A 72,089-nucleotide genomic window follows, 5' to 3' on the forward strand; every position below is an offset into this window, starting at 1 on the left:
GAGGTAGGGAGCCACTAGTCCAGGATTCCCTACTAGGAAATTCAACTTGTATGTCATTAAAGTCCCTATGAGGGGGTATATAATCACTGATATGACTATCCCCCTAAAAAGGCCATAACCTGCGTTATGTTTAGGATGCTGACATGACCATAGTTCAGCGATTTCAAGGCATCTGTTTCCCGGACTCTCAGGGCACACCTGGCGCCTGGAATTTGATCAGAATATCCAAAGATTGGAGATTCAAGATTGCATTCAAGGCTGCCTGTGGTGTGCTTCTTAGTGCTCCGGTGATCAGAATCGAAGCCGATCGCTGTACTAGGCTCAGTTTTGCCAGCAGCTTCTTTTTATTCACCCCCTGCCACCAGACAAGACATCCATAAGTAAGTATGGGTAAGACGATCGTCGTATACAGCCAGTGTATAATTCCGGGTCTCAATCCCCAACTCTTGCCTATGGAGTTCTTGCATGAATAGAGTGCCAGCAATCCCTTCTTGGAGCGTTCCTCGACATTCCTATTTCACAGTAACTTGCGGTCTAGGACAGTACCGAGATATTTAGCTTCATCAGAAAGGGTTAAAGTCACTCCACCAAGTGATGGCAGACGGAAACTAGGAATTTTGTATTTCCTAGTGAAGAGCACCAATTCGGTTTTAGTGGGGTTTACACCAAGACCTTTGGTGCAAGCCCAATTTGACAGGGTTGAAAGCGCACCCTCCAGGATGTCTGATATTGTCGTTATAAACTTACCCCCAACCAACAAGACTACATCATCGGCATAGGCTACAACCTTTATCTTGAGATGATTGAATTTCATAAGTATCTCATTTATCACCAGAAGCCACAAAGTACGGGAACAGAGCATATATTTCAAATTAAACAATATTAAAACAGCAATATTTTCAGAAAAAAATGGAAAACATAAAAGTAAATAGATATGGCTTCATACTATAGTCAGAAGAAAGAGAATTATTTCTTCAATTTAGTTATATATGTGATTCACGCAAATATATTACAATTTTCGTGTGATGGTCGTACCTAGGTTGAGTTAGGGATGTACGGCTGTTATAACAGCCGTCCACTCCGAAACTATGTCCATTGTGATCATCCTTTATGTATAGGTATACCTATAAAGAGAAGAAGAAAAAAATAGTGGAAGAGTAGAGAGAGAAATAGTGAGAAAGAGGAAGCGAAAGAGACATTATTTTAGCCAAGTCAATTTTTTGACAAAGCCTAGAATTTGGTTAGGGTCTATTTTGGAGAAGAAGACTAGATTATCAATTTCATAGCATCCAAACTGTTTATGTCTTCTGCTGATTAGCGATGGACATTTGCAGAGGATGTGCTCAATTGTTTCCACTTCTTCTTCGTCCTCACATAGACGACAGTAATCCTCTCCACTGGAGTCCCACTTAGAAGTGAGGGATCTAACTTTGCAGTGACCTGTAATGATCCCCACAACGATTTTTATCTCCCTCTTGCTGTGATCCAGCAGCGAAGCAGGTTCCCTCAGCCATCTGTTGCCGACTACCTCGCAATGGAACGCGCGGATTCTGCCAATGAAATAGCTAATAGGGGGTTTCACAGATCTCTCAATCAGAAGACTGGACGACTGTGATCCCCCTCGAGCAAGCTCGTCGGCTATTTCATTCCCTTCAATATCATTATGTCCTGGAACCCAGCATAGCAAAACTATCTGTCGTATATCATTCAGAGCGGTCTTACAATCATGAACTGCTTTCGAGTTTATAGTATGCGACTTCACCGCTTTCAGGGCCGCCTGACTATCTACGTAGATAGTCACCGGTCCCGTAATGTCGGTATTAAGTGCTTTTACTATCTCGGCCGCTTTCGTGATTGCAAGAATCTCTGCTTGAAAGACGCTACAATCATTGTTGAGTTTATATGAGTTCTGTATACCTAATTCCCTGCAGTAGACGCCTGCTCCAGTGCCTTCCTCCATCTTGGACCCGTCTGTGAAGATTGACAGACCTGGTAGAGGTAGGGAGCCACTAGTCCAGGATTCCCTACTAGGAAATTCAACTTGTATGTCATTAAAGTCCCTATGAGGGGGAATATAATCACTGATATGACTATCCCCCTAAAAAGGCCATAACCTGCGTTATGTTTAGGATGCTGGCATGACCATAGTTCAGCGATTTCAAGGCATCTGTTTCCCGGACTCTCAGGGCACACCTGGCCGCCTGGAATTTGATCAGAATATCCAAAGGTTGGAGATTCAAGATTGCATTCAAGGCTGCCTGTGGTGTGCTTCTTAGTGCTCCGGTGATCAGAATCGAAGCCGATCGCTGTACTAGGCTCAGTTTTGCCAGCAGCTTCTTTTTATTCACCCCCTGCCACCAGACAAGACATCCATAAGTAAGTATGGGTAAGACGATCGTCGTATACAGCCAGTGTATAATTCCGGGTCTCAATCCCCAACTCTTGCCTATGGAGTTCTTGCATGAATAGAGTGCCAGCAATCCCTTCTTGGAGCGTTCCTCGACATTCCTATTTCACAGTAACTTGCGGTCTAGGACAGTACCGAGATATTTAGCTTCATCAGAAAGGGTTAAAGTCACTCCACCAAGTGATGGCAGACGGAAACTAGGAATTTTGTATTTCCTAGTGAAGAGCACCAATTCGGTTTTAGTGGGGTTTACACCAAGACCTTTGGTGCAAGCCCAATTTGACAGGGTTGAAAGCGCACCCTCCAGGATGTCTGATATTGTCGTTATAAACTTACCCCCAACCAACAAGACTACATCATCGGCATAGGCTACAACCTTTATCTTGAGATGATTGAATTTCATAAGTATCTCATTTATCACCAGAAGCCACAAAAGGGGGGAAAGTACTCCTCCCTGAGGTGTGCCTCTGTTGACAGATTTCCTCACGGAACTCTCTCCTAAGGATGAGTTGATAATTCTGCTTTCCAGCATTCTATCAATCCATTCCGTAAGGAGTGAGGGGATACCTATGTCTACAAGAGCAGAATGGATTGCATCTAGCTTTACATTGTTGAAAGCTCCTTCGATATCGAGGAATGCTGCCAACGTGTAGCCAGAGGACTCCATATTCTTCTCGATACATCCAACCACCTCATGCAGAGCTGTATCCACTGATCTGCCTTTGATGTAGGCATGCTGGGATTTACTAAGTTTATTACGGTCGATGGTATTTCTAATTTCTGAGTCTAGTAACCTTTCAAAAGTTTTTAATAGAAAGGAAGAAAGGCTAATCGGTCTATAGTCTTTAGGTAACGTATGACTCGGCTTCCCGGCTTTCGGGATGAAGGTCACGGTAACCTCTTTCCATAGACTTGGTATGTACGACAGAAGTAAACAAGCCCTAAAAATGTCCTGCAGAAATGATATTACTCGTTCATCTGCGTGTTGCAGCATGGCCGGTATTATACCATCTGGACCAGGAGATTTATAGGGTTGAAAACTGTTTATCGCCCATATCAGTTTTGGGTATCTTATAGTGTCTTCTATCATCTTCTCCTCTTCCCTCGGCCGAACTGTAGGCTGATACACACACTGCGCATCTTCCCTATAGTCCTTACAACCAGGAAAGTGGGTTGATGATAGAAGATCGAGAGACTCACTACCAGAGTTTGTCCACGTACCATCACTTCGCTTAATACTTCCTATGGATTTTGGATCCTTAGATAGTACTCTGCGGAATCTGGCCGCTTCGCTGACTCCTTCGATCGACTCACTATAGCAGACCCAAGACTCACGTTTAGCTTTCTTGATTTCGCCTTTGTACCTATTGAATTGTCTTTTATAAACATCCCAATCTGTACTGAGCTTTGTCTTACTAGCTCTATTATAGGCTTTCCTTGCAGCCTTCCGCAAGGTATATATTTAAATATATCTAAATGTGCGTATTTAAATTTTTGACGATTTTTGTTTGGGAAAAATTGTCATTTGACGATTTTCTAAAAAAAAAAATCTGGCAGCCCTGCCTCCTCTTCTTCCAACATCATGCACTGATTCCTATCCTACAATCTAAGGATACTGTCCTCTATAACCTCCTCCTAAAATTTATTAAAGAAACAAAAATTCAACTCTGATTTTATAAATCCTCCACAATGTGATATATACTGTGATACTAATACTAAGTCTGTTTTTTATTTCTTTTTCTATTCCTTTTTTTTCTTTTTCCATATTATAAATTAACACTAATTACTGCTCTCTAATCCCAATCCACTTTTGTGGCCCATCATCCCCTCGCACCTAGTACTCCTTTTAGGCACTACTGGATCTCAACATAGAACATTCGGATTGATACTCATAGCTAATTTTGGGTTATTGCCCTATCGATTTGAACACCACTTTTATGTAATCAGCGATAAACTTTGCACCTACAAAGAAGCTACCGCTCAACCAAGTTATCGTGAATTAATGTTTATTTTGTATACCAACTGTTTTATATTTCGTACTAAAGTACCAAAAGTACCATCGTTTTGCCTATTTTTATTTTCCTTATGGGCAATCAAGCAATATTTTTGGAGTCCAATTTTGGAAAGATTTTTTTGGAAAGATCGAAGCAAATTGAAGTGATTGATTAACAGCTGTGAATACAACCTGGCGCCGCTTATATTTTGAATCCAGAGGATCGCCAACCACTCTCTCTCTCTCTTGATGAGGGAGGCTTAGCGGAAAAGTTCAAAAAAAATGAAGAAATAAATATGAGAAAAATATTTCAGTGAATGTGTGTTATTATTTTTGTTGTAAACAAAGAGTGGGAATGGCACAATGTTGTTGCTGTTTCGTTAGAATTGATTTTGCCGACGGCAACGGACGGACAATTAGGCGCTTGTTAAAACGGCCGACAGTTTTTATTTCTTATTTATCACAACACAAATCTCACCGTATGGCACTTCTTTATTTCGAAAAAATAAATTAAACAGTGTACATACCTGTGTTGTTGAAATATAAATTTTTAGTATAAAATATATTGAATGAATGGAGTGTAATGATCGTTGATATGTGTTTTTGTTGTCCTCGACGATGTCGATGTTTTCCTTCGTGAAAGGAGGAGACGGTTTAGTTTTTGTCAAAAACAATCCGGCTCGATTGGACCAATGTTTGCGACGACGTTGTCGTTTTAGGTTTTCCTTGTAAAGGTTGATTGTAGAATCCGACTCGAACGGAGCAATGTTTGCGTTGAAGCAAAATATGAAAAGAAATTGAAATAAAAACACAAATGGTTAGAATTTTTTATTGGTCTGTTCTCGTACTGCAAGAATCTACTACTTTTTACTACGATAACGAAATTTCCTTTATGTTATCGAAGAAAATAGTAAAATCTAGTAGATTCTTGCAGTACGGGAACAGAGCATATATTTCAAATTAAACAATATTAAAACAGCAATATTTTCAGAAAAAAATGGAAAACATAAAAGTAAATAGATATGGGTTCATACTATAGTCAGAAGAAAGAGAATTATTTTTTCTATTTAGTTATATATGTGATTCACGCAAATATATTACAATTTTCGTGTGATGGTCGTACCTAGGTTGGGTTAGGGATGTACGGCTGTTATAACAGCCGTCCACTCCGAAACTATGTCCATTGTGATCATCCTTTATGTATAGGTATACCTATAAAGAGAAGAAGAAAAAAATAGTGGAAGAGTAGAGAGAGAAATAGTGAGAAAGAGGAAGCGAAAGAGACATTATTTTAGCCAAGTCAATTTTTTGACAAAGCCTAGAATTTGGTTAGGGTCTATTTTGGAGAAGAAGACTAGATTATCAATTTCATAGCATCCAAACTGTTTATGTCTTCTGCTGATTAGCGATGGACATTTGCAGAGGATGTGCTCAATTGTTTCCACTTCTTCTTCGTCCTCACATAGACGACAGTAATCCTCTCCACTGGAGTCCCACTTAGAAGTGAGGGATCTAACTTTGCAGTGACCTGTAATGATCCCCACAACGATTTTTATCTCCCTCTTGCTGTGATCCAGCAGCGAAGACGTTCTTTTACGAGAGAATTCTGGCCAGATAGATTTAGAGATTCTGCAAGCAGGTTCCCTCAGCCATCTGTTGCCGACTACCTCGCAATGGAACGCGCGGATTCTGCCAATGAAATAGCTAATAGGGGGTTTCACAGATCTCTCAATCAGAAGACTGGACGACTGTGATCCCCCTCGAGCAAGCTCGTCGGCTATTTCATTCCCTTCAATATCATTATGTCCTGGAACCCAGCATAGCAAAACTATCTGTCGTATATCATTCAGAGCGGTCTTACAATCATGAACTGCTTTCGAGTTTATAGTATGCGACTTCACCGCTTTCAGGGCCGCCTGACTATCTACGTAGATAGTCACCGGTCCCGTAATGTCGGTATTAAGTGCTTTTACTATCTCGGCCGCTTTCGTGATTGCAAGAATCTCTGCTTGAAAGACGCTACAATCATTGTTGAGTTTATATGAGTTCTGTATACCTAATTCCCTGCAGTAGACGCCTGCCCCAGTGCCTTCCTCCATCTTGGACCCGTCTGTGAAGATTGACAGACCTGGTAGAGGTAGGGAGCCACTAGTCCAGGATTCCCTACTAGGAAATTCAACTTGTATGTCATTAAAGTCCCTATGAGGGGGTATATAATCACTGATATGACTATCCCCCTAAAAAGGCCATAACCTGCGTTATGTTTAGGATGCTGACATGACCATAGTTCAGCGATTTCAAGGCATCTGTTTCCCGGACTCTCAGGGCACACCTGGCGCCTGGAATTTGATCAGAATATCCAAAGGTTGGAGATTCAAGATTGCATTCAAGGCTGCCTGTGGTGTGCTTCTTAGTGCTCCGGTGATCAGAATCGAAGCCGATCGCTGTACTAGGCTCAGTTTTGCCAGCAGCTTCTTTTTATTCACCCCCTGCCACCAGACAAGACATCCATAAGTAAGTATGGGTAAGACGATCGTCGTATACAGCCAGTGTATAATTCCGGGTCTCAATCCCCAACTCTTGCCTATGGAGTTCTTGCATGAATAGAGTGCCAGCAATCCCTTCTTGGAGCGTTCCTCGACATTCCTATTTCACAGTAACTTGCGGTCTAGGACAGTACCGAGATATTTAGCTTCATCAGAAAGGGTTAAAGTCACTCCACCAAGTGATGGCAGACGGAAACTAGGAATTTTGTATTTCCTAGTGAAGAGCACCAATTCGGTTTTAGTGGGGTTTACACCAAGACCTTTGGTGCAAGCCCAATTTGACAGGGTTGAAAGCGCACCCTCCAGGATGTCTGATATTGTCGTTATAAACTTACCCCCAACCAACAAGACTACATCATCGGCATAGGCTACAACCTTTATCTTGAGATGATTGAATTTCATAAGTATCTCATTTATCACCAGAAGCCACAAAGTACGGGAACAGAGCATATATTTCAAATTAAACAATATTAAAACAGCAATATTTTCAGAAAAAAATGGAAAACATAAAAGTAAATAGATATCTGGAAAACATAAAAGTAAATAGATATGGGTTCATACTATAGTCAGAAGAAAGAGAATTATTTTTTCAATTTAGTTATATATGTGATTCACGCAAATATATTACAATTTTCGTGTGATGGTCGTACCTAGGTTGAGTTAGGGATGTACGGCTGTTATAACAGCCGTCCACTCCGAAACTATGTCCATTATGATCATCCTTTATGTATAGGTATACCTATAAAGAGAAGAAGAAAAAAATAGTGGAAGAGTAGAGAGAGAAATAGTGAGAAAGAGGAAGCGAAAGAGACATTATTGTAGCCAAGTCAATTTTTTGACAAAGCCTAGAATTTGGTTAGGGTCTATTTTGGAGAAGAAGACTAGATTATCAATTTCATAGCATCCAAACTGTTTATGTCTTCTGCTGATTAGCGATGGACATTTGCAGAGGATGTGCTCAATTGTTTCCACTTCTTCTTCGTCCTCACATAGACGACAGTAATCCTCTCCACTGGAGTCCCACTTAGAAGTGAGGGATCTAACTTTGCAGTGACCTGTAATGATCCCCACAACGATTTTTATCTCCCTCTTGCTGTGATGACGTTCCAGCAGATAGATTTAGAGATTCTGCAAGCAGGTTCCCTCAGCCATCTGTTGCCGACTACCTCGCAATGGAACGCGCGGATTCTGCCAATGAAATAGCTAATAGGGGGTTTCACAGATCTCTCAATCAGAAGACTGGACGACTGTGATCCCCCTCGAGCAAGCTCGTCGGCTATTTCATTCCCTTCAATATCATTATGTCCTGGAACCCAGCATAGCAAAACTATCTGTCGTATATCATTCAGAGCGGTCTTACAATCATGAACTGCTTTCGAGTTTATAGTATGCGACTTCACCGCTTTCAGGGCCGCCTGACTATCTACGTAAATAGTCACCGGTCCCGTAATGTCGGTATTAAGTGCTTTTACTATCTCGGCCGCTTTCGTGATTGCAAGAATCTCTGCTTGAAAAACGCTACAATCATTGTTGAGTTTATATGAGTTCTGTATACCTAATTCCCTGCAGTAGACGCCTGCGCCAGTGCCTTCCTCCATCTTGGACCCGTCTGTGAAGATTGACAGACCTGGTAGAGGTAGGGAGCCACTAGTCCAGGATTCCCTACTAGGAAATTCAACTTTGATGTCATTAAAGTCCCTATGAGGAGGAATATAATCACTGATATGACTATCCCCCTAAAAAGGCCATAACCTGGCGTTATGTTTAGGATGCTGGCATGACCATAGTTCAGCGATTTCAAGGCATCTGTTTCCCGGAGTCTCAGGGCACACCTGGCCGCCTGGAATTTGATCAGAATATCCAAAGGTTGGAGATTCAAGATTGCATTCAAGGCTGCCTGTGGTGTGCTTCTTAATGCTCCGGTGATCAGAATCGAAGCCGATCGCTGTACTAGGCTCAGTTTTGCCAGCAGCTTCTTTTTATTCACCCCCTGCCACCAGACAAGACATCCATAAGTAAGTATGGGTAAGACAATCGTCGTATACAGCCAGTGTATAATTCCGGGTCTCAATCCCCAACTCTTGCCTATGGAGTTCTTGCATGAATAGAGTGCCAGCAATCCCTTCTTGGAGCGTTCCTCGACATTCCTATTCCACAGTAACTTGCGGTCTAGGACAGTACCAAGATATTTAGCTTCATCAGAAAGGGTTAAAGTCACTCCACCAAGTGATGGCAGGCGGAAACTAGGAATTTTGTATTTCCTAGTGAAGAGCACCAATTCGGTTTTAGTGGGGTTTACACCAAGACCTTTGGTGCAAGCCCAATTTGACAGGGTTGAAAGCGCACCCTCCAGGATGTCTGATATTGTCGTTATAAACTTACCCCCAACCAACAAGACTACATCATCGGCATAGGCTACAACCTTTATCCTGAGATGATTGAATTTCATAAGTATCTCATTTATCACCAGAAGCCACAAAAGGGGGGAAAGTACTCCTCCCTGAGGTGTGCCTCTGTTGACAGATTTCCTCACGGAACTCTCTCCTAAGGATGAGTTGATAATTCTGCTTTCCAGCATTTTATCAATCCATTCCGTAAGGAGTGAGGGGATACCTATGTCTACAAGAGCAGAATGGATTGCCTCTAGCTTCACATTGTTGAAAGCTCCTTCGATATCGAGGAATGCTGCCAACGTGTAGCCAGAGGACTCCATATTCTTCTCGATGCATCCAACCACCTCATGCAGAGCTGTATCCACTGATCTGCCTTTGATGTAGGCATGCTGGGATTTACTAAGTTTATTACGGTCAATGGTATTTCTAATTTCTGAGTCTAGTAACCTTTCTAAAGTTTTTAGTAGAAAGGAAGAAAGGCTAATCGGTCTATAGTCTTTAGGTAACGTATGACTCGGCTTCCCGGCTTTCGGGATGAAGGTCACGGTAACCTCTTTCCATAGACTTGGTATGTACGACAGAAGTAAACAAGCCCTAAAAATGTCCTGCAGAAATGATATTACTCGTTCATCTGCGTGTTGCAGCATGGCCGGTATTATACCATCTGGACCAGGAGATTTATAGGGTTGAAAACTGTTTATCGCCCATATCAGTTTTGGGTATCTTATAGTATCTTCTATCATCTTCTCCTCTTCCCTCGTCCGAACTGTAGGCTGATGCACACACTGCGCATCTTCCCTATAGTCCTTACAACCAGGAAAGTGGGTTGATGATAGAAGATCGAGAGTCTCACTACCAGAGTTTGTCCACGTACCATCACTTCGCTTAATACTTCCTATGGATTTTGGATCCTTAGATAGTACTCTGCGGAATCTGGCCGCTTCGTTGACTCCTTCGATCGACTCACTATAGCAGACCCAAGACTCACGTTTAGCTTTCTTGATTTCGCCTTTGTACCTATTGAATTGTCTTTTATAAACATCCCAATCTGTACTGAGCTTTGTCTTCGAAATGAGCGCCACGTCGATGTTTGAGGAAGAGAGGGTGAGTAGCAGTTCAGCAGCTGCTGCTCTACAGATTAATCTGAATCACGTTAAGCGCTTGCTGCTGCCTGCTTATTGTTTTGGAGTTGTGAGGCGGAAACAAAGTTTCACCATTCCATAAACAAGCTCACCCTTGTTCTTCATCAAGTACTCCTCTCCCGCAGAATCAGTAGCGAACTTCGCGACTACACCGCCGTTCCTTTCAAACGAGGCGAGGATTCTCCACCTCCTCGTCTGAAGGCCGTCGTTCTGCTTCTCCAATAACCTCAGTGTCTTCTCCAGCCCCTTGAAAGGTTTTGGGATAAACACCGAGGTTACCATACCGCTCGGTATCTCGGACCGCTACAGCTGCCAGACGACCACCCTCCCAAAGGGGGTCCAGGCTGTTGATTGTCTTCTTAAGAAAATCTGAAGTCTTCTTAGTGCGACAATCAACAACCATTACCCCTTTGTAAGAGGAGGTCAGGCCAAACCGCAGGCTCGATCAACCTCGTCGGACAGGAAGATGTCCTTCAGATAGCTGTCGACCAGCTCCCATCTATCCTCACTGATAAACCCGTCGGGGTCAGCTCGGTCGATGATCGCTACCCGCAGATCTTCCGGAACCTTTTTCGGATCAGCAGAGTCGCTTTGCTCCGTTGTAGGTGTCTGAGCTACCTTTTTCGAGACAGCGTGTTTGGTTTTCATCCCACAATCGCTGCTCTTGGCAGGTTTCTCCTTCGACGCTACCACCGAAGCAAAGGAAGCAGAGCTCTGTACGGCCGACGACTGCGTGGGCCTCTTTGCAGCGGGTTGTTGCTCCTCCGAGGACCTCATTCTCTTGACAGCCGTGGGCTGTGGCCGAGATTTGGCACCCGGGGTAGCAGCTACTGCAGAGGTATGCCCAGCAGACGCAGGCACCTGCTTCACGTTCGCTACCTTCTGCTTGTCCACTATCGACTGCCCAATTGTCACCACCTTGGCTGTCAGCTTTGGCAATTCGGCAGAAGGTGGATTGACAGTGGGCGGTTGTGCCTTGTCAGTCTTCTTGGAGGCCTTCTTACGGGCTCTCTTTCGGGCCGACTTCGACAGTCCCCTGCCTTCTGTCTTTGTGGATTCTGATGTCTGAGACGTCTCAGTACTCAGTTTACCCTTTGGGGGTGCTGAGGGCTTAGACGTCTCAGGCATCAGCTTCCTGGATGTACCGGGGCCATCAGCAGGTTTCTCCTTCTTAGAAGGGACTACCGCTGTGGTCCTAGTACTGGGGGGATCCTATCAGTCGAGAAGTCCCTCTCAATATCATCAGGATAGTTCCTAGAGAACTTCCTAATGAGTTTGAGGTTCCTCTTGATTAACAGGAACTCCTTCCCCGTGATGGAGTCGCTATCCCGTCCAATGTATCGTTTACAGAAATTTACTGCTCTCCGATACATTTTCTTGGCAGCGATCTCCTTAGCGTCAGCTTGTCTAGCAGATACTGGTACCGATGAATCATCCATCTTAACGATGGGAGCCTCATCGGTGCCAGCATCTGTTTCGACAGCCAACTGCCTGAGAAGCCTCGCGACGTCACTGCAGGCCGTGGAGATTGAGTCGATATCTTCAACCTCGCCAGGGTTTACCTCTTTAGTCAGTTATTAGGTTATTAACAGTTACCCAACGAAAGGTGTTGGGCTTCCCACTATCCGCAACCTGTGGACGCGTCCGTTAGCATTCAGCTTTGCTTCCCGTAGGCGGAAGTTTCGAACAAACTTTCCAAACTTTGTTAGCAAGAGTAGAATAATTATCCATTAAGTACACACGAGCTTCATCAGATCCGCCAATGAAACTTTAGAACTTTAGGATTTAGATTTATAGTATACAGCCATAACATCATCTCGTTTGCCAACATTTTTAAATTTAATAAGGACGGAACGTTTTTTCTTATATATGACGCTATCGATGAGCTCCGAAGCAATATCAACTTTGAGAAGGCCACATATATAAATCATTTAACTTCTCAAAATTCTCCGAAAGGCCAGTATCAATAATATCCGCTCTGTTCAATCTGTGTTGAAGACAATGATTCTGGAGCTCAAGTTCCATAAATTTATTTTTATAAGAGACATCATGGAAACCAACAAGATTTCTGCACTCCTGAACATCCTTTTTTACCTCCTGCAAACCATTTAATAATTCATTTCGAATTGCAGACACGACATTCCCAAAGGTTTTTTTTTGGCTTTAATTTGATCGAGACTCATTTCGACTCATTAGTGTAGCAAACTGCTCTCTCATCTCCACTTTGAATGTATCTTCAGTATTATTCATGGGATTGTTCTTTGGACACTGTTTACGTCAAAAAATAAAAGTAAGAAAGCAAATTCAAAAATTTTGGTTGTATTAGGTATCTTGTACTTAACAAAACAACCTAAATTTAAAAATGTAACTCTCAACCAAGAAAAAAATAAAGAAAACAAAATTAACTCCAATGTACTCACTTTTGGACGTCAGCAAATTTATAAATAATTTGAAGATAAGGAATGCAAAACCACATTTTTTAAATCTTTTTTGGTTTTTAATAATTCTTTTCTTAAGAAAATATAAGTTTTACAATATTTATATCCCGTTTACTAAAAAATAATGTGCATATTTTCGAAAAAAATCGAATAAATAATTAATAATAATAAATCAGAAGAAATGATAATAATCACTGCAGAGGCCATCTGGGTCTTGAGTGAAAGAAGCTGATCTACCCTGGACATTGCAAAGGGACTAAAATTGTGCCAATTAGTGGTCATATGGGTACCAAACCAGTGTTTCGTTATTCCCTAACCTCAAATTAGATCTTCTAAGATGTGTGAACCAACGTCTAATGATAAGGGAAATGTAAATTGATAAGATTTAACAAAATATACATCGTCAGCACTCGTCAAACCTGTTAGTCGGCGAACGACATGAAGAGACCTTCCTGACTTGGCTATAGCTGCAGTAAAAAAAAAAAAAACAAAAACATGTATTATCGAAAAATATATTGCAAAATGAGGGTAAAAACTTTTCAACAAGCACAAAAGATGAATAGTGGTCGACTGGAAACATGTGATCGGGCCGACGAATCCAATCGGTGAACGACGTGAAGAGTCCTTCCCGACATTAGCAGTAAAAAAAACAAAAACATGTATTATCGGAAAATATATTGAAAAATGAGGGTAAAAACTTTTCAACAAGTCCAAAAGATGGTCGACTGGAAACATGTGATCGGGCCGACGAATCCAATTTCAACCGTTTTCAATACGACAATAAGCATTATTGGTGATGAAAAATAATTCAAAGGCCCATTGTGAAGCACGGTTGAGGAATCGCCATGGTATGGGCTACCTTTAACTTGTGGGTCTGGGACCGATGTAAAAAAATGACAATATAATAATGAAATAAGTCTATTGAGAGCCTTGTAGAGTAATATCAACCGTTCTTGGTAGATAAAAAAAACCTATCCTGTAGGGGATGTAATTATGAGCAGGGCGATGATCAACGACGCACGTCCAAAATCGTGACAGAATATTTTGATGAGCAAAATTTTCAATTAACGCAGTGTCAGCACAAAGTCCCGACTTCAATTCGAAAGATAATTTGGGGCCCATCGTAAAGAGACAGGTGGGACAGTATCAATCGGCCCCTAATAATTTAAACGAACTTTGGCAGCTGATGTGATTGAACAAAATTTTAAATGTAATTGTACTGAAATTGGTATAAAGTGTGCCAAATTGGATAAATTACACATTTAAAATATAAAACTACGGTATAAGTAATAAAAATATTTGTATTCTGCAATTTTTTCAAACTTGCAAAAATGAGTACATTGGAGTTGATATTGCTTTCTTTATTTTTTCTTAGAAATGCAAGAGTTAAATTTTGAAAGTTGGAATGTTTTGTTAAGTATAAAATACCTAATAAAATACAACCATTGCATTTGCTTTATTACTTTTATTTTTATGACCTAAAAAGTATCCAAAAACAAACACTGTATATGCTGAGTTTTGATTTTTAGCCAGTATAGTAAAAAGGGTCTTAGAAATGTTCTCACAATCGGCATGGAACCATATATCACATTTACTACATAATATGCATCTAGTGCCAGATGTATTTGGGTTACATATTTCGGGGTTTTTAGGAAATTCGTATTAAAAGGTACTAAAAATTGGCATGGAGCTTTGTCTACGTTAAGCACAGAGATATGTGTGAAAAAAATGTTGGAATTTAGTACTAAGAGGTACTAAAAATTATAACATGATGCTAAACTGTATTATGGCGGAACGGCTGAAACTACAACTCTGAAATTTGGTATGCAGCTTTGTCAATGATAAATAAATCAGAATGTGCAAATAAATTTTGGAAATTAGTACTACAGGTACTAAAAAGTACAAAATATTATAGTACGATGGAACAAATGGGGATAGATATCTGAAATTTGGTATGTAACTTAAGCTAATACAAATAGAATGATGGGCAAACAATTTTTTTTTGAAATTAGTACTAAAATGCTACTAAATAGTACTAAAAACTGTATTACGCCGGAACAGTTGGAACTACAACTCTAAAATTTGGTATGCATCATTATCAATGATAAACAAATTATAATGTGGGAACAAATTTTGGAAATTATTACTAAAGATAATAAACAGTACTAAATATTATACTACGATGGAACAGGTAGGGATAGATATCTGTAATTTGGTATATAACATAAATGAATGATGGAAAACATATGTTTTTGAAATTAGTACTAGAATATATTAAAGTTATAAAATGTATAAATGTGAAACTTCGCATATAGCTTTAACTCTTATAAATAGAATACTATGCATACATTTTTTGAGTAGTGATTAAAAGTACTACAATTGAACGGGTAGAAATATAAATCTAAAATTTAGTATGTAGCTTACTCTATTGCAAATAGAATGCTCTGCATAATTGTTTTTAAATTAGTACTAAATACTGTAGTATAATGAAACCGGAAATCTGTAACTATTACAAGTACTATGCTATACAGTAATATATTTTTGAAATCAGAAATTTAATATGTAGCTTAACTATAATCAATAGAGCGTTATGCATAAAAATTTTTGGAAAATTTTACCAAAATATAAATTAAATTTAGAGTACAAAAATGTCCAACTCTTAGTACATATAAAAGGCTTGGTTTATTGGAAATTCGTACTAAATGGCACCAAAAATACAAAATATTGCACTGTGTGGGAAATTTTGTTGGACATTTTTTCTGAATATTGTACACAACAGAACGAGTTGAGGTAGAAAGGTAATTTTTTTTTAAGTGTGTAGTAAAATGTACATATTTGACTATGGCAAATAAAATGATTTATGGAAATATTTTTCGAACATTTTTACTAAAAATTACTGACAGTTATATGAAATATAGTTTCCAATCCCACGTGGACCTATACTACAGCGAATGATTATGTGAATTTTAGTTAACCCTTTCAGTGTCAAAGAAAAATATTGGAATAAAAATCTAAAATTTTATTTTTAAAATCATATAAAAGGGACAAGTTTAGAAAAAATAGCAATTGTCATTTTAACTCTCGGCCAGTTTCGTCTGTTTTTCAGCAAAAACAAAAACATCTATATTAACGGTACATAGGATAACCGAAAAATCCCAAAGAAAGAGAGTACTTTTAAATGTCGAATATATTCGACAAAAACACTGAAAGGGTTTAAACTTCCAATGTAGTGGAAAACGGACGAGACTTCATATACAAATAAGTGAAACTATGCAAACAAGTCGCTGAACACCACAAGAACTAACGTGTTGGCACTTTTAAACGCCAATGTTTCAAACATTTCTAAAATGATAGTACTGATATTTATTTCCAATGATTTTTCTAACCACACTGGAAATTTTCTATACTGCTGCGACTCCCGATGTAGTGAATAATGGGCTGGATCTTTATGTCGAAGATATACTATTTTAGAGAAGAAGGCTAGATTATCAATTTCATATATTCCAAACTGTTTATGTCTTCTGCCGGTCAGTGATGGACATTTACAGAGGATATGTTCAATTGTTTCTAGCTCGTCTTCGTCCTCACATAGACGATAGTAATCCTCTCCGACGGAGTCCCATTTCGAAGAGAGAGATCTAATCTTGCAGTGATCTGTTATTATCCCCAAAATGATTTTTATCTCTCTCTCTTATATGTGCCAGCAGCGAAGATGTTCTTTGGCGAGAGAATTCAGGCCAGATAGCTTTTGAGATTCTGCAATGCATGCATCGAACAATGCATCATGTTTCAAAATGCAACAGTACCAAATATTTACATTGCATACTATTTTTAAAATGTCGCTACCACGTATTTGCAACGCAGTTGATGCATTGTTTGTTTACGAACACAAAATGAAATATCCAAAGAAAAAAAGTTAATCACAAAATAGAGGAATTGCTAAATTAAGTGCAATTCCAAAATTATTCGAAAAACTGATTACTGATGTAATTTCTCATAAAGTTCAGCCAATCTTAAGCCCATATCAACATGGTTTTCGTAGTGGCCTCTCAACCATTACCAATCTTATTCAATTTTCCTCAACCGTCATAAAAGGTTTTATTCAGCGTAATCAAACCGACACGATTTACACTGACTTCAGTAAAGCTTTTGACAGGGTTAACCATGAACTTTTAATATATAAATTAAATCAAATTGGTTTCAGTATAAATTTAGTTAAATGGATATCATCTTATTTGAGAAATAGATCACAGGTAGTTTTGTTTGATGATTGTCTCTCCAAATCCATTAATGTTCCTTCCGGCGTTCCCCAAGGAAGTCATTTAGGTCCACTCCTCTTTCTTCTATTTATAAATGATTTACCAAATGCAATAATCCACTCCAAATTGCTAATGTATGCTGACGATGTCAAGTTGTTTATCACCCATAACTCCATGAAGCAAGCTGATTTACTTCAAAATGATTTAAATAACCTTTTTCAATGGTGCGAATTAAACTGTATGGATTTAAACCTAAACAAATGTAAGCATATGTGTTTTTCCAGATCTTCTACTTTAACAAGGCAATACAATATTAATGGTACTGTTTTATCAACTGTTGATTCATTTGTTGTTCTTGGTATTTTAATGGATCCAAAATTAAATTTTAATAATCATGTTATTTCTATGGTAAACAAAGCCCACGGTGTCTTAGGATTTATAAAACGATGGGCTAAAGAATTCTCTGATCCCTACATTACAAAACAACTTTTCACATCTCTTGTGCGACCCATATTAGAATATGGTTCTGTTGTATGGGATCCCCAATATACAATTTATTCCGATAAAATTGAATCAGTGCAGAAACAATTTCTAATTTTTGCGCTGAGAGGTTTACATTGGAATAGTGACTTTGTGTTGCCTTCTTACACTAGCAGGTTAAAATTAATTCGATTGCCAACATTAAAAAGTAGACGTATTATGTTGAACACTATGATAGTAATTAAAATACTAAGCGGTAATATACCCTCAGACTTCCTAATTTCATCCATTAGAATAAATGTTCCTTTTCGATCAAGTAGATATTATCAACCATTATACGTAGATTTTCATCGCACAAATTATTCTATGGGAGATCCACTTAGTAAAATGTGTATTGATTTCAATTCTGTGTGTTCTAACGTAGACTTTTGCATGAATATAGACCTAATAAAATCTAATATAATCATATTTTTAAATGAATAATACAACTTAATAACAAACTGGCTGTTGAAGTAGATTTCTGTAGCTGGTTTTCTATCCCTTCTCATATTCCATCATAATGCGGATTATGATGCGTACGCGATCCCTACGAAAGGGGAGGTCGCCCCCTCGGTCGGCAGGGGTGGGAAAGTGAGGCGTGGGAACGTACGATAAAAAAAAAGTAATTTTATTAAAATATTAATATGTGTACCAAATAAACGTATTTTTAACGTTGTTCATTGGAAATACTTTTTTTTTTTTGTAATTACTTAAGGAGTATTAAAACAAAATTTTCTTTTATTTTTTTTCATATTTGTTTATTTTATAAAACAGAAGTCACAACCTGACCGTTTCTCGGAGCTTCAGAGCACATCTGGCCGCTTGCGATTTAATCAGAATGTCCAGTGGTTGGAGATTCAGGATTGTACCACCACAGGCAGCCTTTAGCCTGTGGTGTACTTATTAGCGTTCCAGTAATCACGATCGAAGCCGATCGCTGTACTGAATTTAATTTTGTCAGCAGTATCTTTTTGTTGACCCCCTGCCACCATATAAGGCAACCATATGTAAGAATGGGGAGAACGACCGTCACATACAGCCAGTGTATGATCTCCGGTCTTAGTCCCCAGTTCTTACATATATGGAGTTCTTGCCTGGGTAGATTGCTAACAGTCCTTTCTGAGAGCGTTCCTCAACATTCCTGTTCCACGTTAATTTGTGGTCAAGGATTGTACCAAGGTATTATGCTACTTCAGAAAGGGTTAGGGTCACTCCTCCCAGTGATGGCAAGCGGAAACTAGCAATCTTACGTTTCCTAGTGAAGAGCACCACTTCTGTCATAGCGGGGTTTACACCAAGGCCATTGGCGTGTGCTCAGTTACACAGAGTTGAAAGGGCACCCTCCAAAATATCAGAAATGGTCAGAAATTTCCCGCCAATCAGCAAAACTACATCATCGGCATAGGCTACAACCTTTATCTTAAGATGATCGAACTTCAGCTTGCTTTCCAGCATTCTATCAATCCAGACCGTTAGAAGTGGGGGAGTTTACGAGGCTTTATCCACTGATTTGGCTTTGATGTATGCATGCTGGGAGTTGCTAAGTTTGCTTTGATCTTTCCATATACTACGATAGAAGTAGACAAGCCCTAAAATGTCTTGCAGAGAGGCTAATACTCGTTCATCTGCGTGTTGCAGCTTGGCCGGTATTATACCACCTGGACCACGAGATTTATAGGGTTGGAAATTATTAATCGCCCATGCGATAAACCAGTTTTGGGTAGGTTAGGTTAGGGATGTACGGTTCTTGTGACAACCGCACAGCGGGAAAAATGTAGATCTAGCGCGCAGAAAATAAAAGTAGATGTTTTACTGTATGTTTATCGATATTTTGGATAAGAATAGATTTAGATGGACAATTATAATTCTTTTATGAAAAAATTTGGCAATTTTTTTATTAACCCACTAAGCGCCGAATTTTTTTTAGAAAAAACTTAAATTTTTAGGTGAAAATTACTATTTTGAAGCTTTTTAAACATTTTTTAATAAACAAAATTTTTCGTTATAACCAGTGTTGCCAATTTAGCACTTTTAGTGCTAAATTTAGCACTTTTCAAACTCGTTTAGCAGCAAAAAAAAGTGATCTAGCACCTAGCACCTTTTTTAGCACTTTTATTTTTTTTTTTCTGAAATTAGTTAAAATTTTGGGTATTATTTTGATTTCAAATTGACTCATTAAATTGTCCCTATGTTTCACGCTATGAATTCGATTTTCCAATGTTTAAAAAAGTGTCAGTTCATTTATAAACAATTAAAAGGTCTTCAAGTTCGGCTGGTCAGAACGTTTTAGACCCTTCACCAAGTGAAGTGTGTTAATATGTTCCCAAAAAATTGTCGGGTACTTCATATGGTTGATACAGCATCGCCTGCTAGTAGGTTGTTTAATTTGTAAAATGAACCAGTAAGGAAAGTAGTAAAGTCGGACGGGGTCGACTTTATGATACCCTTGACCACTTTGGGTGTATCCAACAGGAAATTGGATGAACTAAATATAGAGCCGATTTAGATCATCATTATTGAGTCGTTTTTTTAAAATGTGGCAAATGATATAAATCAATTTAAAGCAAATTTCAAACGGATATCTCTTGATTAATTGGAGCTCAATTAATATGTAGTCGGTCGAAAATATATATGGGCTATGTCTGCAAATTGTGCAAAATTTCGTATCAATCTGACAAAAATTAGGAGTTTGGTGCACCATTTGCTTTAAATAGAGCAAAAATATATATGACAACTATATCCAAATCCGAATCGATTTCAACGTTCAAGGTTATACTAACTTCACTAAGTTTTGAGCATATCGGCCATATCATACAGGACGTTGCTCAAACGTTTATGCCAACAGGCCATATATATATATATATATATATATATATATCAAAATCAGAATCGATCCACACGTTAGGTTATACTAACATCAGTAGGTTGTGCAAAATTTTGTGCCAATCGGCCATATTTTGGACCTGTGGTGGACCATTAACTGAAAATCGGACGAAACTATATATTGAAGCTATATCTACATCTGAACCGATTTTTCCCAATTTCAATAGGGTTCGTCCTTGGGCATATGCCAAATTTCACCTATGCCAAATTTCATCCAATTTTATTCATAAATGCGACCTGTACTTTGCTTACAATTTAACATGGACAGACAGACGGACGGACATGCATAAATCGACTTAAAAAGTTATTCTATGCATATTCACAAAAGGAACCATGTGTCTATCTCGTTTCATTTTGCCTGTTACAAACATGTGCACAAATACATAATATCCTGTACCACAGTGTGGTGAAGGGTGTAAAAACCAGATTAAGTGGGCCTTTGTATGAGAGTGATGTGGAAATCATGAATCTAAATCGGAAACTTTCTGGAAAGGATTTTTTTATTCACCATGAATCCGGAATGCCAAATTATAGTCACTTCAGAGTATCGATAATGGGTCGCATTCCACTTTTTAATGGGGTTATGTCAAAAGATGGACCTAAATCGAACAAGTAGAAAAGCGTTAAGTTCGGCCGGGCCGACCTTTGGATACCCTCCACCATAGAAATACTGACAAATTTTTGAAATGAAAACATAGGGAACATACATATAACGCCAATTCTTCCAATCGATTGTTGTTAACCAAATAGAAAATTCAACAATTTCAATGGGGGTTTTCCTAAAATCTCAAAACTCTAAAATGTTGGCATAATGGGACATTTTAGGTTTCACCCCTAAAAGGGGGTGAATATTAATAATTGTTGGTAGGGAGATTTGTTACCATATACGACTACAAAATACCAAATTACAGCGAATTCGGTTGAAAAACGCGCTCAAGAACCCCAAAATACTGAAAATTTGGGGGTACCCTTATATGGGAGCTATGCCTAAACGTGGACCGCTATAGCCCAGCTTCGACCTGACTGCAGACAAAAGACGACTCTATGAAAAATGTTGGCGTTCTATCTCAATTCGTTTAGACGCTAGAGTGATTACAACAGACAGACGGACGTACATGCTTAGATCGTCATAGAATTTTACTTTATAGTGTCGGAAATGATTATTTAGATGCGTTACAAACGGAAAAACAAATCTATTATACCCTCCATACTATGGTGGAGGGTACAAAAAGTTCGGCAAACATATTTTGTACCCTTCACCACACTGTGGTACAGGGTATTATGTCTTTGTGCATATGTTTGTAACAGGCAAAAGGAAACGAGATAGACACATGGTTCCTTTTGAGCATATGCATAGAATCACTTTTTAAGTCGATTTATGCATGTCCGTCAGTCTGTCCATGTTAAATTGTAAAAAAAGTACAGGTCGCATTTTTGATTCGAATTGGATGAAATTTGGCACAGCTCATTTATTTGGCCCAAGGACGAACCCTATTGAAATTGGGAAAAATCGGGTCAAATTTAGATATAGCTCCCATATATATTTCCGTCCGATTTAATGTAAATGGTGCACCAAAGTCCACATATATCTTTCGATTTGCACGAAATTTGTCACAGCGTAATGAATTAGGTATAGAATGATGTATGTTAAGTTTCCTAAAAATCGGTTAAGATTTAGATATAGCTCCCATATATATTTTCGTCTGAATTTAGGTAAATGGTGCACTAAAGTCCCTTTATATCCTTTGATTTGCACGAAATTTGACATAGCGTACTGAATTAAGTCTAAATTTCGTGAAAATCCGTTCAGATTTAGATATATCCCATATATATTTTCGTGCGATTTTATGTAAATGGTACACCAAAGTCCCTATATATCCTTCGATTTACACGAAATTTGGATTTATTGGTAAATGGAGAACTCAAAATGTAGCCGAATGCGCAAAATATACTAAAATAAGTGAAACCGAACATGTGACAATTTTCAATGCAGTCGGCTTAGATTTCGATATTTTGATTTAAATTTATTTACTTTATGAGGACTATGTGCTAACGTTCACCTTGACAGTTTTCTGCATATATGCCATTCTCCAAAACCCCAAAAAACTGGTGGGGAAATTTGACACACCATTAAAATAAAAATTTCAAATTATATTCCATTCGATGGGAAAACGTGCCAGACACCCAAAAAATCTCGTTCTCTTTTTTAGAAAAAACTTAAATTTTTAGGTGAAAATTACTATTTTGAAGCTTTTTAAACATTTTTTAATAAACAAAATTTTTCGTTATAACCAGTGTTGCCAATTTAGCACTTTTAGTGCTAAATTTAGCACTTTTCAAACTCGTTTAGCAGCAAAAAAAAGTGATCTAGCACCTAGCACCTTTTTTAGCACTTTTATTTTTTTTTTCTGAAATTAGTTAAAATTTTGGGTATTATTTTGATTTCAAATTGACTCATTAAATTGTCCCTATGTTTCACGCTATGAATTCGATTTTCCAATGTTTAAAAAAGTGTCAGTTCATTTATAAACAATTAAAAGGTCTTCAAGTTCGGCTGGTCAGAACGTTTTAGACCCTTCACCAAGTGAAGTGTGTTAATATGTTCCCAAAAAATTGTCGGGTACTTCATATGGTTGATACAGCATCGCCTGCTAGTAGGTTGTTTAATTTGTAAAATGAACCAGTAAGGAAAGTAGTAAAGTCGGACGGGGTCGACTTTATGATACCCTTGACCACTTTGGGTGTATCCAACAGGAAATTGGATGAACTAAATATAGAGCCGATTTAGATCATCATTATTGAGTCGTTTTTTTAAAATGTGGCAAATGATATAAATCAATTTAAAGCAAATTTCAAACGGATATCTCTTGATTAATTGGAGCTCAATTAATATGTAGTCGGTCGAAAATATATATGGGCTATGTCTGCAAATTGTGCAAAATTTCGTATCAATCTGACAAAAATTAGGAGTTTGGTGCACCATTTGCTTTAAATAGAGCAAAAATATATATGACAACTATATCCAAATCCGAATCGATTTCAACGTTCAAGGTTATACTAACTTCACTAAGTTTTGAGCATATCGGCCATATCATACAGGACGTTGCTCAAACGTTTATGCCAACAGGCCATATATATATATATATATATATCAAAATCAGAATCGATCCACACGTTAGGTTATACTAACATCAGTAGGTTGTGCAAAATTTTGTGCCAATCGGCCATATTTTGGACCTGTGGTGGACCATTAACTGAAAATCGGACGAAACTATATATTGAAGCTATATCTAATAATATATATCTAAAATTATATCTAAAATTAATTCGATTGCCAACATTAAAAAGTAGACGTATTATGTTGAACACTATGATAGTAATTAAAATACTAAGCGGTAATATACCCTCAGACTTCCTAATTTCATCCATTAGAATAAATGTTCCTTTTCGATCAAGTAGATATTATCAACCATTATACGTAGAATTTCATCGCACAAATTATTCTATGGGAGATCCACTTAGTAAAATGTGTATTGATTTCAATTCTGTGTGTTCTAACGTAGACTTTTGCATGAATATAGACCTAATAAAATCTAATATAATCATATTTTTAAATGAATAATACAACTTAATAACAAACTGGCTGTTGAAGTAGATTTCTGTAGCTGGTTTTCTATCCCTTCTCATATTCCATCATAATGCGGATTATGATGCGTACGCGATCCCTACGAAAGGGGAGGTCGCCCCCTCGGTCGGCAGGGGTGGGAAAGTGAGGCGTGGGAACGTACGATAAAAAAAAAGTAATTTTATTAAAATATTAATATGTGTACCAAATAAACGTATTTTTAACGTTGTTCATTGGAAATACTTTTTTTTTTTTTGTAATTACTTAAGGAGTATTAAAACAAAATTTTCTTTTATTTTTTTCATATTTGTTTATTTTATAAAACAGAAGTCACAACCTGACCGTTTCTCGGAGCTTCAGAGCACATCTGGCCGCTTGCGATTTAATCAGAATGTCCAGTGGTTGGAGATTCAGGATTGTACCACCACAGGCAGCCTTTAGCCTGTGGTGTACTTATTAGCGTTCCAGTAATCACGATCGAAGCCGATCGCTGTACTGAATTTAATTTTGTCAGCAGTATCTTTTTGTTGACCCCCTGCCACCATATAAGGCAACCATATGTAAGAATGGGGAGAACGACCGTCACATACAGCCAGTGTATGATCTCCGGTCTTAGTCCCCAGTTCTTACATATATGGAGTTCTTGCCTGGGTAGATTGCTAACAGTCCTTTCTGAGAGCGTTCCTCAACATTCCTGTTCCACGTTAATTTGTGGTCAAGGATTGTACCAAGGTATTATGCTACTTCAGAAAGGGTTAGGGTCACTCCTCCCAGTGATGGCAAGCGGAAACTAGCAATCTTACGTTTCCTAGTGAAGAGCACCACTTCTGTCATAGCGGGGTTTACACCAAGGCCATTGGCGTGTGCTCAGTTACACAGAGTTGAAAGGGCACCCTCCAAAATATCAGAAATGGTCAGAAATTTCCCGCCAATCAGCAAAACTACATCATCGGCATAGGCTACAACCTTTATCTTAAGATGATCGAACTTCAGCTTGCTTTCCAGCATTCTATCAATCCAGACCGTTAGAAGTGGGGGAGTTTACGAGGCTTTATCCACTGATTTGGCTTTGATGTATGCATGCTGGGAGTTGCTAAGTTTGCTTTGATCTTTCCATATACTACGATAGAAGTAGACAAGCCCTAAAATGTCTTGCAGAGAGGCTAATACTCGTTCATCTGCGTGTTGCAGCTTGGCCGGTATTATACCACCTGGACCACGAGATTTATAGGGTTGGAAATTATTAATCGCCCATGCGATAAACCAGTTTTGGGTAGGTTAGGTTAGGGATGTACGGTTCTTGTGACAACCGCACAGCGGGAAAAATGTAGATCTAGCGCGCAGAAAATAAAAGTAGATGTTTTACTGTATGTTTATCGATATTTTGGATAAGAATAGATTTAGATGGACAATTATAATTCTTTTATGAAAAAATTTGGCAATTTTTTTATTAACCCACTAAGCGCCGAATTTTTTTTAGAAAAAACTTAAATTTTTAGGTGAAAATTACTATTTTGAAGCTTTTTAAACATTTTTTAATAAACAAAATTTTTCGTTATAACCAGTGTTGCCAATTTAGCACTTTTAGTGCTAAATTTAGCACTTTTCAAACTCGTTTAGCAGCAAAAAAAAGTGATCTAGCACCTAGCACCTTTTTTAGCACTTTTATTTTTTTTTTTCTGAAATTAGTTAAAATTTTGGGTATTATTTTGATTTCAAATTGACTCATTAAATTGTCCCTATGTTTCACGCTATGAATTCGATTTTCCAATGTTTAAAAAAGTGTCAGTTCATTTATAAACAATTAAAAGGTCTTCAAGTTCGGCTGGTCAGAACGTTTTAGACCCTTCACCAAGTGAAGTGTGTTAATATGTTCCCAAAAAATTGTCGGGTACTTCATATGGTTGATACAGCATCGCCTGCTAGTAGGTTGTTTAATTTGTAAAATGAACCAGTAAGGAAAGTAGTAAAGTCGGACGGGGTCGACTTTATGATACCCTTGACCACTTTGGGTGTATCCAACAGGAAATTGGATGAACTAAATATAGAGCCGATTTAGATCATCATTATTGAGTCGTTTTTTTAAAATGTGGCAAATGATATAAATCAATTTAAAGCAAATTTCAAACGGATATCTCTTGATTAATTGGAGCTCAATTAATATGTAGTCGGTCGAAAATATATATGGGCTATGTCTGCAAATTGTGCAAAATTTCGTATCAATCTGACAAAAATTAGGAGTTTGGTGCACCATTTGCTTTAAATAGAGCAAAAATATATATGACAACTATATCCAAATCCGAATCGATTTCAACGTTCAAGGTTATACTAACTTCACTAAGTTTTGAGCATATCGGCCATATCATACAGGACGTTGCTCAAACGTTTATGCCAACAGGCCATATATATATATATATATATATCAAAATCAGAATCGATCCACACGTTAGGTTATACTAACATCAGTAGGTTGTGCAAAATTTTGTGCCAATCGGCCATATTTTGGACCTGTGGTGGACCATTAACTGAAAATCGGACGAAACTATATATTGAAGCTATATCTACATCTGAACCGATTTTTCCCAATTTCAATAGGGTTCGTCCTTGGGCCTATGCCAAATTTCACCTATGCCAAATTTCATCCAATTTTATTCATAAATGCGACCTGTACTTTGCTTACAATTTAACATGGACAGACAGACGGACGGACATGCATAAATCGACTTAAAAAGTTATTCTATGCATATTCTCAAAAGGAACCATGTGTCTATCTCGTTTCATTTTGCCTGTTACAAACATATGCACAAATACATAATATCCTGTACCACAGTGTGGTGAAGGGTGTAAAAACCAGATTAAGTGGGCCTTTGTATGAGAGTGATGTGGAAATCATGAATCTAAATCGGAAACTTTCTGGAAAGGATTTTTTTATTCACCATGAATCCGGAATGCCAAATTATAGTCACTTCAGAGTATCGATAATGGGTCGCATTCCACTTTTTAATGGGGTTATGTCAAAAGATGGACCTAAATCGAACAAGTAGAAAAGCGTTAAGTTCGGCCGGGCCGACCTTTGGATACCCTCCACCATAGAAATACTGACAAATTTTTGAAATGAAAACATAGGGAACATACATATAACGCCAATTCTTCCAATCGATTGTTGTTAACCAAATAGAAAATTCAACAATTTCAATGGGGGTTTTCCTAAAATCTCAAAACTCTAAAATGTTGGCATAATGGGACATTTTAGGTTTCACCCCTAAAAGGGGGTGAATATTAATAATTGTTGGTAGGGAGATTTGTTACCATATACGACTACAAAATACCAAATTACAGCGAATTCGGTTGAAAAACGCGCTCAAGAACCCCAAAATACTGAAAATTTGGGGGTACCCTTATATGGGAGCTATGCCTAAACGTGGACCGCTATAGCCCAGCTTCGACCTGACTGCAGACAAAAGACGACTCTATGAAAAATGTTGGCGTTCTATCTCAATTCGTTTAGACGCTAGAGTGATTACAACAGACAGACGGACGTACATGCTTAGATCGTCATAGAATTTTACTTTATAGTGTCGGAAATGATTATTTAGATGCGTTACAAACGGAAAAACAAATCTATTATACCCTCCATACTATGGTGGAGGGTACAAAAAGTTCGGCAAACATATTTTGTACCCTTCACCACACTGTGGTACAGGGTATTATGTCTTTGTGCATATGTTTGTAACAGGCAAAAGGAAACGAGATAGACACATGGTTCCTTTTGAGCATATGCATAGAATCACTTTTTAAGTCGATTTATGCATGTCCGTCAGTCTGTCCATGTTAAATTGTAAAAAAAGTACAGGTCGCATTTTTGATTCGAATTGGATGAAATTTGGCACAGCTCATTTATTTGGCCCAAGGACGAACCCTATTGAAATTGGGAAAAATCGGGTCAAATTTAGATATAGCTCCCATATATATTTCCGTCCGATTTAATGTAAATGGTGCACCAAAGTCCACATATATCTTTCGATTTGCACGAAATTTGTCACAGCGTAATGAATTAGGTATAGAATGATGTATGTTAAGTTTCCTAAAAATCGGTTAAGATTTAGATATAGCTCCCATATATATTTTCGTCTGAATTTAGGTAAATGGTGCACTAAAGTCCCTTTATATCCTTTGATTTGCACGAAATTTGACATAGCGTACTGAATTAAGTCTAAATTTCGTGAAAATCCGTTCAGATTTAGATATATCCCATATATATTTTCGTGCGATTTTATGTAAATGGTACACCAAAGTCCCTATATATCCTTCGATTTACACGAAATTTGGATTTATTGGTAAATGGAGAACTCAAAATGTAGCCGAATGCGCAAAATATACTAAAATAAGTGAAACCGAACATGTGACAATTTTCAATGCAGTCGGCTTAGATTTCGATATTTTGATTTAAATTTATTTACTTTATGAGGACTATGTGCTAACGTTCACCTTGACAGTTTTCTGCATATATGCCATTCTCCAAAACCCCAAAAAACTGGTGGGGAAATTTGACACACCATTAAAATAAAAATTTCAAATTATATTCCATTCGATGGGAAAACGTGCCAGACACCCAAAAAATCTCGTTCTCTTTTTTAGAAAAAACTTAAATTTTTAGGTGAAAATTACTATTTTGAAGCTTTTTAAACATTTTTTAATAAACAAAATTTTTCGTTATAACCAGTGTTGCCAATTTAGCACTTTTAGTGCTAAATTTAGCACTTTTCAAACTCGTTTAGCAGCAAAAAAAAGTGATCTAGCACCTAGCACCTTTTTTAGCACTTTTATTTTTTTTTTTCTGAAATTAGTTAAAATTTTGGGTATTATTTTGATTTCAAATTGACTCATTAAATTGTCCCTATGTTTCACGCTATGAATTCGATTTTCCAATGTTTAAAAAAGTGTCAGTTCATTTATAAACAATTAAAAGGTCTTCAAGTTCGGCTGGTCAGAACGTTTTAGACCCTTCACCAAGTGAAGTGTGTTAATATGTTCCCAAAAAATTGTCGGGTACTTCATATGGTTGATACAGCATCGCCTGCTAGTAGGTTGTTTAATTTGTAAAATGAACCAGTAAGGAAAGTAGTAAAGTCGGACGGGGTCGACTTTATGATACCCTTGACCACTTTGGGTGTATCCAACAGGAAATTGGATGAACTAAATATAGAGCCGATTTAGATCATCATTATTGAGTCGTTTTTTTAAAATGTGGCAAATGATATAAATCAATTTAAAGCAAATTTCAAACGGATATCTCTTGATTAATTGGAGCTCAATTAATATGTAGTCGGTCGAAAATATATATGGGCTATGTCTGCAAATTGTGCAAAATTTCGTATCAATCTGACAAAAATTAGGAGTTTGGTGCACCATTTGCTTTAAATAGAGCAAAAATATATATGACAACTATATCCAAATCCGAATCGATTTCAACGTTCAAGGTTATACTAACTTCACTAAGTTTTGAGCATATCGGCCATATCATACAGGACGTTGCTCAAACGTTTATGCCAACAGGCCATATATATATATATATATATATCAAAATCAGAATCGATCCACACGTTAGGTTATACTAACATCAGTAGGTTGTGCAAAATTTTGTGCCAATCGGCCATATTTTGGACCTGTGGTGGACCATTAACTGAAAATCGGACGAAACTATATATTGAAGCTATATCTACATCTGAACCGATTTTTCCCAATTTCAATAGGGTTCGTCCTTGGGCCTATGCCAAATTTCACCTATGCCAAATTTCATCCAATTTTATTCATAAATGCGACCTGTACTTTGCTTACAATTTAACATGGACAGACAGACGGACGGACATGCATAAATCGACTTAAAAAGTTATTCTATGCATATTCTCAAAAGGAACCATGTGTCTATCTCGTTTCATTTTGCCTGTTACAAACATATGCACAAATATATAATATCCTGTACCACAGTGTGGTGAAGGGTGTAAAAACCAGATTAAGTGGGCCTTTGTATGAGAGTGATGTGGAAATCATGAATCTAAATCGGAAACTTTCTGGAAAGGATTTTTTTATTCACCATGAATCCGGAATGCCAAATTATAGTCACTTCAGAGTATCGATAATGGGTCGCATTCCACTTTTTAATGGGGTTATGTCAAAAGATGGACCTAAATCGAACAAGTAGAAAAGCGTTAAGTTCGGCCGGGCCGACCTTTGGATACCCTCCACCATAGAAATACTGACAAATTTTTGAAATGAAAACATAGGGAACATACATATAACGCCAATTCTTCCAATCGATTGTTGTTAACCAAATAGAAAATTCAACAATTTCAATGGGGGTTTTCCTAAAATCTCAAAACTCTAAAATGTTGGCATAATGGGACATTTTAGGTTTCACCCCTAAAAGGGGGTGAATATTAATAATTGTTGGTAGGGAGATTTGTTACCATATACGACTACAAAATACCAAATTACAGCGAATTCGGTTGAAAAACGCGCTCAAGAACCCCAAAATACTGAAAATTTGGGGGTACCCTTATATGGGAGCTATGCCTAAACGTGGACCGCTATAGCCCAGCTTCGACCTGACTGCAGACAAAAGATGACTCTATGAAAAATGTTGGCGTTCTATCTCAATTCGTTTAGACGCTAGAGTGATTACAACAGACAGACGGACGTACATGCTTAGATCGTCATAGAATTTTACTTTATAGTGTCGGAAATGATTATTTAGATGCGTTACAAACGGAAAAACAAATCTATTATACCCTCCATACTATGGTGGAGGGTACAAAAAGTTCGGCAAACATATTTTGTACCCTTCACCACACTGTGGTACAGGGTATTATGTCTTTGTGCATATGTTTGTAACAGGCAAAAGGAAACGAGATAGACACATGGTTCCTTTTGAGCATATGCATAGAATCACTTTTTAAGTCGATTTATGCATGTCCGTCAGTCTGTCCATGTTAAATTGTAAAAAAAGTACAGGTCGCATTTTTGATTCGAATTGGATGAAATTTGGCACAGCTCATTTATTTGGCCCAAGGACGAACCCTATTGAAATTGGGAAAAATCGGGTCAAATTTAGATATAGCTCCCATATATATTTCCGTCCGATTTAATGTAAATGGTGCACCAAAGTCCACATATATCTTTCGATTTGCACGAAATTTGTCACAGCGTAATGAATTAGGTATAGAATGATGTATGTTAAGTTTCCTAAAAATCGGTTAAGATTTAGATATAGCTCCCATATATATTTTCGTCTGAATTTAGGTAAATGGTGCACTAAAGTCCCTTTATATCCTTTGATTTGCACGAAATTTGACATAGCGTACTGAATTAAGTCTAAATTTCGTGAAAATCCGTTCAGATTTAGATATATCCCATATATATTTTCGTGCGATTTTATGTAAATGGTACACCAAAGTCCCTATATATCCTTCGATTTACACGAAATTTGGATTTATTGGTAAATGGAGAACTCAAAATGTAGCCGAATGCGCAAAATATACTAAAATAAGTGAAACCGAACATGTGACAATTTTCAATGCAGTCGGCTTAGATTTCGATATTTTGATTTAAATTTATTTACTTTATGAGGACTATGTGCTAACGTTCACCTTGACAGTTTTCTGCATATATGCCATTCTCCAAAACCCCAAAAAACTGGTGGGGAAATTTGACACACCATTAAAATAAAAATTTCAAATTATATTCCATTCGATGGGAAAACGTGCCAGACACCCAAAAAATCTCGTTCTCTAGGCCCTACATTGATATATTTGGCGGGGAAATTTGTACTTAATGAGAATCCAAAATATCAAATTTAAGCCAATTCTACTAATTTCTCTTATACAATTTTAGCACTTTTATTTGGCACTTTTTAAAATATTTTAGCACTTTCTGGCACTTTTTTAAACAAAATCTAGCATTTTTTATCAACAAAGTTTTGGCAACACTGGTTATAACTAATACTACTCCTAAAATGGGAACTTCTTTTAAAAATTCCGAAACATTTGGAGGGTAAAAAGTGGGTTAAGGGCAAACACTATTGTTATTATATGTATCTTTATTATTGTTAATATTATATATCTAAAACATTAAACTATATATATTTTATAAAATTTAGGCATTACGTATTAAATACTAATCACATTCGGAATCCGAGTTTTGATCTGAATTATTTGGTAGTAATGGTTCCTCCAGTAGTTTAAGGACTTCTTCAGATAGTGGCTCACTATATCGATGGTTAAGATATGTACTACGAGACAAACTTGATATTTTTGGATCAGAAGGAATTATCAACCTATTGAAAATATCCCTCATTGTTTCCTCACGACTAATTTTTCTGGTGTACTGTTCCCTGTAGTTCCGAAAGTCCTTATTTCTGGATTCCATGGCTTCTTCAGACAACATTGCACATTTAATTATATCAGCTCCATGCAGTAATATTTTGTGTATGCTTGAAGGCATATAGAACCAAGAATATAATTCCACGAAAAGAATAAATGTTTCCTCAGTAAGTTTTTTAAATGACTCTGCGTTAATAGCATATCCACAAATTTTTAATTATTTTTTCAACAACACCAGTTATCGACGATGCCAAGCCATGTTGGCTAAAAAAACGCCTTGCAGTATTGAAATTTTGTTGTAATTTGCTTATAGCGAAAACCATAAATGTAGTTAAAACCGTGTTCATAAAGTAGACCCTTTACCTGCGGTATTTGAGAAGACTCTTGCAACCGATTTCGTTGTAATTTCAATTTTTATTTAGAAAGACATTTGGAATAAATGTATATTCAGTGCATGAGTTTAAAATAACTGTTTGGAGTAGCTTACTTACATACCCTAATTTTCATACTCACACCCATTTCTCTGGAACCTTAGAACGGACATTTTGAACTTGTTTTATTTCTCATCTGCTATGCTGTGATCTATTCCAAGTCATATTTGATCAATTATATCAACAAAATTCACAAATTTTTAATTTTATTTGAACAAAACCTTAAAAAAGCTTCCTACGCCAAATTGGCATTTTTTCAAAAAATTGCCATAAATCCTAGTGTCGCAGGAAGTCACAGGAAAAAATTTAGTATGATGTTCTAGACAAACACACAAATAAATTAAAAAAAAAATAACGCTGAACATAACTGCATTCCATACGAAACCCCTATTTTAATTAAAGGAATTTAAAAAACGGACCTTACATATATTTAGCCCGAAACACCTAAATTAAAATAACTTATAAGTTATATAACTATCAAAAATGGACAAAATTCTATAATAATATATTCACAGAATTCACACGACCATCGCAATTTTATAGCTAAAAATACCATTTTTAACATTGGAAAAAATATATATTTTAAATGTACCGTTATTCCGTTCTAACTTATTTATTCGGATTATTTTATACGGACTTAAGTACACTCAACACTCTACTTTAAAACTGCATTAATGTTTTAAAGTTTCCTTCAAGTTCATTTTTTATTTTCTGCGCGCTAGATCGGTATTTTTCCCACTGTAATCATCCTTTATGTATATATACCTGTAAAGAAAAGAAAAGAGATAGTGGAAGAATAGGGAGAGACATAGTGAGAAAAAAGGGGCCGGAAGAGAGATTATTTTAGCCAAGTAAAATTTTTAACAAAGCCTAGAATTTGGTTAGGGTCTATTTTGGAGAAGAAGACTAGATTATCAATTTCATATCCTCCAAATTGTTTATGTGTTCTACTGATCAGCGATGGACATTTGCAGAGGATGCGGCCAATTGTTTCCAGTTCTTCTTCGTCCTCACATAGACGACAGTAATCCTCTCCACTGGAGTCCCACTTAGAAGTGAGAGATTTAATTTTGCAGTGACCAGTTATAATCCCCACAACGGTTTTGAACTCCTTCTTATTGTGTTCCAGCAGCGAAGACGTTCTTTTACGGGAGAATTCAGGCCAGATAGATTTTGAGATTCTGCAAGCAGGTTCCCTTAGCCATCTATTATCGACCACCTCGCAATGGAACGTACGGATTCTGCCAATGAAATAGCTGATGGGAGGTTTCACAGATCGCTCAATCAGAAGATTGGACGACTGTGAGCCCCCTCGAGCAAGCTCGTCGGCTATCTCATTCCCTTCAATGTCATTATGTCCTGGAACCCAGCATAAACCAACTATCTGTCGTATATCATTTAAAGCGGTCTTACAATCATGAACTGCTTTCGAGTTTATAGTATTCGACTTCACCGCTTTCAGGGCCGCCTAACTATCGACATATATAGTCACCGGTCCCGTGATGTCGGAGTTAAGTGCTTTTACTATCTCGGCCGCTTTCGTGATTGCAAGAATCTCTGATTGAAAAACGCTACAGTTATTGTTGAGTTTATATGAGTTGTATATTGATAATATATGAGTTGTATATTAATATATCTTAGACCCGTCTGTAAAGATTGACAGACCTGGCAGAGGTAAGGAGCCACTAGTCCAGGATTCCCTACTAGGAAATTCAACTTAGGATGCTGGCATGACCAAAGTTCAGCTATTTTAAGGCATTTGTTTCCCGGAGTCTCAGGGCACATCTGGCCGCCTGGAATTTAATCAATCAATGGTTGGAGATTCAAAATTGCGTTCAAGGCTGCCTGTGGAGTACTTCTTAATGCTCAGGTGATCAGGATTGAAGCCGATCGCTGTACTAAGCTCAATTTTGTCAGCAGCATCTTTTTGTTAACCCCCTACCACCAAACAAGACAACCATAAGTAAGTATGGTTAGGACGATCGTCGTATACAGCCCGTGTATAATTTCGGGTCTCAATCCCCAACTCTTACCTATGGAATTCTTGAATGAATAGAGTGCCAGAAATCCCTTCTTGGAGCGTTCCTCAACATTTCTATTCCACAATAGTTTGCGGTGTAGGATGGTGCCAAGATATTTAGCTTCATCAGAAAGGGTTAAAGTCACCCCTACAAGTGATGGCAGACGGAAACTAGGAATTTTGCGCTTCATAGTGAAGAGCACCGATTCGGTTTTAGTGGGGTTTACACCAAGACCTTTGGTGCAAGCCCAATTAGACAGCGTTGAAAGGGCACCCTCCAGGAAGTCTGAAATTGTCGTTAGAAACTTACCCCCAACCAGCAGGACTACATCATCAGCATAGGCTACAACCTTTATCCTGAGATCATAGAATTTCATAAGTATCTCATTTATCACCAGAAGCCACAAAAGGGGAGATAGTACTCCTACCTGTTGTGGAACACGGAACTCTCTCCTAAGGATGAGTTGATAATTCTGCTTTCCAGCATTCTATCAATCCATTCCGTAAGGAGTGAGGGGATATCTATGCTTACGAGAGCAGAATGGATGGCCTCTATTTTCACATTGTTGAAAGCTCCCTCGATATCGAGGAATGCTGGCAAAGTGTAACCAGAGGACTCCATATTCTTCTCGATACATCCAACCACCTCATGCAGGGCTGTATCCACTAATCTGCCTTTGATGTATGCATGCTGGGAGTTGCTAAGTTTACTATGGTCAATAGTGTTCCTAATTTCTGAGTCTAGTAACCTTTCTTAAATCTTGAGTAAAAAGGAAGAAAGGCTAATCGGTCTATAGCCTTTTGGTAACGTATGACTCGGCTTCCCGGCTCTTTCCATGGACTTGGTATGTACGACAGAAGTAAACAAGCAAAATGTCCTGCAGAGACGATATTTTTCGTTCATCTGCGTGTTGCAGCATGACCGGTATTATACCATCTGGGCCAGGAGATTTATAGGGTTGAAAACTGTTTATCGCCCATATCAGTTTTGGGTGTCATATAGTATCTTCTATAAACTTCTCCTCCTCCCTCGTCCGAATTGTAGGATGATGCACACACTGCGCATCCTCCCTATAGTCCTTACAACCAGGAAAGTGGGTTGATGATAGAAGATCAAGAGTCTCACTACCAGAGTTTGTCCACGTTCCATCACTTCGCTTAATACTCCATATGGATTTTGGATCCTTAGACAGTACTCTGCGGAATCTGGCCGCTTCGTTGACTTCGATTGACTCACTATAACAGACCCAAGACTCACGTTTAGCCTTCTTGATTTCGCCCTTGTACCTATTGAATTGTCTTTTATAAACATCCCAATCTACACTGAGCTTTGTCTTATTAGCTCTATTATTAGCTTTCCTTGCAGCTTTCCGCAGGGTTGCAAGGTCTTTTGACCACCATACCGGCTGAGATTTTTTCCCAGGGTATGTTAGGGGACAAGAAGCCTCATAGCTCTTCAGAAGAGTGGCCGTGACATTGTTCACAGCGGATCGAGACTGCTGTTTTAGCTTTGAATTTGTCCCAGTTCGTCTTCCGAGGTAAGGTTTTTGTTTACCTCTAGAGGTAGGAATCTGCAAGGATATGAGCCTATGGTCCGAAAAGGAGCATTTCTCAGACACCTCCCAGTTCATGACCCCAGAGTCGTCCATATTTGTGAGGGTTATGTCTATGACTTTACCTCTCACCCTATTTACAAATTCTAAGATAGAGCTAAGTATAAACTCAAAAATGGGCTCACCTCTTGTGTTAGTGTCACTGCTTCCCCAGTGGAAGTGATGTGCGTTGGCGTAACATCCGATGATGATATCACCAACTTTGCCCATCTCCTCCATTAGGAGCCATTAGATCAGGAGCCTCGTAGGGGAGATAGACGGGCGAGACTATCAGGTGCTTCGAGGTACCACTATCCAGTCTGACTCGTCATATCTCCATTGCTGAAATTAGAATGAAGCATTATATTAAGCTCTTTTTTTGGCAAGAATACACGTTCTTACCTTCTCTACATTGGAGGAAGTCAAAACCATGTATTTTTTATCGCCCAGGCCAGTCACCTTACCTTTATACAGGTAAGGTTCCTGGATGAGCGCGATGTCCGTATTTGAGGAAGAGAGGGTGAGTAGCAGTTCAGCAGCTGCTGCTCTACAGTGATGCAGAATCATAGACACTCGGTCATTTCCTTCGAGACTCCCCCTGAGCCCGCTGATTGTCCGCGACTGTTTATTTTTAATTCACAGCTACCCAATGAATATTATTGGGCTACCCACTATACGCAATCTGGGGACGCGTCCGTTAGCATTCAGCTCTGCTCCCCGAAGGCGCACGTACTACATCCATGCCGAAACCCAAACTGAGAACTCCTCAAACACTTATGGTCACCAAGAAACTCAACAAAAGCATTCATTAATATGCTCAACTATTTTTGACATAGCCGACAAAATACTTATGGTGTTTCTACACGATATGTATTTTACATATGTGCTGTCACTTTTTTACATATGGAAATCGAACTCGTCATGTGAAACATACGGAAATTTCAATGTGTCAAAACGATATGCAATTACATATGTATTTTTTTCCGAATAGGACGCGCTCTATTTTCGTATGTGAAACATTAGGAAATCAGCTGTTTGAATGAAACACATTGTTGGAAGAAAATATTTCAATTGCAATTCAAAGAAAAGGATGAAAAGGCAACAATTACAAATTATTATTTCGTTTGTAGGTGTTTAATAAAAAAATTATGTTGATTTAAGAAAAAATAAAAGTGTTTTTTTGTTTATAGGTTATGTCATATGTAAAATACATATGCCGATTTGAACACAAAAATAAATGTTTTGTGTACACTGCTAATTTTGACACACATAAGGAATTACATATGGATGAAATAAGTGACAGCACATATGTAAAATACATATCGTGTAAAAACACCATTAACTGCTCAATATTCTGTAAATTAAGTATCATAAAAGGAATTTTAAACACTTATCAACAATATGTGTTAATTGGAAAAAAAGATCTATGTCACAGATCTTTCCAACAAATGAAAATTTTAAAAATTTCAAGATTATATTGACATTTCATTTTTTTGAGAAAATAATTTCTAACATATATATTTTTAACTTTGAACACCGTCACGCATATGTTATACTCGTAACGCACCATTACACACATGTACTAAAAAATTAAATTCAAAACAGCATGTTTTAAATATGCTAACTCTTATACCCCACACAACTATGTTGTCAGGGTATTATAGCTTTGTGTGACACCAAGACCTTTAGTATATCATTATGCAGTTATCGACCAATCGTCACGAAATTTTTGCCTGTAAATCCGGTTCTAAACCAACTTATTGAGGAGAAATGTAACATGTGCGTGACGGATACAAAATGTTTCGATGGAGTTAGAAGACAAACTTTGTTTGATATTGTTTTAGCTAACAGCGTTCACACTTTTTACAAATGACACTATAAAACTAATAAATATATGCCCAAGTGACTCTCTACGCGAAAATGGACAACAAAAAGAAAAACTACCATTACTTTTCCAAATTCAACTAAAAATATATTGTTCGGGTTGCATATCTATAATTTCATATCTCTCTTAACGAATTGATTTTTCATCTATATTGAAAATAATCTGATAACAAAATTGTAAGCGTTCGCAACATACCTTGAAATGAGTATTAAAAACAAGGGAGGCAAAAAAGTATACTTTGATGCAATTCATTTGATATATTACAGACGCAGTTGGGGAAATTGTGGTCGAATTGTCGGAAATGTTTTCAGATGCGCCAGAGTATGGCGCAAGCCTTTAAAAGCACTAAAAACAATCATCCCAACAATCTAATTTGGAAAAATTTCATTAATGATTTGGGGTGGATATGAAGAAAAGGCGCGGGAGACTTAGCTTTTAAATATTTAGACTATCAAAAAATAAATAAGATTAAAAACTGCAATATTGGATAAGTGGCGCAACATTCCGAACAATTATGACTTGCAAAAGTCATACAATGTGATTATTCAAAGATGTCTACAATGTGATTATTCAAAGAGTCGCTACAAAATATATGAAAACTATGAAAATGTGTCCTATAATATTATTATAATATAAACTTCAATAATAGTTTTTTTTTTTATAAAAACAACAAACTGGGATTCAGCATGACTATTCTGACAAAACGTAAATTGACAATGTTAAATTGAATATTTGTTTGTTTTATATATTTTGTATGTTTTAAAACTGTTTTTCTTTTGCATTTTATCTCTGTACATGTGTATACAATTATAAAAAAATCAAAAAAATAACTAATAAAGAAATTGTCCGGTCCCATTGAGTTTTTTGGTAGATTTTTTTTTAATTTTAGTAGATAAGTCACGAACATTCTTACAATCAATAAATGTATATTTTTATTAACATTAAATCTAACATAACTAAGTAATGCAATACATTTTTATATATTCTTTGTAGGAAAGAAAAATAAGAAAACTAAGGGAACCGTCTTGTCATTACAGTCATTCTTATCTGATGGAGATCAACCACCCCTAGGTGTAACTCAAGTTGCTAAAAATTTACGAAATTTAGATGGAGAAGACAGTGACGACGGAGGCAACGTACTTACTGTTGTTTGTCAACTTCCCACGGCCCCTCGTGCAAGTAGAGTGTATGACCATACAAACGTTCCCCATAAGCCCCCCTTTATAGCATATGTAAACAATCTGCCCTTTGACACAACTGATGATGATGTATATGATTTTTTTAATAATACTAATATAATTTCTGTTCGGCTACCACGAGAAGATGGTGAATCCGGCAGGCTTCGAGGATATGGGTATATTGAATTTGAGACAAGGGATGATTTAATTCAAGCTCTAAGTTTGCCAGATCCATCAATAAAAGGTCGTCGAATTAGAATTGAGTTATCTAATGACAGCGATCATAAACATGGGCCAAGAAGAAATTACGAAACACATAATGATGAAGACAATACAGATTGGAGGCGCCAAAAACCAAGAAATGATTTAAATGACAGAGGATTTGACTTAAAACCACAAAATTCGTCTGGTGTTGGAAGTTCTTGGCGATCTCAAAACTACACGAATAGTAAAAGTAGCAGTAATACACACTTTCACTCTGAGAATAGGAACAACATAATAGCTGAGCGGCCACGTCTAAATTTGAAACCACGCACCCTACCGCTACCCGAAAAAGATATTTCGTTGAACAACAGTGAATCAAAAGTTGATGACAAAAAAACGGCCGAAAAAATTTTTGGCTCAGCTAAACCAGTTGACACTACCGCAAGGGACTTAGAAATTGAAAAGCGCTTGTCTGAAATAAGGAAAATGGACACAAAACAAAGCGTTTCCGATGTTCTAACTAAAAATGTAGAAAAAATGAACTTGGAAAATACTGTCAAAAATGAGCCAATGGAAACAAATTGGAGAAACAGACGAATAAATGATGAACCACGAGAAGAAAAAAAAGGTATATACTCTCTTTAAATATTCACAATGGCGGAATTCACAAATGCTTGTAAATAGTCATTGAAGACCTTTTAAAAACCCCCTAGTAAATTTTAAAGGGTTGTATATTTACAACCATTTGTGAATTCGCTAATTGTTTACTTTATCATTTCGTGTTAATTATATAATTTATTTTTATTTTAATTATATTTGCGTTCAAAGCCACCTCCTTTTCACCATAAGCTTGCTCAATATGCACTTGTATACCATGGAAGAAAAAAATCTGCTCTGAAAAGAGATGTGATGCCAAATGTCCCAACCTTGACACGGTAGAATTTAATTCGTAGATGCAATTTCGCAACAATATTCTACATATAGAGTAACGACATTTGTAAGCCACATTGCCCAATATGGCTGATGAGCCGCTTAACCAACGGCTAGTTGCGCTATTTTTAATTTTGTAACAAGCATACTTTTTGTTTACAAAAGGTATGAATTGACATAAACGTACCAAAACAAGAAGTAGATTTATTTATTATTCGTGAATACATTTACGCTTAAATTATAACATATATTATTTATGCAAATAACTGGTATAAATATTGACCAATATTTCTCGATAATTATGATTTATCATTTGAAGTAAAACTTTAGTTACTTTTTCCTCCCTACCTATGGCAATGTTTTCCAACTCTATTGACAATTTACCAATGAGAGAGAAAAAACTCCCAACACCAATCCCAATCACCAATAGTGTAAAACCCCGCATAGAAACAAAATCCAAATAACTTTTCTCAGAGAGTTGTGAATCAAAACTATTTTCTTTCACTTCAAGTTGTGGATCCTGACGATGTGGGTGATGATAGTGTTATCGATAATGCGATAATGATAAAATACCATCAATAAGTATTCCAATATGCAAAACTGAACAAGTGCATGAAATGTGCAGAATATTAAATATTTCGTCATACTCTACTCATACGAAAAATGTCAATTGGGTTGAAACTTTTTTTTTTACTAAGAAAGAAGATATGAATAACATGTGTCATGCAAAAATATCTAAAATTTTAGAACTCATCTTTTGTACTGAAGAGTTGCATTTGGTCTGTTTCAGTACTTTTTTAATAATAAAGCTAGTAAAAAGGAAACATTTCAAAATCGCTCTCAGAGTACAAAATAATTTGAAAAGTTCGGGAACGCAAATCTAGTAAATATGCCAAAATTATATGGCAATACTTCAAAATCGACGTAACAGCCAATCAGAAGTTGGCAACCCTGTTTACCATTTTTACAAAGAGAAAGCCATTTTTTGTGCTCTCTTTGGAACGGTTTTCGAGTAAAAAGTTGGAAAACTTGTAAAATTAGTAGATTATTTTAGGTTCTGGAACTATTATTTTTTATGAGTTTTAGTAAAAATCGTATCTATTATATTTAAAGTTCATATTTTTGCAATGAATACTTTTAGTTTTTTTTTTAATAACATGAAACAATTTAAATTATCACTAAATTAAACAAAAAATTAAATTAAAAAAAATAAATTAAAAATTTAAAAACCTTGATAGTCGGGAAAATTTGGCTATCTGGATAGTGGTCTGCAAGATTTACTGCGAGATTTTACTGTATTAGAAAAAAAGTTTCTTTATTGATACGTATGGCCCCCATTAATTATTTTATTTCAACTTATTTCAGACGACAGACGTTCTATTCGCAAGGATAATTCAATTGCAAGGTAAGATTTTTTTTTTAATATTTTTTATATGACAATCTTGTCTATCGTCCATTAAAACAGTAATACAGTATTTAAATCGAACTTAAAGTATGCATATCAGTGTAAAGGTTACATCTGTATCTATCTGTTAAAATTTACAAAAAAAGCAATAATTATAAAAATATAAAATAAAATATGAGGTTGGAAAGCACAAAGTTTTCAAAGATGCCCCCTTACGTCTGTTTTTAAATTAAACTTAACATTGTATTATAGCAAATTTATGATTTCATTACTTCGTATTTCCTTTTTGATTTATTTTGGTATATGTCTTTATATAAGGTACAAGTCTTTATCAAAGAGGTTTCGGATTTAATGTTCGGATATTATATCAAATCGTTTATTCAATTTGCTTCAAATAAAATTTACAAGTTTATCAAATATTGGCCACTTGTTACAAAAATAATCACAAATACATAATACCTTGTTGTTGTTGTAACAGGTTGGCTGTTGACGAAAGTTCTTTCCTGAAAAATGTTGATAGAAGAAAACGAAAGGAAAAGGAAAATATATTAATTAATTAGGAATTCGGATTTGAAGAGGGTAGCCGGAGAAATTGTGCCACCTCTATTGGCTTTAGCCATAAGTCTATGGGCAATAGACTCGTAGGCTCGGACGGACAATTGAATAATTTTAGATTGCGTTCCCGTAAGAAGTTGGTGATGGTGGCTAGATAGTTGGAAATTCTTGCACTTACGTCGTCAATGTTAACGCCGGACGAAATAATCGTACAGTCATCGGCGTACGACACCACTGAAACATCTGGTGGAGGAATGGGGAGTTTCGCAAGATACATGTTGAACAAAATGGGAGAAAGGACACCGCCTTGCGGAACTCCCATTTTGATCTTGCGATATTTGGATTTTTGGCCACGGAACTCAACGAAGGCCTGCCGCCCATTAAGGTAGTTGGCAAGCCAACGTTTGATATCACATGGAAGGGTGGAATTTGTGATATCAGAAATCAGCTCGGAATGATCGACCGTATCAAACGCCTTGGACAGATCTAGAGCTGCCACAGTGGTCCGTTCAGGTGGTCGTCGCTGATTGAGGCCATCTTGGAAGTAATTTCTTGCAAAGCCGTTGTTGTGCTATATGATTCCCTGAAACCGTGTTGGTGGGCAGGAAGAACGAAATGCTGTTTCAGGGACGGAAGCAATAGAGGCTTTAAAACCTTGGCTACTGGTGACAGAAGAGAAATCGGGCAGTAGGATTCCCCATTAGTAGCGGATTTATCAGGTTTTAGGATTGGAATAATCCGGGCAACTTTCCAAATGTCAGGAATTACCAACCGTGACATCGATAACTCGAGGACTTTGGTCAGATAGCCCAGCCCTATTGCTCCAAGCTTCTTTAACATGAACATGGATATGCCGTCTGGACCAAGGGCTTTGGATGGTTTGGATTTGGAGATAATTGCCTCTACCTCGCTGGATGTAAATGATAGTGGCTGCTCGCTTGGTCCTGTTCTGCGAAGATGGATGCTCAATGAATTGGCGGCAGAACTGCATTGCACATTTTTTGGCATCGGAATGTTGAATGTTATCGAAGGAAATAGCAGGGAGATTTTTATTTATTTTGGAACCAGATAGACTCTTAATTGTGGACCATAGCTGCTTGGCATTTATGTTGCAATAGTTAAGGTGTTCTAACCATTTAGAGCGCCTGTGCTCAAGGACTAGACCATCTATTTCAGCGCTAAGCTGCGGAATTCTGTCGTCAGCGGGGCTTTCGGCACGGAGTTGGTTGCGTCGCTGTGCCAATCTGGATGCCCTGGATGGATAATTTGGTCTCATTAGAGGAATTCTGCCCGCAGGAATAAAGCGTTTTGCCGCTTTTTGAATAATTTCTCGTAAAATCTTCTCACCCTTTCTGGTGGCGGCATAGGACTTAAGGAGTCTTCAATGAATTTTGTGAAGCCGTGCCAGTTGGCTTTATTATAATTCATGAAAGTACGCTGATCGGGCTCCACGAAATCGCTGGGTTTCTCTACCGTGACCAGGATGGGAATATGGTCTGAATTTAAAGCGACCTTGGTTTGCCAGGAAGTATATGGAAGGAGCTATGAACTGACGATGGAAATGTTCGGAGAGCTCGAACAACTGGCAGTGACTCTGGTAGAGGATTCCTCATTGATGGAAGCGAAATCGGACTCGTCTATCTGGTTTGCAATGAGCGTTTGCATGATGAGCGTTGACGGGCGGAATATATACATTGACAATTTCAATTTCAGCATCGTCGGAATGAACTGAAATGCTCAAAACCTCCAGGAAAGGATCAGACTGGGAAGGAGACGGAGGGGTAGTCAGAGTATATCTGACATCTCGCTGGATGATGAATGCGAGTCCCCCGCCATGGTCTCTATCTCTGTCTCGCCGAATGATATTGTAATTCCCGGAGGAGGATAAGGAACAACTACTGGTCAGCTTCGTCTCTTGCAAGGCAGCAATGAGGATGTTGTTTTCATGCATGAAATTTGTGATCTCAATTACCTTATTCCTAAGACCATTACAATTAAATTGCATGATTAGGAATGCGGTATTTGGATCACTCCCCTGCATGGACTGCTGCTGTGGAGGCAGGCGGGTGGAGTTATTCGGCGAACGGAAAACCTGCCTGTAACGCTGTTTTCTGGATGGGAAGTTTTGAGCATTCGTTGTTGGAATAGGATGACTAGAAGGAGTGCTAGTCGGAACACTGGAATGAATTCTACTTGATGAATGGCTAGACGGAGTACTAGCCGTAGAATAGGAAGAGAAGCTAGTAGAATAACTAACTTCACTACCAGTATGAGCACTAGTGGTCGTACTACTGGATGGAGAACTAGACGGAGTGCTAGCCGTAGTACGCGAATCACTAGTAGAATAACTAGTGGAACTACCAGCATTGGAACTGGTAGGAGTTCTGCTTAACGGAAAACTAGCCGGGGAGCTAGCAGCAGAACTGGAGGAAGAGCTAACGGAATAACTAGCTCTACCACTAGTACTCACACTAGTAGCAGTACTACTGGATGGAAAACTAGACGGAGTGCTATAGCCGTAGTACTGGAAGGACTCCACTGGATTCTAGCGGATATTGCTGGATTGTTAGTGCAGCAATCGGCTACAAAGCCTGGATTCCAATTCCTGTGTGAACGCAGGGTGGTACATCTTCTCATATGACACCAGTTTCTGCAACCGTTGCACCTTACAGATGTCATATTTCTCCGTATGATTTCCCCGCAAACCGAACAGTACCACTTGGAGTTCTGGGCAGGTTGCTGAGAAAGGATGGAATTTCTCGGGGCTGTTGGAGTTAAGGTGCTAGATGTCGAAGGCTGCAGGCAACAGCTGGCAATGAAGCTGCGTGACCAGTCGCGGTGTGAGGTGAGACCTGAGCACCTCCTCAGGTGACACCAATTGTTGCAAACATTGCATCGCACAGAGGTGGAATTTGCAGCGATGCGTTGATGACACACTGAACAAAACCAGACATCAGGGCCTGGGTTTTGTTCAACGCCGGCACGGATTAAAAGAATGGCGAGCAAAGCTGCCGACATGAATTGCTCACCTGTGGAAAAAACTTTCGTTTTGTACAGCTGTCGCTGAGTTGGCAATCCCTGGCCGAGTCGAACTCGGGTCGTTCCGGAGCGTAGATCCGATTGTCGTGGGAACGATAATACCTTGTTGCACAGAGTGGTGAAGGGTATACAAATGATACAACCAATACAAAAACAAATGGCATCGCAAAGAAAACAACAAAAAACTCTTAAAAAGTACTCAATACATTTATCTCCGAATGTATCTCCGTTGAAAAAAACACAAACCGAATAAACTAGCACAAATAACTGCGAGAAGATCTGCGACAGACAATCTTGATTTATAAATCACTCCTATTACGTTTATCTCTCCCGGTGAATCAGTTAAATATCATTCAAGACATAAGGCAGAGTTGGTATATTTATAAATAAAAATATTCCACATAATCAGTTCTCATCTAACAGTTGATGAAAAGCGTCGTTTGATCTCAAACAGCTGTTTTGTTACTGAGCACGTTTTTTGAATATTTTATTTTACACTCATAATTCTTTTTGGATTATTCAATTAAATTCATTTTCATTTTATTGTGTGAAATAATATCACTATGAATGGAGTATATCCCCAGGTTATAATCGGTACGCTGCACTCGATCCGTGACAAGAAGAAGAGAGTAGAACGCGACTAGACGCGGCAGAATTTTGTGTCCATTCCAACAAAGAAACCAAATTATGATAATATCAGAACCTTCAAAAAGTTTGTAAGTGCGAAATATATAGATGATGTACCTGTGAAAAAAGTTCCTCATCCTAAATTGAATCATTCGCAAGGTCTGATCTTCTGTGGCAAATTTAAAACAATTCCGGATGAAGAGAAGTGGACTTGTTATTCTCAACGACGGCTCCCCTACCTTATTCAACACCCGACATACTTTAACAGCCATAGATATCTCCATGTTCCACTCTGATTTAGCTTCTTCGTTGACCTGGAAAACACTACCTTTACCAGAAATTGGGGATCATTTTCCGATCCTCATATCATTGCTATCCTAATCAAGAACTTTATTCCAAGATTTATAGATACTAAAGCCAAATGGAGCCTCTTTCGATCTAAATTACTAATATACAAACCAAACTTCTTTGAATCGGAAATCGGAAGCTATTTAGAAAATATGCAAATGAATCCATTACAATCACTCACAAAACAAAAGAAAGGAAATGACCAGTATGGTTTAACTGTGATCTGGCAAGGTTAATACGAGAAAGGCAACGAGGTTGGAGAACTTTTAAAAGACATAGCAATATAGGGAACTGCATTTATTACAGGAAGATTTGTGCCTTAGTAAAACGGCAATGTAAAATAGCAGAAAAATTAACATGGGAGCGTTTCTTTAATTCAATTAACCCATCTATGGATGTTCGTCATCTCTGTGGTAAAGTAAATAACTATTACTCATCCGAAAAGCATTGCAAATGCTTTCTCTGCATTATGGAGCTCTATTAGTTCACATTCTGTTTTCGACACATCTGGAGTGTTAATTAAACTCAATTAAACTTATAATCTAAAAACAAAACAAAACCCAATGAAAATCAAAAAATAATTAAAAAAAAAAACAGCAAACAGGTATATAACCCCCCTATGCGTACCAGGATAAGCTTTTTCGTAAAATGAACACCGAGTATTGACATTAATGTCAAAATTCGGTGAATTTTAATTAATATAACCAATAGGCGACAAGTAATTTGTATTCCTCCAAGAATATGATATTTTATTATTATAAACACCTGACACGTAACTCTTATCATGATTTTGTACCCTATGAATAAATTTTGATATCAAATCACAAACGTATAACCCAACAGGAGTAATTTTTGACTCACCATAAACCACTCTGTTAGAAAAACGTTTGCAAGGTGATTTGAAATATTTACCAATACAGTGCCTCAAAACTTTTCGCTCCAATAAACTTCTTAAAACTTCTCTTGCATGTAACTTGGTAAAATTGTGATACCAATTCCAAGTGATGTTTTACTTTAGACAACGCTAAATTTGGTGATTCATCATGCGCATATAATAAGGAATCATCTGCATATAAAAGGCCGGTGGAATCTGATACAGTATGAGGAAAATCGTGCATAAATATGCTATATAAATGGGGAGATAACATCGATCCCTGGGGTACTCCACAATTAATTTCTCCTAGCTCCAATAATAAATTATAAAATTCACTGGTAGAATTTTTTGTGTAGAATTTTATAATAAGAAACTGTGGAATAATTTAATAACATGTGGATCAATATTTGGCAACCCTGTCGTGATTGTTGATAATTTTTTGTCGTGCTCCTTTTTTGATTAAAAATATTTATTTTGTGTTTTTTAACCCGTTTGTGAATCTTAAAAAGTGTTAACAGTGTTTAAAATCTATTTTTGATTTGTCTGTGCTAATTGGTGTAGTGAGTTTTGTGATAAATAATAAAAATCAATTTATTTTCTTATTGGTATTCCGTGTTCCATTCCCTGTTTGTTTCCCTTGTTACATTTCTTCATTTGTTTGTTGTAACATTATTCTTGTTTATTTTCTTATTATCTTCTCAAAACAGAGTTGCCAATAAGACTTATTTTTGTAGAAATCAAAGGATTACGAATTCCAGCTACTTTTTTGAATTTTATATTTTTTTTCAAATATTTGAATTAAACTTTTTTTTACAATGGTCTGTCCGTATGAATTGTGTAACATCTCTAACGATGATGAATTGTGCGTTACATGTTGGTTTTGTTTTGTTAAATCAGTGGCATGTTAAGTGTGCTCGTATCAACGCGAAAGTAGTTGATACTATTAGAGACAATGGGTCTCATGCATAAAAACGAGTAAAAGCGATGAGTTGAGTCAAGTAAGCAATTGCTCGTAAGTTGAGTTAGATCGAACAGCAACAGCTTTTGCTCAATTACGTATGCATAAAAATGAGTTCAAACCAATTGCAATTACTTGAGCAGATTGAGATCAAACTTCTAATTTTTATTGAAGTGCAAATATGTCGTCAAGTGGAAGTGAATTAGAAGTAGTAGAAATATTAATAATAAAATAGAAAATACCGATATATTTACACTTTTTTTTACAAAAAATTAAAGAAAATATTAAAAAGAAACAATAGAAACATGTGTCAAAGAAATGAAGCAAACATTTCGAATAGAAATAACGGGGAAAATATAATAAAAAAACAGTGAGCGGAGCTGTATAGTCAAACGGATGATACCCTACACAACTTCCACGAAAATCTAACTTTGTGTGGCTCTTTATTGTGAGCTTGGGGAATATTTTGAGATACACTCTGTTGACCGACTAGACCTCAACAAATATTACTAATAGTCAGTACAGTTCTTCTAATTATTTGCTCAGATTCCCCTCACCGTGCTTTGATCGACTCGAAAACACACAAAAAATTAAGTTTCCGGTCTACTTCATCCCAATATTTTTATCTTATCATCAGCGAAAATGATAGGCGTTGTCCTTGAACATAACTAGCACCTCATGGAAAATTTCAAAGCGACCAGCACTATATTTCCGCCCTCTAGTGTGGTAATGGGTTACTAAATAATATATAAATAAGTAAGGACCTGTAAATGTTTAAGTGTAACTCCCACATCGGTTAAAGGTCATCGGTTAAAGGTCACATTAAAGGTCAACCGATATTTATCAAAACTGGCATGCTTATTCTTTGGCCCGATCCCCTTCTCCATGTAAAAAATTCGCGATGTTTAGACCATAATTGCAGCCTCTGTAGCGAAAATCAGACAAAAATAAAGTTTTTGGTCCATTTCATCCCCTAAATAATAACCGATCTTTACCAAAAACAATAGGGGTCTTCATTAGGCAGAACCCATCCCACATGCAAAATTTCGTGAAGATTGCTCCATAACTGTGGCCTGTATCAAGCTTACAAATTATATTGGACAAAGCACAAATTATATTGCACAAAGCTATAATACCCTGACAACATATTTGTGTAGGGTATAAAAAGCTATAATACCCTGACATAGTTGTGTAGGGATCTGATTTGTCACAATTGCTATGTGCTAATTCTAATTCCTAATTCTAATTTGTCTTACGCCGTTGATAATTATTTTTATTTATTTGTGGTACAAACTATTCAGCCATGATTCCTTTTTAGTGTACGCGAGTCAACTAAAAGGCATGCTCAACAAAAGTTGAGCAAGAGCTCACAAAAGTAAGCAAAAGCTTGTTTTTATGCATATGAAAATGAGAACAATCTCATCCAACTTCAAATTCTTACTTCAAACTGAGCAAGAAGGGATCAAACGTGAGCAGTGAGTAAATGCAAATACATCAAATTTTATTATGCATACGACAAGCGCCTTTTACTCAAAAAATCGAGTCCGAGCTCAAGCTCACGTTTTATGCATGAGACCCAATGTTGGCGTTCGTTGGTGCTGTGTTCACTGTAGAAAACTTTCTGCCGACTTTCATAATTTTGTAAAAGACTTGTAATCGGAGCTTGTATCCATTTAGAAAGACTTTACGTCATTAACAAGTCGTTTTGAAAATTTTTCGAATTTGTTTAATAAGTACCAAGAACTCGATGAATTTGTATCGTCGCCGTCCGTTTCTGGGCAGAAACGAAAGCGGTCTTCGAAGAAGGCACCAACTAAAATGATGCCTATTCGTAAAGCCTCTATTTCTGCTGGGAATACTGTATCACGAACAGCGTCAGATAATATTGATAAAACTGATGCTGTTAATGAACAGACTTATGCCAGTGTCGTGTCTCATGCAACCATGGAAGCTAGCAAGGATGTATTGGAAGTGACAATACCCCATAACGCTATGAGTATTGATAACAGTAGTCTTGAGAAGTCCGCCAAATCTACTCATAGTACACAGGTGTTATCAGTTGGTGCGTCTTCCGAGATTGTAGCTGGCAATTCCCCACTACCTACCCAAAGACCATTATCAATGGCCCCTGTCATGAAAATGGTTTTTGTGTCTAGGTTTGCGCCTGATACCTCGGCTGAGGATATAAAATCCTATATCAAATCAAAAATAAGTGGTAATTATTTTCTAAGATGCTACAAGCTTCGATCGGCATACTCTGAAAGTAGATCATCATTTAAAATATTAGTTCATGATGATATATTTCCAAGTTTGATATCGAAAGATTTTTGGCCTGCTAGAGCGTTTGTTAAAGAATTTCTAGAAAGATCAGATAATTTACCTATTTACCATTTGCTATCAGAATGTAAGGGGGTTAAACACTAAATTAACTCGTTTATTTAGCATTATTGTGTTTACTGAGACTTGGGTCAAAACGTCTGTGTTAAATAGTGAAATTATGTGTTCAAAATATCAAATATTTAGAAAAGATCGTACTGGTAAAAAGGTGGCGGCGTCCTTATTGCGGTTTATGCCAAATTTTCCACTAATTTAATTAACTTAAAATGTTTTTCTGACATAGAATTTATCTGCATATCAATTGAATTGGGTAAATTTAAACTATTCGTTACGTGCTCATATATACCTCCTTCATCACACCTTGATATTTATAATCAGCATTTAGTAGCACTAAACTCAATTATTAATATTATGAATGATTACGATAGAATTTTAGTTCTTGGTGATTTTAATATGCCATCTGTAAAGTGGCTCTCATTGCCAGACTCAGAAAGTTTAACGCCGTTGACATCTGAAGCAAATGTAAACCAATATACATTTGATATTGTTAATCGATTTTGTGAAATTAATCTCCTTCAAATAAATAATATTTTAAATTGTAATGATATAATTTGAATCACTAGAAATGACTTCACGTACAACAGTTTCTATTTCTTGTATGTCTCCATTTAAAGCATTATGGTTGTAAATATTGCAGAAGTATTGTTTTAGTCTATCACAACCAATAATGTTGTTAATATTTTTATGGGCTCTTGGACCAGGTTTGATGTTCTGTAGCCTTTCAGAAAATAGTTTAGCCTGTTCAATTTCAATTTTATGTTCAATAGCTGAATTTGTTTTGATAAAAGACAGTAATTTGGATCTCATCTATCACGATGCCTATAAAAGATTATTTTCAAGTATCTTTGCCAATTAGACTTTAATTTAAAAATATTTTTTATGGAATCCGAAACATTATATCTTTTACTAAAAGCTACTCTTGTTGAGTGTCTGGAATGTGTGAATGTGTTCCGTAAATGTATCGATAAAGTCATCAATTTCAGCGTTAGAAAGGCATATTTCGGAAGACGGAATGTTTACTAATAAATCCCTTTTTGTATCATCTCTGAAGACATCCCAATTAGTGTTTTTATATGAAGTGTAGTTTCTGGGAGAGATTAAAAGTATTGACAACGTAGGAAATTTTAAACTTAATTTAAGAGGGAAATGGTCCGAAAATGATGCTAAACTTTTTATTTGAAAATTACGACATATTGGGTCCAATATACTAGAACTTACTAAAAAATGATCAAGAAACGAATTTCCATTCGGAAATGATAGAAGTGTGTCGGAAATTCGTGATATATAAGCCGCTGAGAAGGTGAGAAAGTTCCACCATTAGCTTACATGAAAACACGATCAGTGTTTCTCATAGAATGACAAATATTTAAATTAAAAGATAAGGAAGGATATCCACCAGTTGAATTTTTTTGGTTCTTACTACAGCTAAGTACGTCTTGAGTAAAGTATTAAAATTTTAAACTGATTGAATTATTAGTTTTTAAGCTATCGTACCCGCCATTAGTAAAAATATTGTTCGAACAATACGCTTGTGGAGCACCCCTGCTGCTATCTAACGCTACCAGTACAAATATGCTAAATCTTTAAAAGTTTTTTTTAATGGATTCGGAACATCGTATACTCCATTCGCATCATATGAAATTAGATGTTTTATGATACAAATTTGGTAAAAGTATTGGATTATGCATTGTACGAATCAAATCGGATATTTCGTTTACAAAAACGTGCAAAACAATCTATGATAATTTATGATTTATTGCTTAATAAAAAATATTTAATTTAAAACTTTTAATGTATATTTTAGGTCTGCTAAACAAAAGGATGATGAACGAGACCGTAGAAATGGACGATCATTAAACAAATATTCGCAGAAGTCAAATGAAGAAGTACGTATATATAATTATATTAATTATTAAAATATAATTTCAACAATATCGATTCTATAATCTTAGTTGTAAATATTTGATCGATAATATTTTGTTATCAAAAAGATATGGGAAATTACAAAATTCTTTTAAAATTCCATAAAAAAAAAAATTTGAAAAATTTTTTTGCGAGCACATTCATGATTTTTGGTACATAGGTTAAGAAAAACATGCTGATTCGAAATATGTACGCGTTCACAAATTCGGATGCTGCGCACAAAAGTTATAGCGATTTTAAATCTTGTATTTGAAATATAAGTTAAATTAATTCCTATTTGTTTTAATTGGCGAATTTCTCCACAAATGGATAAACACATTTGTTTTCTTTGCATACTTGTCAAATCACACTGAATTACGGTCAAATTGTGCGAAAAACAAATAGAAGCATGAAGATATCTGAAAATAAAACAAATTAATTTTTTAATTAAATCGAAATGTTTTTTGAACTTTCGATTTTTTTAGTATGGTTAAGGGAATACGGATTTGCCTTAATCTTCTAAAATATGCGACGCGTTTTTCTTCAAATTCTTTTAGACGATTGTTAAATATCGGTATATTTATCTGATAACAGTTTCGACTGTAAAAATTACTAAATATATTGCAGTTACAATACATAAAAATAATCAATATTTAAAAGCATGCAATTCGCGTATTAGTTGAAATCAGTTGATGCGCATGCGGTTTTCGTATAAACCGAATCAATGTCTTTCAATAATTATGCATTTTTAGATATATAATTTAGCGGTCAAAGTGTGCCGCTCGATGCACTTTACTATGCAAAAACCCTAAAAATGGCTAAAAATCACGCAACGTGCATACGATTTTTATGCGCATCCGATTTCAGTAATCTCCTATGAAAATACACAAAAAGACACCTATTTTAAAAGGATCGGTTAAGAACCGCGGATGTGCCTCCACAATCGATTTTGGATAAAATACGCATATTATTCGCGTATCGATATATTTTTGACCTATTTTCATACAGATTCGCGAATATGATAACACAAAAATGAATGTATGTGAAATCAATTCGAAGAAAAACGCGATTACATACGCGAATTTGTCAAAATAAGTTTTTGCAGTTTTTCCCACATTCAAGGTACCTATATCCGCCGTTCTATTGGGCGGAATTGAATATGGCTGGGCTCATTAGATTCGGCACGTAAAAACACTAAAATCACGCGGGGTTCAACGGCATTTGAGTGGACCTTCTTAGATTTAGACACAAAAAATAGGTTTTTTATAAAAATTCACGCACCAAATTTTCGTCTTTGGAATCCAATTGCGAAGAAGCTACGATGAGCACATTCATGAGATATACACTAAACGAAGCAAAATCACGAGTTCTACAATCCTATAATTAGTTTAGTCCTTTATCTGGATGCACATCCTAATTATAAGAAAAATTTAAAAAACTCCGAAACTCCGGACTTCAAAATGTCAGCATCCTTTTTGGGTGGATGCAGTGATTATATCGAAAAATTATACATTACAACCATATTGTCCATGTGGTATTCTGCAACTTAGTCACTGATCACAGGTGCGTGCGTTGGGTAGTTTAGCCACAAATCAGGAAGGAACAAAAAAAGAACTCGTTGGCTTCAACACATTTTCACCCATTTTTTACTTACCACCATCACAGCTTCGACGCAACTTATTATTTATTACCAATATTTAAAGATTTTGAGAAGAACACTTCATTTTATAGAAATAAATTTAAATTATATGGAATATGTTCATATTTCGCGAGTTATAACCTTGCAAACTTCAGCTTCAAGGAATTTAAAAGATTTTTGTAATTTCCCATATACAGTATTCTGAAATACAAGACATCACTATCAGCCCAATAATAAATAACAAATCTGCTAATAATTTTGCAATATTCGACATTTGTCATCACTCCAGTCCCTTTCAAAGCAGATTTTTGTTGTAGCGGTATATTTTTGTCACATACGCCTACAATTGCTTCCGCGGTATGCAGATTTTTTGTGCAACCTTCTGAAGTGTATTGATGGTTCAGACAGCTGGGTAGTCTGGCAACATTTGTGTTGCTTTTTAGAACCTAGGTTCGAATCCTAGCAGGGCTCGGTCTTGTGTTCTTGCATATATAAAATCAATTGCATCAAAGAATGGACTTCGCTAATGGGCACATTAAAAGAACCTAGAATTCGGGGTAAAGGTCTTATTTTTCGATGAAAGCTACTATTACATTAAAGAAAAACTGTGATAAATGGTATGGAGGTGCATGTCAGATAAAGGTGTGTATGGTTATACACCGACTTTGCCAAATTTAGTACCATTTAGTACACATAAGTACAAACTTGCATTTCTACATACATCATTCAATTCAAAAGAAGTCGTATTTACATTACAGGATTCCATCTCTATCTAATATATACAAAATCTATCAAATATAGTGCTTTATTTCAATATAGATCATTCTTATAATTTTTTAAAAAATATTAATTTGGGGAAAAATAATTCCATTATTTGTATATGAACTATAGGACTTTATTTAACATGCTTCGGAATGTCCGATTTGGACGTTCCGCACCGTTTTGTTGTATGATTTGTTGTCATTTTAAAGGTAACTTCATAATGCCTCTCTCATAGAGGTCCCTCTCTCTATTTGCACAAAACTCCCAACCGAGCTCCCGAAGTTTCTGGCGAGTTACTGTAGATGTGTGTGGCCCAGCGTTGTCCTGGTGGAACACGACACCTCTCCTGTTGGCCAATTCTGTTAATTTTTTTGCTCATGGGCGATGTTACGACTGCTAACATGCCGGTCAACTTCGATCATTTCTTCGAGTTTATCGACATTTTCGACGACCGGCCTACCTGTGCGAGGTGCATCTTTAGCATCAAAAATTCCTGAACGGAATCTACGATGGATTTCTTTTTAATATAAAATAAATAATATAAATAATATTTCTATAATGTATTTAAGTCAATCATACAAAGTCGATCACAAAAATATATAAATGCATTACTTTTAATGTATTGCGTATATATTAAATGTATTGTATATTAAAAAATTATCTACATTACAAATTAAGTCTTCTATTATTCTCATATACGCTTTTACTCGAAGTAGGGTAGAGAAACTTCTTTCTGCTGATGCTATCTTAATAACGATAGAGAAACTTCTTTCTGCTGATGCTATCTTAATAACGATACCAGTCGTTATTAAGATTTGCAAAAATACTTAAATATTTGGAAATAAATTTTCGTTATGTTCTACAATCGCATCAAGTGGATTAAATGGTCGGGGATCTTTTGCTTTCACATAGTGATCCACTTTCAGATATTTTTCATAAAATTATATGATTTCTTTAAAATCTTTACAAAAAAATTTATAATTCTTGATAATGGTTTAACTATTTTTTTCATTTTCCAGAAATCTACTTGTAATATTTACATTTAGTTCGTCCAAACATGGGACAAATAATTTAGTTCCATAAAAATATTAGGAGTTCGAACTCATTTCCTGTACTTTTCGTACCAACAACACTTCTTGGCACTGAAACTTCTACCCCACTTTTGTCGGCAATAACTTTTGATTACATGTATATTTTGTGCAACTCCTCGTCACTATTTTCTCAATTAATAGATCGAAGAAACTGGGACAAGTGTAGGGTGTATTCAAGTAAGCGAGATTGTGCGAAAATTTACTGCATCACAACACCCTAAAACTTAAATATAATTTCATATCTTAATATGATTATTATCTCTACAAAAATTGTCTTTTTTATTTTCGTACTACTTGAATGTTTTTTGGTACATACAGAGAAAAATGTCCTGACTAGGAAATCGTTCCGGATAAAATTTCGCTTGCTGAGCGCAAAAGTTATGAAGTTTAATTCTGGACATAAGAAAAAATCTTAAAATTACGCTGTTTATTATATTGAAGAAAAAAAAACGTTGATATATGGCTTCCTTCATGAAATATGAATATGGAAATATTATAAGAATTGTAGAAAAGTTACACATTTAGCCATTTATGCGAAAATGATAAAAATATATGAGATTACATCATTTTTTAAACATTTTAAAGGCATATATTTTACTAAAAGTTACTTTAAAACTAACGACATGATCAAAATCACACAATTTTCCACGAATTACTAAATGTTATGTTCCAATCCATGTATATTTTGCGAAATTTCATTTGACGGCTAGGTTGTAGAACGCGCTGCATTGAAGTGCCCAAAAACTCGTAAAACGCGAATAATTTCCAAAAAGCCCATACGCTCTTGACGCGCATGCAATTTCAGTGTACATGTGGTTCATGAAGAACCATGAATGTAGTAACTCTCACTATTTTTGAGATAAACTAGCTGACCCGACAAACGTTGTTTTGCCAGATCAAATATCCTCAAAATTTTGAGCGAGTAGATTTGCAAATAGTAGGAAACATTTGAATAAAATATAAGGTATTATATAGGTCCATATTTGTGTGTAGCTCCAGACTTTCGCATACACATCAAGTTGTCGGCAAAAACTAATTCTTGAAAAATATTATATTTTTTCAAATATGAAAATGGGATTTATCTTTCAAAAGCTTTAAAATAAGACAGAATGTCGAATATTTGATGTGAATATTAATAATGCGATCATTGACCTTATTTTCAGCGTAAAAATCTTAAAAAATAAAAAATCTTCAAAAATCTAAAAAATATATTCTTCGCGAATTTAAAAATTGTTCAATAATGCATTAAATATATAGGTAGCCAATTTGTTGGTATATTTGTAATCTTTTATAGCGCATTGTTAAGATCATTGCACTATATGTTATATCGAAAATTTTTGATGGACGTTTTGGTATATCCTAAACACAACAAGGTAGGTCCATGTATTCACATTTTTGTTTCCCATAAGTTTCGGTCAATGTATATATCGTATAAGATGTATGTCAAGTGTTATTTTATGTTCAAAAAATTGGCTCGCCATTGTTTTGCGATGTTTAGCCTCCTTATCTTTAGTTCATATTAATCTTTACGTTCATCCTGTTTATTCGTCACTCAGAATATCTCATATTTTCAAACTTTAAAAAAATATTGATTCTATGTAAAACGTTATAATATACCAAATATGTCCTCATATTGCATAGTTTTCTTTTTCGGTTTTATATAATGAAATTATTCTCTATTAAAAATATAAATTAATTTCATTTAAAATATTGTTTTCAAGGCAATGAAGATTTTAAAGTCCTGTTTTCGCAAAAGTTCAAAATACGTATCAGGTTGCAATTAAGTCAGCGATAGAGACAATTTTCAAATGTAATAATTGAAGCAGACTTGGACTGCTGAAATGATGTTGACTCACAATTGTCTATATTAAAAAAACTTGGTAGATGTACTCTACTCGAATGTTCCGATTGTTCGTTTTAATCCTAATACACATAATAATAATTCATGGATGAATTCGTCTGAAGTTAAATTAGCCACAAGGGAACGAGATTGTTCATACAGTGTTTATCAAAGTAGTCCAACGGAGGAAAACTGGAAAAATACACCCGTTTGAGGAATAAGGCAAAATGTTTTCTGATATAAGTGGCCCATAGATGTGGAGAAAATTGCGAAATTTGGGTTGTTTAGGACAAGAAAGAAATCAACAATCCGAAGTAATTGACGTTGAAGCTATGGCAAACAACTTTTTAAGCAATATGCTCCCTGCTGATACAGAATCTTTAAATAATAATTTTATGGATAGCAATGACTAATTTACCTATGTTCAAAGCACTTGAAAATATTATGAAAATCCAGATTCTTGAGCATTGTCAACGCTATTCTATTTTCAGCCCAAGTCAATATGCTTTGCAGAAATATCACAACACTACTTCGGCTTTTATTGGTATTACCGATTCCATAAGACAACAAGTTGATAACCGCTCCAGTTGCATTGTTGTCTCATTAGACGTAGTAAGGTTTTTTACGTTTCGGATGAAATAAAATCTTCTTCGTGAAAATCAATCCACTAGAACGGCGGGAAACGCAAAATTTGACAGCAGATGTTTTTGAAAATATCGCAGATATCGTTTTCTGTGGATCATTTCCATTTCAATAAATGGGTCATGGTTCTTAATGGACCGCGTTGAAATAGGTATAGATCGATGTATTTTTAGGGTGCACACTGAAATCAATGCAACATGTAATAGGGTGCACCAGTCTCACCTTCGACACTTTTTGTTTAGAGCTCAATATCTCAGTACTTATTCAACAGATATAAAAACTTTATGGCTGATTATTATTCTCTGACACCTAATTATAAAAACTAGTAGTAAAACTAGCAAAAAGATATAACAAATTAGTATTAGTTAAAAATTTTTACAGTTTTGTAAAAAAAAGTCAAATTCGCCGAATGTGGCCTTTTGATGGGGCACATTCAGCACCATAGTCATAGCCTGGTAATAATCATCGCTATCAGTCTGGTTGAAATTCAGATCCTCTAAAGGCTCTATTTGGTTTTAATACGCGACCCTATGTTTGGATTTTAGGGCTATATTTTCTAGCGGCGGACGTTGAAATCTCAAGGTCGCATACACCATCAGAAATAGGTTTTTTCTATCGCATTTTCGCCAATACAAGCACGTTTAGTCTTATATATGTAATTTCGAACCATATTAAAGGATTATTTTTAAAGACAAACTCAAAAACATTTTAAGGAAATAATATTGCACTATCTGTGTATGGCCGAATGTGCCCCACTTTAAAATGCCGAATCTACCCCGAATGTACTTTTTATAGTTTTTTTCATTTTTTCTATCAGTCTTGTAAAAACATTATATTTTTAAATATTTCTGTAATAATACACTTTTTAATAATATTGTCTTAAAATTTGAAAAGTTTTATACACGAAATACTTACGAAATGGAATGGAAATATTACAAAAACATCTGAAAACATAGAAATTTCAAACTTTGTTACAGTTATTTATTTCGATATTCTTTACCCATGTATGGAAACTAGTGATGTACGGTGAGGGCTTCATATCGAAAACGCGATTGCCGAAGGTGCCCCAGTCTCCCCTACATCTTAGCCGTCCGACGATGAAGGCGACTATACTCCCAATGAATTAAACACGAGACGAAAACAATTGCGAAAAGAGTTAAACATATTTTTATTGACTGATTCCCAGTAAGTAACGTCTATAATCAAAATAGGGAAAATACATTATCCTGCTTTTACATTTGTTAGTTACTTCAGACTTAGTAAGGAAGCTTTCAAATATGTTTAGGAGCAAATCTCTCCAGACCTCCATGATCGAAAAAGTCATATTTAGATTTTCTGCCTCGGAATTCCACATATGCCTGTCTAACATTGAGATAATTACTAAGCCAGCGCTTAGTAATATTGGGCAATGTGGAATCCACTATGTCACCCACCAGAATCAAGTGGTCAACCGGGTGACATAGTGGTCCGCGCTGGCGGTCGAATCTGATTGAGGCCATTCGAGATGATTTAGCATTAGCATGGAGATGCCATCTGGACCGTGAGCTTTTGAGGGCTTTGTATTGGAAAATGTGGCTTCGACTGCAGCTTGTGTGAAGGAGCATGGATTTGGTTCGCGTTGGAGTTTCCCGACGTTTCGCAAGGTAGCTCGTTTGGTCCTGTTCTGCATGGTGGGGTGGTCGATGAACTGCTGGCAGAACTTTTTTGCACATTTTTTGGCATCTGAAAATTGGGCGTTATTAAAGCCTGATAGACATTTTATTGCTGACCATAGTTTGTGAGAGCCAGCATCAGAATTGTTGAGATGATCGATCCATTTCTCTCGACGGTGCTGGTTTACCAGAGAGTTGGTCTCTGCTGTCATGGATACAATCCTTTGGTCATCCGGACTGACCTGCCTTAAATGGTCACGCTGATCTGCAAGACGGGCTGCAGCAGTGGAATAACCTAGTCTACACTGCGGAGTTTAGAGTTGGGCAATCTAGTTCACTTAGCGGATCGATCTTTCTCGTTCCTTTTTTAAAAAGGAACTAGTTCCTTAATGTAGTTCCTTTGCTCCATATAGTTCCTTTGCTCCATATAGTTCCTTTACTCCATACAGTTCATTTGCTCCTTATATCTCCTTTGCTCCAAATATTTCCTTTCCTCCATATAGTTCCGTCTCCTACATAGTTCCTTTGAATCTCTCTCTGTCATCGTTCTTTTTGTTTTTTTTTTTTTCGTTTTTTCATATAGTTTCTTTGTTCCATATAGTTCCTTCATCGTTCTTTTTGTTTTTTTTCGTTTTTTCATATAGTTTCTTTGTTCCATATAGTTCCTTTGATCCATATAGTACCTTTGCTCCATATAGTTCCTTTACTCCGTACAGTTCCTTTGCTTCATATAGTTCCGGCTCCTACATAGTTCCTTTGCATCTCTCTCTTTCATCGTTATTTATTTTTCATATATAGTTCCTTTGCTCTTTATAGTTCCTTTGCTCCAAATAGTTCCTTAGATCCATATAGTTCATTTGCTCCATATATAGTAAAGGGACGAGATTAGAAAAATAGAACGAGAAAAAGGAAAAGAAAAAAGAACGAGATCAGAAAAAGGAACTATATTAATTAAAGAGCTGAAACTAGTTCCAATCGTTCCTTTCTCGGAATAGTTCCAATGAACGAGTTCGTTCCGGAGCTACCCAACTCTAGCGGATTTCTACCAGCGGGGATATAACGCTTAGCCGCCCGGAGAATAGCATGTCTCAATATATTCTCACCCTTTCTGGCACATGAGGGGGCGGCTGTTGATTTAATAAAGCCATTCCAGTTGGCTTTGTTGTAGTTTATGAATGTGCGTATATCCGGCTCCATAAAGTTGCTCGACTTCTCCAACGTGATCACGATTGGAATGTGATCAGATTCTAGGGCCACATGTGTTTGCCATGATGATAAGGCGATGAGCGACGAGCTGACGGTCGTTATGTCTGGGGAGCTGCTACAATGGGCCGTTATTCTGGTTGGAGAGTTTTAACTTATGGCTGCAAATTCCGAGTTGTCTATTTCATCGGCGATACTTAGCCCAAGCTGGTCTTGGGCTAGAGACGAGTACCAGGTCTCATGGTGCGCGTTGAAGTCACCGGCAATTATCCTGTTATCCCCCACGAGGAGGTGCTGAATGAAGGGGCGATAACTTCGCCCTATGCTGGGGGCCGGATATAGGCATTGACTATCTCCAGCGTGCTTCCTCCTGATTGCACTGAGATAGTCATAACCTCAAGATATTTGTTTTGGGACAGGGGGTGGACCAGCTGATAATTAACATTTCTGTTAATTATAAACGCTAAACCTCCACCATGGTTGCGTTGTCTGTCCTGTCTTACGATGACGTAAATCGCATGGAGTTGAGCCTGATATCTTCAGTCAGTTTTGTCTCCTGTATTGCAGCATTTAGTATATTGTGCACATGCATGAAATTGGTGGTCTCCACAACTTTATTTCGCAGACCATTACAATTTAATTGCAAGATCTTAAAGGAGTGGAGATTATCAATTTCATCAATTGCCGGTGCTGGGAGGAGATTCTCTGGACTTGTGGCAATATGGCAGCATCAAGTAGATTTGATTGTGTTTGTGGCGTTGAGGATGTGCTGCTAAGTCCAGTTGTGATGGTTGGTGAATTGGACTGGATATTGTGTTGGGCTGATGTGGTTCTGCTGTGAGAGGTGTTATTCGCCGAGATTGGTGTCGGGATGTTCCAGCGTTATCACGAGTTGTTGATTGTGAACTTGTAATAGGAGGGGTGCTACAACAGCTTGCCACAAAAGATATTTTCCAATCACGATGACTGGACCAGCCAGAGCAACGCCTTATGTGACATCCCTGGCCGATTGTCGTGGGAACTCATTTTTGTTGTCCGCTTTCCTTGGACTTTTTGTTGTAGTCATTGGGAGATGTTGCTGAAAGTCGTTTCGGTGTGAGGTATTTGTGTTTATAGAATTGAGTGTACATGGATTGATTTTGATTTTTTTGCGAGAGGGTTTTATGTCTAGAGAATTTGGTGCGCGTGGATCTACATTTTGCAAGTCTGTCGTATTTGGATAAATATCAAAAAGTTCTTCTTCCGTGTCGCTAAGAATATACTGCTTATATGAAATAAACTAACTTCTTCCTTAACTTGAATTTGTGTCAGCCCAAACTTTCATCCAACCTTTTCCCGTACGTACTGGCGGTCCCAAAATGTTAAGTTTCGCACTTATTTTAGCCCACACTTCCTTCACGTTCATTTTCTTTAGGCCACTGCTGTGACCTCTGGCCAAATATGGATTCTACAAAATCCCGATCATTGTGTCACTGTTTTTTTTTTTTTTTTTTGCAGTACGGGAACACACCATATATTTTATTACTTTATAATTGTTTTGCCGATAGTTTTGTTTGCTGTCGTGTACAAAATATGTAACAAGAAATTTTGCAGTCTTGTATGAAAACGCCCCCCGTGGCACCAAAATTGTAACAGAATTTCAAAGGGAGTTTCAATTTGTCGTATACGATATACGTAATACCAATCACTAGTTGCAACACGCCAATTTACGACTACGCCAACGCCAATCGTAATAAGGGTGATAATGAAAGGAATGACGTAATCTCCTATGTTTTTATTATTTTTCTCATATTTCGCGAAAATGTGCAACTTTTTCCCAATTATTGTAATATATTCATATGCATTTTTTACGAAGGAAGTCATATATCAACGTTTTAGTCAATATAATAAACGGCGTAATTTTAAGACTTTTCTTATGTCTAAAATTAAAACGTTGATTTCTATATGTGTACCAAAAGTTATTGATGTAGTACCAAAAAGCCGATTTGTTGAAAATGGAATATTAAAAAATTGGCTATAGTACCCATGTATATATATACAGAGGTGGTCACGTAAATAAAACATTTACTGTGGTCAACATTTTTTGATCAGCCCTCGATTCTTTTGGAGTATTTTTGAAAAATTTTTAATTCAGAACACTTCGATATACTGCACTTAAGAGATTTAGTGTGAAAATAGACAATTATTACATGCAATTTTTCCATAAATAACGGTTTTTATGAAAATACATCGACTTTGAAGTGGCCACATAATTAAAACATTGAGTGATTTTTTACATAACTGCATTTTTTTGAAAATATTTTCAAAAAAATCCCTTTAATTTAGTTAAATTATGTAAACTAAGCACCGAAAAAATCGTTTACAGATAAAAAATTTTGAAAAAATCTGTAAAATCGATCAAAATTGCCAAAAAATTGTACAGTACACCTAACATTTTTTTTAAAAAAAATATACCGTCTCTTTCGATTGTGAAGAACTACATAAACTAATCTATCATGTTCATATTTTTATGAACACACAGGTTATTTTCAATGAAAATAAATGTGTAATGTGTCCCACATTGAGCCTCAATAATCTGGGCTATATGTTTGGCGTCAATGTAACGTGGACTACGTTGGGTGTCTACGAAAGGGTATTCAATAAATAAAAGGGTGGGAAATTGGGTCTTTAAACAAAATGTTTACGTTGCTCCAATGATAGCAGTAATTGGAGATTAAAATAATTGAAAAAGGCGAATTGATAACGGCTGAGGACTATTTTGATTGTTGTTGGTGCAGGTTGTACAATTTGATCGGTACACACCAGACGCTCCACATCCATATCACACTATTGTTGGTGTTCTCTTTTACCATACATGTTGGGTTTGCTTTGGCTTGTTGCTTTTTGTCAACTTTATGTGCATTTTTAATATGTCTAGGTTTACGTCAGAAACGACAGTTTGGGGGATTTTCTACAAAAATGGCCGATGATATTCGCTTCTTACACGACCTGTTTATTGGACCATGCTGCCAAAATACAAGCAACGCCTTTAAGGCGAAGACCGCTTTGGTGGTGGTTCACTCTTCAAACTACCGATTCGTCGATAAATTCATCGGCAACATTCCGAATGAGTCGATAAATCTAAATAAAAAATACATTATTAATTTTGCTGTTGTTGTTTATAGATGACCTGGGAGTTTTTAATTCTGTTTGATGATCGTTCGGCTGAAGGTCAATGAAAAAACGTTTGTTTTTGTTTTACTTTGTTTTTTTTTTTATTTATTTTTCCAATATTTCGATTGTCATCGACAATCATCATCAGGGATTTGTTACAAAGAATACAAGTAGTTACAAATTAATAAACGAAAAATTGTTTTACTTCACGAATCTTACATTTATATTAATGTAAAGCAAAAGCGTCTACCTGACTTTAACGTCACAGTCAAACTAAGTTTTCTTTTTTCCGTCTGTGCTTATGTACTAAATTCCTATAGATATGTGTACAGTGGTCTGTGTCAGTTTTATAATTAATTCTTTTTTCCGTCGGTACATTTATGATCCAATGTGCTGCTAGCACTGTCTTTTGGTCTAATCGTTTGTCAGATTTTTGATCGGATTTATGTCCGGAAAGTCTAGTTTTTAATTTTGTTTTTGTCGTGCCAATGTATACCTTTTGGCATACATCACCTTCGTCACCGTTACATGCTATCCTATAAACTACATTGCACTTATCCTCTTTTTTGTCTTTGTTTTACTGAACATATTATTGACAGTGTTGATGGTCTTTAAAGCTATCTGGAATTTGTCCTTATTGTACACATTAGATCTGCAAAATCTGTCCGAAAATCCTGGGATGTATGTTAAAGATTTATACACTTTTTAATTCTCTTCTTCAATTTTCAAGTTTTTATTCTGTTTTGCATGCTTTAATAGTTCGTCGATTATTTTTCGTAAAAAATCTTTCTTATTTTAATATGCGTCGTATTTTTATTTCATTGTTTTAGTGGAATTGTTGGTCCGGACATAAATCCGATCAAAAATCTGACAAACCATTAGAGCAAAAGACAGCGCTAGCAGCACATTGCACTTTGACTGGTCACAAATCAAATTTCAAAGATATTGACATTGTAGCACAAGAAAATAATTACAGGAGACGATTTACATTGGAAATGTTACACATCATAAATGTACCGACGGAAAAAAGAATTAATTTTAAAACTGACACAGACCACTGTGCACATATCTATAGGAATTTAGTACATAAGCACAGACGGAAAAAAGAAAACTTAGTTTGACTGTGACGTTAAAGTAAGGTAGACGCTTTTCCTCTACATTAATATAAATGTAAGATTCGTGAAGTAAAACAATTTTTCGTTTATTAATTTGTAACTAATTGTATTCTTTGTAACAGATCCCTGAAGATGATTGTCGATGACAATCGAAATATTGGAAAAATAAATAAAAAACAAAGTTAAACAAAAACAAACGTTTTTTCATTGACCTTCAGCCGAATGATCATCAAACAGCATTATTATTTTTTTTAAATAAACATTTCAATGTAATGAAAGTACAAGTTAATAGTGTTCTTATTTCAAAACAAATGTGAAACCATAAAAAGTAGATTTAAAAACTCAAATATTATGACTTTATTCAGGTAGGCAGGTAGTTGAACATTTGACTATAAAATTTTAAAAATTGGAGACACTACTTTACAAGTTACTACTGAGCATTAATAAAACCGGCGATATGGTCCATAAAAATTCTTTGTCGATGTAGTCGATAAAAAGTTGCCAGTCACTAATTGTGAAATTGCAGGGATTATTTAGCAAATCAAACCCCCACAACGGTAGTAGTGTGTTTCGGTTCGTTGAAAAAAACAGACATATTTTCTTGGAATTACCTAACAAATTTGGTTTTTTTTAATATCTAAATACTCATAAAGATCCATTATTGTTCCAACTGTTGGATGTATAATTTCAATTGTTTTTTATTATTAAGTCTATAGACTCAAAATCATTACAGAATAAACTATAAACTAAAAATATTTACCAAATTATTTTTTTTATATTAGGCATTTAAATATAATATAATTTTTCTTTTTACGATATCACGACTGTCAGAAAGATTGAAAATATTGTATAATTTATTAAAGTAAACAAAAAGGCGGCGAATGGAATCATTGCATAGTTTGAAGAAAAATATTTTATTTGTAGTAGCTTATAGTTGCGAGATGGCTTCAAAGGAACATTTATACGAATTATATTTGACTTTTCTCTTTAAATGTAAGGTTGTTCTCTTTGTATTCGTTGATGATGACTATGCACGAAACCAACTTTCAACACATGTGCGTCCGATTAATCTACTAATTTCTTATTAATGGCTTTATGAGTTGCCATAACGCAGCACATACATATGGGAAATTACTAAATTCTTTTAAAATTCCATTAATAAAATGTTAAAAAATTTTTTGCGAGCACATTTATGCTTTTTGGTACTTAGGTTAAGAAAAATATGCTGATTCGAAATCTGTTCGCGTTCACAAATTCGGATGCTGCGCACAAAAGTTATAGCGGTTTTAAATCTTGTATTTCAAATATAAATTAAATGAATTCCTATTTGTTGTAATTCGCGAATTTCTTCACAAGTGGATAAACACATTTGCTTTCTTTGCATACTTGTCAAATCACATTGAAATATGGTATAATAGTCGCGAAAAACAAATAGAAGCATGAAGATATCTGAAAATAAAATAAATTAATTTTTTAATTAAGACAAAACGTTAATTTGAATTTTCAATTTTTTTAGTATGGTTAAGGAAATACGGTTTTGCCTTAATCTTCTAAAATATACCACGCTTTCTTCTGCAAATTCTTTTAGATGATTGTTAAATATCGGTAGATTCATCTAATAAGATGTTAAAAATTACTAAATATACATAAAAATAATCAATATTGAAAATACATAAAAATAATCAATATTGAAAAGCATGCAATTCGCGTATTCGTGGAAATCAGTTGTTGCGCGTACGGTTTTCGTATAAACCGAATCGATCTCTTTCAATAATTATGAATTTTTCGATATTTCAATTCATTTCATTTATTTCATACAATGTAATATAAAAAAGCCAGCATGGCCAATAACTTATATTAACTTATATATAAAAAAAAAATAAAAATCCAAACAAAGAATAAACTAAATAAATTAAAAATACATAACAGTAAAAAAAAATCTACATAATGGAATTTAATGCAAACCCCTAACATAACAGATTCCAAACAAGAACCCCAATCCACTGCACTCTACTTAACTGTTGCTAAGAAAAGTGGAGGGGAAAAGAAGCTTAAGGAATCATACATATAAATATACTATATATTCCTCTCGAGCCCAAGAGCAATATATAACATAAATGCTAACGAACTTAAATAAAAATGGCTCCCCAACCAAAAACTAAAAAAAAAACAAAGTAACATTATGCAACCTGTAATCAGCGATTTCTTCAAAGCCAACTTCATCAAATACGAGACATATGCACAAACAATTCCCTCCTATACGCAAACGTGGAAGAGGTAAACTTACGAAGGCTCAAAGGGAGCTGATTCCACGATCTTACGACTCCAACTACAAATGATCTTTCACAAATAGCAGACGAAAACCTCGGATACAACAACTGAGGGTTCCGAGAGGATAGATGTGTATATACACATCACAAACCTACTACACAGTGGTAAATCAACAATTTCTCATAATTCTATAATAACACAAAAGGATACGATATTCAACATAATTATAAAAGGATAGGCCAAGAAATTTAACAACAAATTGGGAAACATGATGACTACGACCCAAACCATATACATAACGAACAATGGAGTTAACAACCATTTGGAGCCGATGCAAATGACCAGAATTAGAGCCCGAAATAGCCTCCAAACAATAGTTAACCTGAGACATCAACAACGACATAGCCACCTTCACCCTAACGCCAAGAGGCAAATATGCTTGGACACTATAAAGCCTCCTAAGATGGAATCGCACACGGGACAACAGAAGATCAATGTGGGTCGAAAAACTAAGTTTGGCATCAATAATTACACCCAGGCACTTCATTTCACCAACAATATTAATAGTAAACTAACTAACGCAAACATTAGGCATAGAACCGTCATAGCAACAATTAAACAAAACAGCTTCAGTCCAGTTTATATCAAGACCATTGGAAGAGATCCACATAGAGAGAGATTGCAACGTTGTGTTAGCCAGATTCTCCAACCTGGCAAGATCAACACTCACATACAAGAAAGAACACATACAAGAAAAGACTACAATCACTAGCAGTAACAGAATCCATGATGTCATTAATGAACATAATAAAAAGTAATGGGCCCAGTACAGAACCCTGCGGATTAGACCAACATCAGATTGGACACCCTTGTGCACAACAAACTGGGATCTACACTCCAGATACGACGAAATTAGTCTACAGGCCGAAACGGAAAATCCAAATTTGACTCTAAGCTTGCGAATAAGCAGCGCGTGGTCAATTGAATCAAAGGCCTTAGACAAATCAAGACCAACAAGAAGACCAACATCAGAACCATCAAAAACATCACGAATAACATCAGTAAGGGATAATAAGTGCACCGTAGTACTGCAGCCACGCCGAAAACCATACTGAGAACTACTCAGGCATTTGTGATCATCAAGAAACTCCAACATAGACATAGCCGGCAATACACTTATTGGACGCAAGTTAGACTGACTGTACGAAGACCCTTTCTTCGGAACAGGCACCACACGAGCAACCTTCCAAGCTTGCGGGAAGGATGACGTCATAAAAATACAATTAACAAAATGCAAAAAGTGAACAGATATGTATGGATAAACACTCTTAAAAATTTAATAGGAATGCCATCAAAACCTACAGCTCCTGACTTTATTTTGCGGAGAGCACTTTCAACATCCTCCATAAACACGCAGTAAAACCTAAATGACTCTCGAACAAAGGCACCATCAATTCCTACACTCACACCAGGATTAGATTTGCGCACATTACAAAAGAAATCATTAGCAGTATTAACATCAATAAAAGGAACATCATCACCACAATCCAGACAACCAAAGGACCTAAGAGACTTCCATAATTGACTACTGCTCATACGACCGAACAACTTTTCATAATATTTTCTTCTTTCATTACGCATAACATCTTTGCAACGATTTCTGCAGATACAATATATACGTCTATTGTCATCAGTAGGGCTTCTGCGCCATTCAAAGTAAGCTAAATCCCGAATCGAACGAGCTGACTTCACCACATCAGAATTCAACCACTCATAATTTTTGGGGTTAACATGACGAGTAGCAAGAGGAACAAAAAACAGCAAACTCTAAAATAACGTCTCAAACAAGGCCAGTTGGCTGTTTACGTTACTGGTGAGATACAGAGGAGAAAAATCAAAATTAAACACAAAATCACAAATTCCCACCCAATCCGCATTACAAAAATCAAGATACTCAATTACCGTCTCTTCAGCAACTATTGGCAAATCAATCATCCCAAAGATAAGCGCATGGTGAGATATGGTAGGGCATTGTCCCTGCGAGGAAAAGCCCAGCCGGATGGGATCACTGATCAAACAATAGTCAATCAGCGAGGTAGAACTATGAGCGTAGGCTTGGAATTGTGGACAATAGAAAGCCCAAGAGACCTACATATGCCCCGCATCAACGTAGATTTCGAAGATTTAAATAAGTTACAATTAAAATCACCACAGACAAACACCTTTGCATATGAATCAAAAATAACCTCATGAATGCTACGAAAGGAATCTACATCTCCATGCGGCAGGTATACAACGGCAACAAGCAACGTATATGCACCGAAACACAGCTCGACGCACAAAGACTCGCATACACCATAATGATCCGATTTAAAAACCACCTTATATGACAATCTGTCACATACATACAAAATAACACCGCCACCTACACGGCCAATGCGGTCACTACGTAGAGCCTTATAGCCAGGAACTCTCAATGACCTCGATGAGACAGCTGAGTTAAGCCAAGATTCAGTCACACCAAAAAAATCAATTCCACTGCCAACAAGTAGACACTTTATCTCATCCAGAGCTCCGATTTGCTCGATTTTACTCGCGAGTGAAAAATACTCCCGAGCGGGAGTAAGTAAAGAGTACGAGTTTTTTAGGGAGTATACTCTCCACTCTTTTATTTTGTTTGGGAGTGCACGCGAGTACTCCTTGTTGAAGAAAAAGAGTGTGAGTGAAAACGTTCGAAATAGAGTAAGAGTTCACTCTAAGAGTGAAATCGAGTGGACAAATAAATTTGGTTGTTTGGTTATTTGTGTGTGTGTGTGTAGTACCAAAATTTTTTTTTGATGTTGATCTTTTGTGTGGTGTGGGGAGATAGATCATTACAAAAAACATAAAAGGACATTGATTATTTTGTTTATTGAAAATGTTTACACATGTGATGTACGAATAAAAATCTTATATGAAATGACTTACATAAAGAGAACGCAGAAAACGAGCTTGTTGATGCATGCTTTCCCAGCAGTACTGCAAACCAAACATCACAAAACAAACAAACAATGCACACAAACAACATCAAGTAAAACAACGGTATCACAAAAAAAATTATAATAAAAGAGTACTCGGCAAGAGCGTAATCTGCTCGATTTCGAGCGTATTTCACTCCCACTCGAAAACGAGCAAAGCACCTCCGCTCTTATTTGAGTGGCAAAGAAAAATAGAGTAAACTCTATTTACCTTTTCTACTCGCAGGAGTACTCCCGCTCGAATTCGAGCGAGTTTCACTCTTAACTCGAATTCGAGCGAGCATTTCGGAGCTCTGATCTCATCCAATTTGTTATTGAATCTAGACGGACGAATGCTCTGACAGTTCAAATGGGCATACGTAAGCTTACCACCACCACAATGAATGTTCTGCCTAAAGAATTGAGCATCGCTAATTACAGGCCCTAGATTCACATCTGGGCACATAAAAATTAAATAAGAGACTGGGGAGCATATTTATTAAAGTTCGATTAAACATCGAATGCATATCAAAATAATAATAATAAAAGAATAACAAATTAAACAATAAAGAATATACCAATTCAAAAAAATAATTGTTTTAAGAAAAATAATATTAAAATTAAGAAAAATGAGATCAACAATAATCAATATACATCACATGGCCATGTAACAGGAAACTGCACCGCCCCACATTCATTATCCAATACATTCCGCATCTGCGAATCTCGGGATCGATTGGCAAAATTAATAAGTTCCTGCTGCTCGAACCTAGTTTTCGTTCCATCAGGAAGAAGAA

The 72,089-nt window shown here is 36.4% G+C and overlaps 1 protein-coding gene across 1 annotated transcript; it reads left to right on the plus strand.

Annotated features, from left to right (window-relative positions):
* The first annotated feature begins 11,927 nt into the window (after positions 1–11,927).
* Positions 11,928–41,405, plus strand: LOC133336892 (eukaryotic translation initiation factor 4B-like). The gene is made up of 3 exons (XM_061545165.1): positions 11,928–12,037; positions 39,473–40,521; positions 41,335–41,405. The coding sequence occupies exons 1-3, from the start codon at positions 11,928–11,930 to the stop codon at positions 41,403–41,405; spliced, it is 1,230 nt and encodes a 409-aa protein (XP_061401149.1).
* The last annotated feature ends 30,684 nt before the right edge of the window (positions 41,406–72,089 follow it).

The sequence above is a fragment of the Musca vetustissima genome, unplaced genomic scaffold (assembly GCF_032173495.1).
Source record: "Musca vetustissima isolate MV318-11 ecotype Yass unplaced genomic scaffold, APGP_CSIRO_Mvet_v1 utg62469, whole genome shotgun sequence".
Taxonomy (NCBI): Eukaryota; Metazoa; Arthropoda; class Insecta; order Diptera; family Muscidae; genus Musca; species Musca vetustissima.

Excerpts from the sequence above, each read along its gene's own strand:
- LOC133336892 (XM_061545165.1), top strand. The coding sequence starts at position 11,928 with ATGGGAGCCTCATCGGTGCCAGCATCTGTTTCGACAGCCAACTGCCTG. Across the intron at positions 12,038-39,472 it reads ATATCTTCAACCTCGCCAGG|TAATGCAATACATTTTTATA; the intron begins GTTTACCTCTTT and ends AACATAACTAAG. Across the intron at positions 40,522-41,334 it reads ACCACGAGAAGAAAAAAAAG|TTGTGGATCCTGACGATGTG; the intron begins GTATATACTCTC and ends TTTCACTTCAAG.